We start from the raw sequence: 70,757 nt of genomic DNA, 5'->3' as shown, positions 1-70,757 counted from the left end.
CAGGCAGCTCTGGCCTTCTGCCTTCAGCCTGGGGGCCCCAGGCTGCGGGCATTCCCACCCCACACACTCAGCGGTCACAGTGTTGGGGCTCTGGTCCTGCAGCGGGGAGCCTGGGGTCTGAGGGGGCCGGGCTGGAGGCTGCTGTCCCTGCTCCGTCTCCCCCGGAGCCGGGTCCCTCTCTGCTTCTGGCCTGAACCCCTTGCCCCGCCATCCCCACTGCCCCCTCCTCTCAGGGCCAGGACCCAGACACTGAGACAACTGGGGTGGAGACAGGGGAGGGCTGCGGGCCGGTGAGAGGAGGGCAAAGCTGGGGGGTCAAGCCCACCCCTTTCCCAGCCTCTAGAATCTTCTCCCAGCCTTAGACCCACGCCTTACTCCCTCTCAGACACTGATGAATGAGTGAGGTTCTGGGGGTGGGGTGAGGCATCTGCTCCCCTAAGACCAACTCTGGGGATCCAGGGCCAGGACGGGGAGGCCTGGGGTCTGATTTGGGGGTCCCAGAGAGGGGAGCAGAGCCCCACTCTCCTAGAGGAGTCGCCGTCCCAGACGCTGAGCTGGGCCCAGCGTGATGGAGCTCATCCCATTAGTTTGGTCACGGCCCCAGCAGCCCCCTCACCATTCACAGTGTCACTTTCCAAAGCTGTTCTCTCTATTCTTGTTGGGACAATGGAGTGTGGGGCCTTCCGGGCCGGGGAGGCGGCCAGAAGGCAGGAGGTGGGGATCCAGCCTCCACTGCCCCATCCTAAAGAGAAGAAAGAAACCGGGCCCATCCCCTCGCCGGGCTGACCATCTAAACATGCGAAAAGTGGGGGACTGCCCTTTCACCAGAGGAGCCTGGGAAGGTGCTGACGTTCAGACCTAACTATTTCTGTAGGACCTCCCTCCTCTAAACTGCAGCCTCCCCTCTAAAAGCAAAGTTTCTGGAAAGATGAGAGGTGGGGTTGTCTGTGAGAAAGGATGAGGAGAAAAAGCAAGGGTAGGGAATCTAGTCGGGGCAGAACACAAGGACACAAGCATCCGGGCCTCTGCCCCCAGAAGCTCCAGCCAGTCTGGCCCCTGACCCAGTCTCCCCGAGTCCCCTTCCCCTCACTCTTTCTCCTTAGCTTCGCCCAGCTTAGGCTGTGCCCCTCATCTCTTTAGAACAAAGCCCCGCCTTCAGTCTTCTCCCCGACAGGTTCAGCCTCCTCTCTGGCTCCCCACCTCCTGCACAGGCATTCAGAATCAACTCATCCAACACCGCCTCTCCCAGCTCAGCCCCCTCCTCCTAGACCCGCAGTCCTGGTGGGTGACTGAGCCTGGGCTACCCCTAAATGAGATTGCCTTGTGGGAAGAGAGCCTGCAGCCTCCCCACTGGGCCTTCCTCACCCAGCTCTGCATCTCTCTGTCCTGGAGCCTCCAATGCAGGTTCTCACCCCTTCCCTGGAGTGGCCTCCTGAATCGGTTCAGCCTGGAGAGGGAAAGGATCACAGGCCCTGAGGTCAGGAAGACGTGGTTCAAATCACTTACAAGCTGTGTCCTTTGTAGGCAACTTTACCTCTCTGAGCCGGCTTCATTGATAAAATGGGGGTGGACGGGATAGAAACAACCTCTCCCCATGACTGGGAGGATTAAGTGCGGCAAGGGCTCAGGATAGAGTGTGGCTCAGGTGAGCATTTGCAGTGCTTGGTCTTGCCCCCCTATCTGGTTTTCCTCCTGTCAAAACCCCTCTCCAGCACCTACTAAGAAGATGTCTCCTTATCTGCTGCACTTACCTTGTCACCTCCTAATGCACACTCCAGAGTGGCCCACAGGACAAAGAACGACCAATACAGAAGACCTGGGTTCAAGTCCAAGCTCTGTCATTAACCAGCCACCTTGCCTTGGGCTGGTATCCCTCACCTCTGAGATATGACCCCCTGTAAGATGGGAGGAAGGGCAAGCCCTGCCTTTCAGGGTTGTGATGATCAGGTGAAATGCTTTGTATTGATACTTTAAGGGCCAAGAGCCACTCCTCCTCCTCTTTTCTTTCTTTCTTTTTTTTTTTTTTTTGTGGTACGCGGGCCTCACTGTTGTGGCCTCTCCCGTTGCGGAGCACAGGCTCTGGACGCACAGGCTCAGCAGCCATGGCTCACGGGCCCAGCCGCTCCGTGGCATGTGGGATCTTCCTGGACCAGGGCACGAACCCGTGTCCCCTGCATCGGCAGGCGGACTCTCAACCACTGCGCCACCAGGGAAGCCCCTCCTCCTCCTTTTTAAGAACAGTTTGAGGGATAATTTACATACCTTAAAGTTCACCCATTTAATCTGTACAATTCAATGGCTTTAGGGTATTTACCAAGTTGCACAACCATCACCACAATCTATATTTTAGAACATTTTCATCACCTCCAACAGAAACACTGGATCCATTAACATTCACTGTCCATCTGCCCCCTCCTTCACCCCTGCGCCTGCCAGGCAACCAGTCTACTTTCTGCTATTTTCTGTCTTTGCCTATTCTGGACACCTCTTATAAGTGGACTAATACTACATATGGTCTTTTGTGTCTGGCTTCTGTCACTTAGCATGATGTTTTCAAGGTTCATCCACGTAGTGCACATGTATCAGTACTTCATTCCTTTTTATGGCTGAACACTATTCCATGTATGGCTATAGACCACATTTTGTTTATCCATTCACCAGATGATGGACATTTGGGTCGTTTCCACTTTTTGGCTATTATGAATAATGCTGCTGTGAACATTCATGTAGTCTGTGTGGAGACGTGTTTTCAGTTCTCTCAGGTACATTACCTAGGAATGGAATTTCTGGGTCATATGGTAAGTCTGCACTTTGAGGAACTGTCAAGCTGTTTTCCAAAGTGGCTGCAGCCAGGTACATTCTAAGCACTTCATTTTATAACCCTCAAGACAGGAGTTAACTTTATTGGTCCCAGGACCCTTTGAGAACTTGGTGAAAGCTTCCCCAACCCCCAACCAAGGAGACTTACATTTGCATACACCCCCTGAGCCCCAGGTTGGGAGATGCTATCCCAGGAATATGGCTCCGAATAGCCTTTTTTTTTTTTTTTTGGCCACACTGTGTGGCATGTGGGATCGAACCGGCACCCCCTGCAGTGGGAGCCCAGAGTCTTAACCACTGGACCACCAGGGATGTCTCCCGAATAGCCTTGATGCTCAGGAAATGCTGGCAGGATTGAATTGCTGAGAGCTGCCCTCTTTTCCTCTCTCCCTAACAATTAAAAATTGGCCCAACCCTGAACAGCCGCAGGCTCTTCTGGAACAACTTCCTGGGAAGGTCCGCCTAGCAGATGAAATCCTTCTGAGGACTCCTCTAGCACACCTGGGACGGTGTCTCTTTTCTCTCTCTCTCCACAACCCTCCTGTCACCCAGGATCTGTATCTCTTTTCATATCCTTTTTCCTTCCTCCATCTTTCTCTATCTCCATCTGTCTCCCCATCTGTGGCAGGCAGATGAAGAGATCCATGCCTCTTAGCTGAAGAGATCCTGAAGAGATCCATGTCCTCATTCCTGAACCCATGAATATATTTGGTTACATGGCAAAGGGGAGTTAAGGTTGAAGATGAAATTAAGGTGACTAGTCACCTGACTTTAAGAGAAGGAGACGATCCTGGATGAATCAGGTGGGTGCACGTAATCACAAGGGTCCTTAGAAGTGGAAGAGGCTGGCAGAAGTCAGAGGGAGAAAGGTCAGAGTGATGTGATGGGAGAGGGAGCTAAGCTGCTGTTGCCCATTTTGGAGAGGAAGAGAACAGAGAGGCAAAGAATGTGGGTGACCGCTAGAAACTGGAAAAGGCAGGAATGGACTCTCCCATGGAGCCTCCAGGTAGGAATGCAGCCCTGGGAACACCTTGCTCTTAGCCTGGTGGGACCCAAGTCTGAAGTCCAACTACAGAGCCCTAAAATAGTAATTCTGTGTTGTTTGAAGCTATTACTTCTGTGGTAATTTGATACAGCATATAGAAAACTCTACAGGATCCCTGTATATTCTATCACCAACACTGTCACCCCAACTCCTCATTTCACCTCTGCATGGGTTTCTTGTGCATCTCCCCAGCTGGAGAGTGAGCTCCACCAGGACAGAGACTTCACGTGATCCCCACTGGGTGCCCAAAGCCAGAGCAGGTGGCACTCCCTGTCAGCACCGGGTAAAGGGAAGATGAAAGGAGAGCCAGCCAGCCTTGCAAAGCCATGCCCGACCTCCCTCGGCTCTGGTCCACATCCTTCTCTCTCCTGCGCAGAGCTGGGCAGAATGCCTGGGGAGGCTGCTCCTGCCCACGGCCTGCGCCTGTGCCCTGACACCGCCCCGCCCCGCCCCGAATGGTCCCTCTCCTACTGAGCTCCCCACGCCCTCGGGGGTATTGTCCCCACCCTGGGATATTTCTTCCGAAGCCCCGAAGGACCTGATCCCAGGCAATCCCTCCGCGACCCACCCGCCCCCACCTCGCCTTGGCCCTTGCTGGTCTCTGGTGCTTCACACTCTCTGTTCCTTCGGCTGGGCGCATCTTCCCTCAGTCTTCCCTTTCTTTGCTGAAGCATTTTCAAATAAATCCTGGACATCATCTCATTCCACACCTATATACTTATGTGCATCTTTTGAAAAACACATTTTTTTCCATAGCTGTAATGTCATTATCATATCTAATAAAAGCAATGTTACCAAGTTCAAGCTCCTGCTCTGGATTGGTTGGTCTGCCCCGCAGCAAGTGGGTGAGATGTTGGGACAAGGAGTAGCGACTTCATTCAGAAAGCCTGCCGACTGAGAAGGTGGCAGACTAGCACCCCAAAGAGCCATCTTCCTAGTTAGAGTTCTATACTAAAAGGGGAGGGGGAAAGTCCTGGTTCCAGCCAGACTCCGGAGGGGATGTCAATTTCTTCCTGCAGCCATTCCCAGGTGGGAATGTGAGCTAAACAAAGGTATTTTACCTTAAGGTTCATTACCTGGGATGCAGGGTTCCCATTATGTATAAGTTAAGTTTATAGGCAACATCCCTTTAGTGATTAACTTTGTATTCTATTGATATTATAAGGTCCTTTCCTATTATAGTTCCCCACTGTCAGTGACCCATTCCACAATCCTGTGTGAAAAGGGAGGAAGATCGCTCTACTCTGCTGAACTGTGCCTACAAAGAGGTGATTATGGAATGGAAATTAGAATCGTTTAGTCAGTAGTACATTCCTCTTTCCTTTTTTTATCGACAACTATTTGAACCTGATGAAACCCCTTAGCCCTTTGTTGTCTAATTTGTAGTCAGACTTGGAGTTTTGGTTCCAGTTGCCCGTACATACCTATTAATTTTAACTTTCTGACTGTGCCATAATTATACAAGATTCCTGTGCTATTCATTTGAGCAACATTAAACAAGTAGGTTGACCCTTCTCCAGCTACAATGAAGTTACAGTCTCAATACTTCTTTTTTTTAAAGAGCAACCTTAAGCCTTCCAAGAGTTCACAAACCCATTGCTCTCCAGGCCTCTTGGGAGTTGGGTCGTTTTCAGTGGTGCTGCTTTAATCCGAGTGTGATGAATCCATGGCTTTACCCCAGCTAATCCGACAGACGAGTGCATGGTAAGTAATACATGTGGTCCTGTCCACCTTGCAAGCAGCTGATGTTCAGGCCCTTGTTCTCTCCAAGTTTTAAGCAGGACTCAAGTCTCCTCTGGGTTGGAAAGGATGTGAGGCTGCTTCAGTTGGATAGGCAGAGGTGTTGGAGGTAAACTCATGAACAGAGGTTAGTATAGTGCCCAAAGCTCTAACATAATTGACAGCTGCTAGGTCTTTCAGAGCATTTATACATTCTTCTGCCCAAGCACACACCTGGAATGGCCTACCATACAATATTTCAAAGGGGCTTAATTTAAGCCTGCTTCCGGGAGCCGCTCTGATCTGTAGCAGGGCAACTGGCAAGACCTAATCCCAAGTTAAATTAGTCTCTTGACATATTTTAGCAATGCTCCTTTTTAAGGCAGGATTCATTTTCTCGGTTTTTATTATTGATTGTGGTCTCCAGGATGAATGTAGTTTCCAGCTAATGGTAATGATTTAATCCAAATCAGGAGATAATTTCCTTAAGGAGAGCTTTAACCACTTTGGAGGCTTTTATTTATTTATTTTTGTCCAGATGGGATATGCTTCCAGCCATCCTGAGACAGGGTCTAAACACTAGAAGGTATCTGAAGTTTCCTGCAGCTCAAAGCAGTCAAGTCTATTGGCCAGCCCTTGGAGGGGCAAGTTTCTCTGTGTTGGGTCCCCGTCTGGGGAGGTCTAACAGCAGTCTTTGGGTTATTCTTTAGCACAAATCATGCAATTCTGAGTGACTCGCTGAATGGTCTTTTGTAGGTTAGGCCCCATTGCATAGTTTTTTTTTGCGGTATGCGGGCCTCTCACTGTTGTGGCCTCTCCCGTTGCGGAGCACAGGCTCCGGATGCGCAGGCTCAGCGGCCATGGCTCACGGGCCCAGCCACTCCGTGGCATGTGGGATCCTCCCGGACCGGGGCACGAACCTGTGTCACCTGCATCGGCAGGCGGACTGTCAACCACTGCGCCACCAGGGAAGCCCCATTATATAGTTTTGACTCCACTGTAAGGTGGCATGTCTCCCATAATGGGTACCATTAGGAAGGTGCTGAAGCACAGTGTCCAAGAGTGCCTGAGGGATCAAAACAGTTCTTGTGAGCTACATTTCCAGCCAGGCGAGGCGTGATCAGAATGAAACCCTACTCTTTGGTCCTCTCTTTGTCCTTTTCTGAATACACCAGCTGGTATTTTGACAAGTCAATCTGTGGGAGAAGTGATCCTATCATGGCTCGATAACCACCTTCCTTTGCTGCCCTCTCTGCAGCTTGGCCAGCTAAGTGGTTGCCTTTTACATGGTGAGGGACATCAAGGTGAGGTCCCCTAGCTGGCATTCTAGAGGTAGTAAGAACGAACGATTTTGTACTTCTCAGGAGACTCCAGTGACTGGGATGGATTGAGAGGTTTTCTGTGCCGCTTTGGCACACACCACAGAGTATGTTGTACCTGTATTTATCAGAAAGGCAATCAGCTCATTCCCCACTGTCAATTTTACCTGGGGCTCCTGTGGTGAAATTGGAATTGGGTGCCTCAAGTCCAATAGTGCCTCAAGCCCAAGGGAGCCCCTGGGCCACTTCATTATATCAGGGTGTTCCTCTCTTTCCACCTTATTGTTGCAGGAAGGGGGATGCCCTTCCACTGTCTGAGAGTGGATGCTTGTCTAACACTCGGAAATGAATTGTCCGAGGAGACACACGTGCTGACAAAGCAAGAGGCTTTATTGGGAAGGGGCGCTGGGGCGGAGAGCAGCAGGGTAAGGGAACCCAGGAGGACTGCTCTGCCACGTGGCTCGCAGTCTCCGGTGTTATGGTGATGGGGTTAGTCTCCAGGTTGTCTCTGGCCATTCATCTTGCTTGGCCCATATTTGGCCTGACTCAGGGTCCTTCCTCGTGCGGCACGCATCTCTCAGCCAAGATGGATTCCAGTGAGAAGGATCCTGGGACGTTGGTAGGACAATATTATGGACTGGCATCTCTTCCCTACTTTTGGCCCCTACCGAATTCTCCCGGTTAGTTTTTGGGGGCAGCACCATGTTCCTTATCGGAACCTCCTGTTGTGAGACAAGTTATTATCATCCATCTCATGTATAATAACAACTCATACAAGTTGTTATCATCCATCGTGCCTGACCAAGGCAGGCAGCTTTGGTCAATGGTTCCCTAACAATATGAGAGGCTCCAGATTTTTAATTGTTTTTCTTATGTTTTAGCCTAGGGCAATCTTTTGTCCAATGTCCTTTCTCCTTACAGTAAGCATATTGTTCCTTCCCCAGTGGTGGCTTACCTCTCTTTGGGTCACTCGCCTTCCAGGAATCCAATGCTGCTGTCAGAAAAGTGGTGTTACATTTTGCATCTTCTTTCTTCTGTCACTGTTCCCTGTTGATGCTACCAACTGAGAAGGTACATTGGGAATGAACCCATCTAGGGACTTCCCTGGAGGTCTAGTGGTTAAGACACTGCTCTTCCACTGCAGGGGTCATGGGTTTGATCCCCAGTCAGAGAACTGAGATCCCACGTGGCCACATGGCCAAAAAATAGAAAAAAAAATGCTCCACCTAATTTTTGCAACTTTTTCCTGATATCTGAGGTGCATTGCCCAGAAAAGGATAAATTTACCATTCTAGTATTTTCAGGGGCCTCAGGATCTGCAACAGTGTAACGTCTGTAGAGCTGGTAACTATTCATTTGTTTTTTGCTGAATTTCTTGAATTTTGTTCAAACTCTTGCTTTGGTTCCCCTTTCAAAGTCCTGCCAAGATGCATTTACGGCAGTGCTCTAATAAGGGCATTCCTCCCTCATTGGGGTCCCAATTTGGTTCAGCTGTGGGTACTGCCAAATGGGCTTCAGGTGTACCATTTGGGTCTGTTAGATGGAGCTGGTACGCTTCTTATCTGGCCTTACCAGTGACCATTCTCCTTTCATCTAGAGGATCCTCCTTATAAGAAGGGTCACCAATTAGACAAGTCTGAGGTGGAGAAAGCCCGTAGAGACATAGCCGGCTGGCCATTTGCATTTAGATCCCCTAAATAACTGCGTAAGGAAAACTGTCCTGCTCTGGGAGGGGCTCTTGGCCCAAATTGGGTGCCCAGTCGGGTCTTAGATGGTGATACCAAACCAGGTCCCTGTGCCCCAGGAACTAAACACAGGATTTTCTAATTGAACCCTGTAAGGACGGGGAGACAGTCTGACCGCTTCCTGAGCCCCAGCGTTGGGAATTGGGGCTGGATAGGAATGGGAGGCAGTGGAAGGGGTGGACGTATTGGCATAATAGCTGGAGCAGCTGGATGGCCAGCTTGGCCAGAGGTTGGAACAACATACCCTCACCCTCATTTCCTTTCTTTTCTTCCTGCATGACAGATTTTTCGCTTGGGTTTCTTTTACCATAAAGTGACAACTGTCTGACTTCTTCTCACCCTGATGTAACAGCACAAAGAGGATTTCATTATTCTTCCCCACTTCTTCACAGGATAGGTATAGAGCCATTCAAAGGCCACCATAAAACCATAAACAGCAATCGATCATCTCTAACCATTAGAAGGATACCTTTTGCCTTGGCATCCACCAGCCGGACTGGGTTCTGGGGTGGGGCTTTTGGTGATTTTAGAAACCAAGTGGGGGCTTCCCTGGTGGCACAGTGGTTGAGAGTCCGCCTGCCGATGCAGGGGACACAGGTTCATGTCCTGGTCCGGGAAGATCCCACATGCCGCGGAGCGGCTAGGCCCGTGAGCCACGGCCGCTGAGCCTGCGCGTCCGGAGCCTGTGCTCCGCAACGGGAGAGGCCACAACAGTGAGAGGCCCGCGTACCGCGAAAAAAAAAAAAAAAAAAAAAAGAAACCAAGTGGAACCTTTCTCTTCTCCCTGGGAATGTCCTTTCCTCCACTGACATCAGCCTGTAAGTGGAGAAATGGTGCCAAAACAAAATGAAATGAAAACCCCAAAGCACAGAAAACCCTACGTAAACCCTCAAGTTTGGTCTTGGGGTTTTACATATCACAAGAACCATCAACTCAACCCCCACGTAATGTGACGCCTCAGAGAGCTGTTGGATCCAGACCAAAAACACAGGAGACCACAAACAATGTAATTAACACAGCAAAGGTGACAGTACATGGTGCACAGCATCCCAAAGTAAACCTGCCTAAACCCCTCGTGGAGATCCTAACAGGTACTATGGCTACATTGTTGCAATAAAATATCATCTTCCTCTCAGTCATGGCTTCATAGCTGTCATCAGGTCACTTATCCAAAATGCGCCCCAGAGGACTTTCTTTATGGAGAGTTGAAACATTCCCCAATTTTTAAAGAAAGAAATACAAGACAAACAAAACCTACGTGGCAGGACTTCCCTCATGGCTCAGCGGTTAAGAATCCGCCTGCCAATGCAGAGGACACGGGTTCAAGCCCTGTTCCAGGAAGATCCCACATGCCACGGAGCAACTAAGCCCATGTGCCACAACTAGAGAAAGCCTGTGCTCAGCAACGAAGACCCAATGCAGCCAAGAAACAAAAAACAAAAAAAAAACCAAATGGCGCACACATGTGCTAGCATCCAAAGAAACAAACGAACCGGTTCCAAATTGGGCAAAAAAACCAGCAATTATTTCCTCTAACAGAGTACCCCACTCGAATACAAAACAAACTGGCTTATTCCAGAGAAAAAAAGCCCCAAACAGAGGTAATCAAGTTCCAGCTGCACACCAGAGAGAGCAACTTACCCTACTGTATTGAGCCCGTCGCCTCCCAGATGTTGATTCTTTGCTCCAACTGCCAAGTGCTGGGGCAGCCAGTGGTGCCATTTTGGGGAACTCTGAGGGGAAGATCCTCAGGACAAGTGGTCCTGGTAGCTGCTAGGGCCTTACCCGAAAATTCCCCAACTGGGTTGGCTGGCCACTAGCAGCAAGAGTCCTGGGTGGTTTGGCTTCCCTGGTGGCGCAGTGGTTGAGAGTCCGCCTGCCGATGCAGGGGACACGGGTTCGTGCTCTGGTCCGGGAAGATACCACATATGCTGTGGAGCGGCTGGGCCCGTGAGCCATGGCCACTGAGCCTGCGCGTCCGGAGCCTGTGCTCTGCAACAGGAGAGGCCACAACAGTGAGAAGCCTGCAGACCGCAAACAGTCCTAGATGGTTTCACCAAAATGTTTTACCAAGTCCAAGCTCATACTGCTTGACGAACGACAGGCCAATCAATTGAGAGATGTGTTGCTGGGACAAGGAGCAGTGACTTTATTTGGAAAGCCAGCAGACCGAGAAGATGGCGGGTTAACTTCCCAGAGAACCACCTTCCCCGAATTAGAATTCAGGATTCCTTTATACTAAAAGGGGAGGGAGTAAAGTCCTGATTCCAGGAGGTGTTAATTTCTCTCTTCTTGAAGCCATTCCCAGGTGGGCCTGGTCAGGATGTTTTCTGTGAGCTAATCAAAGGTATTTTAGCTTAATTCTCTTTTCCTGGAAGGCAGGGTTCCCAGAGATGGGCCATTATGTATAATCTAAGCTTATAGGCAACATGCCTTTAGTGGTTAACCGGTAATAGAATACAGTTTCTTCCCTAGTATAGTAACAATAATTTCTTAATACCACCTAATAACTAGTCCATAATCAAATTTCCCTAATTGTCTCAAAAATGTCTTTTTACTCTTTTTTTTTTTTTCAGTCGTATCAAGGTCCATACGCTACTCTACATTTGGTTATGTCTTAAGGATCTAACTGAGGCAAGCCCTGCCCCCACTCCGCCTCTCTCATATATCATTGAGTTGTTGAAGAGACTGTTTAGAATTTCCAGTAAAAGTACCTGTATTCTGGATCTGTTTGATTTCTCTGGTGTTATTATATATGTTCCTCTGTAAATGGATATTGGCCCTAGAGGCCTGGTTAGCTTCAGGCTCCACTTTTTTTTTTTTTTTTTTTTTTTGCGGTACGCGGGCCTCTCACTGTTGTGGCCTCTCCCGTTGCGGAGCACAGGCTGCGGACGCCCAGGCTCAGCAGCCATGGCTCACGGGCCCAGCCACTCCGCGACATGTGGGATCTTCCCGGACCAGAGCACAAACCCGTGTCCCCTGCATCGGCAGGCGGACTCTCAACCACTGCGCCACCAGGGAAGCCCCAGGCTCCACTTTTAAGAAAGAAAACCTTATAGGCAGTGCTGTGTGCTGCATACTGCATCTCTTCAGGAGGCAAGCAATGCCTCGTGGTTCCACTTTTAGTGATTCTAAGATTGAGTGGTGGTGGGACTTCCCTGGTGGTGAAGTGGTTGGGAATCCGCCTGCCAGTGCAGGGGACACAGGTTTGAGCCCTGGTCCGGCAAGATCCCACATGCCGCGGAACAACTAAGCCCATGCGCCACAACTACTGAGCCTGCGCTCTAGAGCCTGTGAGCCACAACGACTGAGCCAGCATGCCACAACTACTGAAGCCCACGTGCCTGGAGCCTATGCTCTGCAATGAGAGAAGCCACCGCAATGAAAAGCACGTGCACTGAAACGAGGACGGGCCCCCGCTCGCTGCAACTGGAGAGAGCCCACACGCAGCAGCGAAGACCCAACGCAGCCAAGAATGAATGAATGAATGAATAAATAAATAAATAAGATGGAGCGGTGGCTTCAGGTGGTGACAGACAACCTGATCCCTCCCTTGTAAAATTCCCCATCAGCCTTTCATCTGATAGTTTTATTCATTGATGATAATTTCCTGCCTCAATTTCATTAGGGGTTGCAAAATGGTAATTTTCCAGTTCTATAATTCCTTTCTCACTCATTAACTGGAGTTCTTTTGTAAAGAACTTTCCCTCATCAACTAGGACAATTTGGTAACCCTGAAATACAATTCATGCAGGAAAGGAGGCACAAATGCTTAGTTCTTTCCTTTAATTGCCAGTATTCAGAGGAAGGAGTTGGTGCTCTACCCAGTGTTTCTCTCCCCCTCTAGCCCTTTATCCTCCTATAGCCCCTTTTAGTATCACTCTGAATGGCTACATTTTGTATGTTCAATGTTTCAAGGGCCTCCATTAATCTTTTTGACAGTTCAGATTGCCCTATCTTAGGCAATGGGAGCTCGGTGTCCTTTTGCTGTTACCCCATTTCTTGATATCTTTGCTTTCCAGCACAAGATGCCCCAAGGCTCATCCTGAGTATTTCCTGCCGACCTGGAACCAACCTTTCCTCCAAGGACCTGGGTGCTGGGAGATCTCACTGTTGTCAAACTGTCCGTTGCTTCTAGGCTTTTTCAGTGACATTATAAGATTTTTACTTCACTTATTTTTTTTTATACTTATATCTTCTTTTCTCTTGCTCTGGAAACAATGACTCCTAACGTTTATTATTATACAATATGACATAGTTTCAAATAACACCAATTCTACTAACATGTACACTACCAAATGAAATGTAACATATCTTTATATCTTTATTTGTCCTTAGGGAAAAACTAACTCTTGCAATATTCTCCCTGTATAAAAAAATAGACAAACTGTACTTCATCAAAATTTAAAATCTTTGTGTTTCAAAGGACACTATCAAGGAAGCAAAAAAACAAACCACAGAATGAGAGAAAATATTTGCAAATCTTATATGAGATAGGGAATTTGAGTCCAGTACATTAAAAAAACAAAACAAAACCCTCTCACAACTCAACAGTAAAAAGGCAAATAACACAATTAAAAAACAAGGAAATAATTTGGAAAGACATTTCTCCAAAGAAAATATTCAAATGGCCAATAAGCACATGAAAAGATGTTCAACATTATTAGCCATCAGGGAAATGCAAATCAAAACCATAACAAGTGGGGCTTCCCTGGTGGCGCAGTGGTTGAGAGTCCGCCTGCCGATGCGGGGACACGCGTTTGTGCCCCGGGCCGGGAGGATCCCACATGCCGCAGAGCGGCTGGGCCTGTGAGCCGTGGCCGCTGAGCCTGCACGTCCGGAGCCTGTGCTCCGCAACGGGAGAGGCCACAACAGTGAGAGGCCCGCGTACCGCCAAAAAAAAAAAAAAAAACCATAACAAGATACCATATCACACCCACCGTGACTGCTACAGTCAAAAGACAATAAAAAGTGTTAGTGAAAATGTAGAGGGACTTCCCTGGTGGTCCAGTGAGTGGGACTCTGCGCTCCCAATGCAGGGGGCCCGGGTTCCATCCCTGGTCGGGGAACTGGATCCCACATGCATACCGCAACTGAGAGTCTGCATGCCACAACTGAGACCCGGCACAGCCAAAATATATAAGTAAATAAATATTTTTTAAAAATGTAGAAAAATTGGAACCCTCATACATTGCTGGTGGGAATGTAAAATTGTGCAGCCACTGTGGGAAGTAGTTTGGTAGTTCCTCTCAAAGTCAAACACAGAGTTTCTATAAGACCCAGCAATTCCATTTCTAGGTATACACACAAAAGAATGAAAATATTTTGTCCACACTAAGACTTGTACACAAATGTTTACAGCAGTACTGTTCAAATAGCCAAAAAGTGGAAACAGCCCAAATTCCATCAACTGATGAATGGATAAACAAACTGTGGTATATATATTCAAGAGAATATTATTAGGCCATAAGAAGCAAAGAAGTACTGATACACGCCACAACGGGGATGAACCTACCTCGAAAATACTACGCTAAGTGAAAGGCACTAATACACAAAAGGTCACATATATGACTCCGTTTATATGAAATGTTCCGAATAGATAAATCCATAGAGACAGAATGCAAACTGGTGGTTGCCAGAAACTGGGTGACGGAGGAATGCTAATGGGTAGGGATTTCTTCAGGGGTGATGAAAATGTTCTAAATTAGATAGTGGCTATGGTTGCACAAACCTATGAATACAACTTTACTCTTTAAAAGGGTGAATTTTATGGCACTTGCATTATAGCTCAATTAAAAAAAATTTTTTTTCCGCATTTGTTCCCTAGAGGCCCAAAGAGGAGAACTTTAGTTACCTTGACCCTGCCCCTCCCTTCTCTTAATTTTACCGGGAGCTCGGGGCGGCGGCGGTGCGCAGGCGCCTTTCTGCGTCGGAAGGCGCGGAGGGGCTTCGCCCCGCCCATGCAGGATGACTCCTCCCATTCCCCGGCTTGCCCCGCCTCCCTCGCGCGCGGGGACGTGGGCTGCGGCGAGTCCGCCGGCGCCAATCCCTGCTTGCGGCCCAGGTTAGGTTTCCGCGGGTGTGCTTAGCCGCCAGCGCGTGGGCGCTCGGGAATGAGCAGGACTGGGGGCGCGTTCCTGCCTTTCCCCACATAATCGGTTCAGGCAGCACCCCGTCCTGGGAGCTTACTGCCAAGCCCTACAGGGAGCGGTCACCAAGCATCGCCGGGGGGCTCCTCCTGACACTCCCTGTCCCTGCGCGCGGGGAAAACTGCAGCCCAGCGGCGGGGTAGGGATGAGGCCCTAGAACAGGGGTGGGCAGTCTTTCTGTCAAGGGCCACATGGTAAATATTTTATGCTTTGCAGGCCATATGGTCTCTGTCACAACTACTCAACTCTGTTTCTGTAGTACAGAAGCAGCCATAGACAGTATATAAAGGAATGCCCGTGGCCTGTTCCAATAGAACTACTCATGGACTCTGAAGTCTGAATCCCATACATGTCATGAAATAGTCTTCTTTTGATTTCTTCAGCCATGTAAAAATATAAAAACTATTCTTAGCCACCGGCTGTAAAAAAGACAGCGTGGTTTGCCTACGTCAGTGCCCTTTTACAGGTTCCTGGTATTTGTCAAGGACACGTGGCCTAAGTAGCCCGGGGAATCCACAGACACAAAGCCGAGACCATTGCCTTGGTCTGAGGATGGGGTGAGACAGTTCTCTGATTCCACCACCCTCCCACTCCAGCGTCCAAAGTCTCAGGGACAAGACTCCTCAGAAAGGGAACTCACCACCTGAGGACCAACCTATTTGATCTTGTCAAATTTCTCATAATTCCATTTTATTTTATTTCACTCGATTTTTGGGGGAGGGGGTAGGAAAACTTAATTCTTTTAAAGTGCATTCTACTTTATTTTTAACTGTGGTAAACGGAAAACCTAATTCTTTTGGATCCAGACTGTGTTCTTGGAGCTCTCAATTTCTAGCACTAGTTATATAGCCTCTGTGACAAAGCTGGTTCAAAGAGCTGTGACTCTGTCTGGAGGGCAGCGTGCCAGGCCCAGCCACCTGGATCGGCCTATTGGAACGGAAGCCCCTCCTCTCACTGTCCTTGCTAAAGTGCAGCTGCACAAAAACAGGCATCAAACAGGGACAGCTGACATATTACACTCAGTATTTGTGTGTTTGCAGAGGGAGACGTGGGGACAGGATTTAGGCCAGCGCTATTCAGTAGAAATATAATGTGGCTGATATGTAATTCTACATTTTCTCATAGCCAAATTTACAAAAGTATATTCATCTTAATATATTTTATTTAAACCAATACGTCCAAAATAGTATTTCAACATGTAAGCAGTATAAACAATTATTAATGAAATATTTTATTTTATTTTTTATTTTATTTTTTGGCTGAGTGGCTTGCGGGAACTTAGTTCCCCAACTGGGGATTGAGAACCTGGGCCCCAGCAGTGAAAGTGCCGAGTCCTAACCACTGGACCGCCAGGGAATTCCCTGAAATTTATTTTATTTTTGGTGCTAAGTCTTTAAAACCCGGTGTGCATTTCACACTCACGGCACATCTTGCTGCAGACCAGCCACATTTCAAGTGCTCACTGGGCACATGCAGCTGGCGGCTACCATATTGTACAGCACAGATTTCAACCAAATGAAACAGGGATTGTGTGTGCCTCTAGTCTGTTGGTGACACTGAACTGGGTTTGTTGGTGGAGGGTGGGACAAGGTATATGTTTTGGAACAGGAGGGTTAGCCATAAGGACCCAAAATTGGTGATGGGGTGTGTCCCCAGACCTCTCAGTTTGGGGAGAGGGGTTGGAAGGGGAAAGATAACCCAAGGGAACGTAGTAGAATTTTTTGAGGACTCACAGCTTAAAACAGGGGGAGGGGGTTTTAGTTCTAAGACAAGCAGCAGTTTCAGCATTGCAGGCTTTTAGATGATTTTTTTTTTAACCTGTCTTGAATCATAGTTTTATTTATTTATTTATTAAACATTTTTTTTTTTCTTTTTGGCCACACAGCTTTCGGGATCTCAGTTCCCCAACCAGGGATTGAACCCAGGCCACAGCAGTGAAAGCGCAAATCCTAACCACTAGACCACCAGGGAACTCCCTGATGATTAACTTTTTTTTTTTTTTTTTTTTGTGGTACGCGGGCCTCTCACTGCCGTGGCCTCTCCCATTGCGGAGCACAGGCTCCGGACGCGCAGGCCCAGTGGCCATGGCTCACGGGCCCAGCCGCTCCGCGGCATGTGGGATCCTCCCGGACCGGGGCACGAACCCACATAGCCTGCATCAGCAGGCGGACTCTCAACCACTGCGCCACCAGGGAAGCCCCTGATCAACTTTTTTGACGCCTCATTTAGGGGCCAAGGACAGGCCTTTTTCCTTTTGATTCCCCCATCCCTCTGCCACCACGTGCATACATGCACTCTGAGCCCTGCTCCAAGACGGGCCTCAGTCAGTCTCCCCAGAACCTGAGGGGCCCCACCCTGGGCTGCTACTTCTGGGAATACAGAACTAAGAGTGGGTAAAATCGGGAACATTTGAGTTGGGGGGCTGATTGGCCGCACCCTTCCCCCTCACTGGCTGGTTTATCAAAGCCAGTCAGTGAGGGGAGAGGGAGGTTCCTTTAACCCAAAATCAAACCTCTGTTTTGCCCGGTTGAGACCCTTCCCCAGGCCCCAACCACACGTGAGTCTGTGGAGATGTTTTGGCTGCCCACAGGGGTAGCATTTGTGCCTCTGTCCACTTCAGCCATTTGAACCAACCCCTTGGGTCCTCCGGCTCCCCAGAGAGAGCAGTGGGGGCCCTGCACTCAGGGAGTGAAACTGGGACAGGATATCCACAAGCACAGACAGACATCAGTCATCAGGGGTTTTCCAAGGACAAGGATCACACGGGGTCACCTGAGAGGAAAAACACTGAGGTCCAGACACTGAGCTCAGGCCACATGGTCAGGGCAGGAGCGCCTGTGGCTCCGGGAGGGAGAAAATGTCTGCGGGAAAAGCAGTTCCACAGACAGACAGGGAAGCGAATATTGTAGATGAGAAAGACAGAGCCAAATGGGCTCTGGCCGCATTTATTACAAAATAAAGATTACAAACCTGGTATAGAAGATATCCCTGACAGCAGCTGATACACCTGCAATAACCCCACCCCACAAAGTCCCTCCCTCAGGCACACTGGTGTGGAGGCTCTCAGATACGAAGGTCCCCGACCAGGAGGGCACTGTACCGGGCAGGTGTGAGGGGCAGGTAGGCGCCCCCAGCCTGGTCCAGAATGTAGAGGGGATCGGACAGTGCGCTTGGGTCAAAGCCCTCCTTTGCCATCCGAACCTTCTGCTGCTTGAAGGTCTCTGTGGTGGCCAGTGACTCCTGGGGAGGGGGAGGGGTCAAAGGGGGCTGAAGGAAGGGGTATTCTGCCCCAGTGGCTCAGGGGAATCGCCTGAGTTTCGTTAAGGGGCAGGACTGGGGGAAGGGGGGATGAGGTCAGGGTTTAGGGGAGGGGGTGACAGGGAAGAGAAGGGGCCAGGCCTGGAGGATGAAGGGGGTGAAAAGCCTGTGTCTGGGAAGGAACTGTTCTTTCTCTTCATAGAATGTATTATGTGGGGGTCCCTTTGTGGGGTTTGGGAGCCACTGACTGCTGCAGATATACAGGGTGAGGTAAAGGGTCAGGGCAGGAGTGGCTGGTTACCTGAAGCCTTAGGAATCGAGGCCGGGCATAAGGTGGCAAGTTCTCAGAAACACAGACGTAGAGCTGCACAAGGTCCAAAGAGTGGGGGGGACGCAGAACCAGGGCTGCCATCCCAGCTCTGCCTTCGTGCCCTGGTGGGTGTGGGGGCAGGGTCAGCCGTGGTAGATGACCACCGCGAGGCCTCATGCTCCGTGCGCCCAAGCAATACCACTTCAGGGTGGTGGGCCGGGTCCCCCCCGCCCCATGGCTGGGCACCTGGCACAGTGACTCCGTAGACGTTCACCTCCTGAAGAAAATCCAGGGCCTCCAAGGCCTCAGCCACCTCGGTCGTGGCCACATTCTCCCCCTTCCACCTGCCAGAGAGCAGAAATTGGAAACTGGGAGTCAGGGGTCAGGGCCTAATGAGCTTGGTGGGGAAAGAAAGAGGTCAGGGATGAGGGCGAGGTGCCAGAAGGTCTTGGGGAAGACGTGTTTAGGAGGTTGGAGATGAGAGGTTAGGTGAGAAGCTGGGTTGGGGCAGATTAGGGAGTGGAGGTTTAGAGGGTTTGGGTCACAGAGATGGGATGCCCAGGAGAGAAATCAGAGAGTTCGGGGCAAATACCTGAAGGTGTCTCCAGTACGATCGTGGAAGCGAAGAAAGCCTTGGTCATCACAAACCAACAGGTCCCCAGTGTTGAAGAAAACATCCCCTGGCTGGAAGACATCCTTCAGTAGCTTTCCCCGGGCCAGCTCTGGCCCCCCAGCATAGCCCAGGAATGGTGACTGCTGGTTCACGGGGGCCACCAGCAGCCCTGGCTCACCTGGTAGAGTCACTGGGGTCAGGGGGCCGCCGCCCACCACACTCTGCAAGTCCAATCCTCCTCCGCCAGCCAGCTCCACCACCCCTACCCACCCCGCCTGGACACAAACCTGGAGATGTGGCCACACAGAGCCCCTGGGTGTTCCGAATCGGCTCCCCTGTGGTGACATCATAGCGAATCAAAGAGAAGGGGAAGACATGCTGGGGGAAGGGAGACCCCGGCACTGGGTCATTTCAGTTGCACGAGCCCCCTCCCCAGCAGCCCCCCGACGTGCCACAGGTTCTCCAGTTTCCTCCCGTAACTCACCTTGTAAAGCCAGGAGGCGCGCCCCACAGCACCCCGCTGTCCTGTGTAGTTGAAAGTGGCCACGTTGCCCTCTGTCAGTCCATACGTCTCCAGCACCTGCAGGGGCCCGAAGCGCCGCACAAAGCGCTCCCAGGTGTCCGGTCGCAGCCCGCTGCCCACCACCAGCCGGACCTTATGTCCATGTTCTGCCTTGTTCTGAGACAAGTGGGGAGAGGGGCAGGAGCTTCAACACCAAGATGCCAGCTCCCCCAGGTGCCGCCCTGTTTCCCACTTTCCTTGCACCACTTCCACTGTGACCTCCTTGAGGTGCCCTAAGCACCAGAATCCTACCAGCCCAGGCTCCTTACCCTCCCCTTCCATTTTCTTCTTGCTTCCTCTCCCTCCAACTCCCAGACAACCGTTTCAGTGTCCCCTGCCAACTGCCCATCTCCCTGCCTTCGTGGCTCTGCCCAGGATCTGTGCCCACGCACCGGGGGCTGGTTGACAAGGTATCGGCATAATTCCCCAATGTACTGGAACACCGTCACCCCGTGCTGCTGGCAGTCCTCCCAGAACTGACCAGCTGAGAACTTGGACTTCAGCACCACTGTGGCCCCTGCCAGAATCAGAGAGGGTGAGGAGGAAGGAAGGAGGTGAGGTTAAGAGCTGGGGGGTCGGGGGTGAGGAGTCCTGACTCCCTCCTTCTCAGGCATCAGCCTTCACTGTACTGTAGTTCCCCGGAAAGGCCTGGCTGTGACATTCACACTTTCCAAAGGCCAAGTTGGCCCTCATCCTCTCCCACCGTTAATGCCCTCTCCTTACTTCCCATCCCCAAGCAGTCCATCGTCTGAACCCTGCCCCCAAGTCCCAACCCTCTTCTCCATTTGCCTCTTCCTGGGCTGACACTCACGGCCCTCCCCTCCCCTGGCGCCTGGAGTTCTGTGAACTGTATGGCCGCCCTAGTTGCTCAGCCTGTAGGTCTGTGCAGGTGACGCTTCTCCATTGAACCAGGAGCTCCTGGAGAGGAGGCCCTGACTCCTTCCTCTGGAGTCTCTACCCTGAAGGACTCAGGAAGCATCCCCAGGTGAGCACACCACAGTAGGTACTTAATAAATGTTTGCTGGCATAAACATCTGCTGGAAGGCTGAATGGGGGACTGGGGTGGGGGAGACTGACCAATGCCCAAGCATCCCACGATGCCCAACAGGGAGCCAGACATGTGGTAGAGTGGGAGGGCGAGGTAGATCACATCCTCCTGGTGGGCGCCACACAGCTGGTAGAATCCTTGGCATTGCAGGACCTTCAGATGACTGATCCGAGCAGCCTTGGGGAGGCCTGGGGGGAGGGGGAGGGGGAGATCAGGGGGAGGGGGAGATCAGGGGAAGGGTCTGAGCTCCAAGCCTTGTCTCCCCCTTTGCCCTTTGAAGAGGGGTGGGAGGGTTGGCAAGACAGGAAATATGGCTGCTGGGATCAGCCTCCTCTCTGGGGGCTTTGGACGAGTGGCCTACGAGCTGAGGAGGTCACAGTTCCTGTTCCCAGGCCCCTGCCTTCCTTGTCTTCAGTTTCTTGGAGGTAAATATCGTGTCCAGCCCTCACCTGTGGTGCCAGAGGTGAAGATATACAGGCACGTGTCCATTATGTTCTGGGGGGCAGACAGGTACCCGGGCACTGGCCCATCCACTTCAGCGGAGGCCTCAGCCAGAAAATCGGTGATTCCAGCAAGATGGGTTTCAGAGCCCGCAGCCCACAGGTGGAGCCCCATGGCTCTCAGGGCCGGCAGGTCAGGCTCCAGGGACTCCAGGAACTCTGGATGGGCGGGAAGGCATAGCTCCACAGCTCTACCGCTACCCAGAAGCCTTCCCCACACTTTACCCCATTTGTTCCCCCACCCCCACCTCGCAGAGCTCCGAGGCTGAAGAGTACGGTACGGACGTGCCATCATGGGTCTGGGACCTGGAGCCCAAGTCTTTGGAAATCCTTGGGAACCCAGAGACCCAGCTTTATCCCTTCGCGAACCCAGAGACCCGGCTCCTCACCCTTTCCGAACCCCTGGCCTCCTTCCCAGCCCACTCCTTCTTTGCGCCCCCCCCCGACACGCCCCTTTTTGTGGCTGGCCCCGCCCCCGTCGGTCGAGCGCTCCAGCCTTACCTGGCGCCAGCACGAGCGCGCGGGCGCCGCAGCTGCGGAGACAGTGCAGTAGGGGACCCCGGCGCAGAGCGGTGGGCACAAAGGCCACACGCAGGCCGGCCTTGGCCAGCCCGAACCAGAGCCACAGGAACTCTGGGCAGGCGGGGAGCAACAGCGCCACGGTGGCCCCAGGTGCCAGAGGGGCCGCGCCATCCCCTTCCCGCACGGGCCGCGCCGCTCCGCTTCCGGCCGCCGCGTCTCGTACGCCGTGCACCGCCCGCTCGCCTTCCCCGGCGCCCCCCGCGCCGTTGTCGCCACCGCCGGATCCCCCGTCCCAGCCTCGCGCGCGCAGGAAGGCGCGCGCAGCCCGGTTGCTTTGGCGCTCGGCCTCCGCGTAGCTAAAGCGTTGCGCGCCGTGAATGAGAAAGGTGTGCGCGGGGCGCTGCCGGGCCAGTTGCGCGAGGCGCCAGGCCAGGCTGCAGCCCCCCTCGGGACCTTCCGGGTCGGCGGCAGCCGCGGCCAGGGCGCGCGCTCGAAGGGCCCGTTTGCAGCGTAGGGCGCGCACCGAGAAGGCCAAGTCTGCCGCGAGCCAGCGCAACTGCGGCCATAGGCGCAGCTTCAGCAGCAGCAGCGGCAGCAGCAGCAGGGGTAGCAGCAGGAGGGCGGCCATCGTGCCCGCTTCCTCGACTCAGCCCCGTCTGGCCCCAGCCGCTCGCAGACTGCCCAGATACTCCCTTCTGAAAACCTGGGGCCGCTGGTTCTAGTACTTAGACCTCTCCTTCCCGGGAGCGCGCGCGCTGGCACACGCCTCACGCCTCTTCCCACCCAGCCCCCCACCCTCCCTCCCCACGGGCGGAGAGCAGAGGCCCGGGAGGAGTGCTAGTGGGGGGCGGCCCCGCACGCCCGGCCCTCCCCACAGCTACGCTCCGCCCTAGGCGCGCTCCCTCCCGGACGACTCTCAGCCCGCACCCTACCAGGTCCTGGGCAGTGCTCACGCCTTCCCTCAATCCCAGGATCGGGTCCGTTTTAGGTTTTCTCCTCAGTGGAGGTCTAGACATCTGGCTGGACTTTGGACCCCCGGCCAGAGAGCCAGGGCACTAGGATCCAAGTCCATCTTTCCCTTTCTTCCCGTTTTCACCAGTGACAGGAGGGTGGCACTGCTCTCCCAAAAGACACTGAAGAACTCGGCCCCTTGCCCACATGGTGCTGCAAGTCCCCGCACGAAAGCCGGAGCCATGCCCTCCCTCCAGCCGCCAGGAGCAGCAGCAACCCCAGAGGGGTGGGAGCCGAGAGTGAAGTAGGGGAAAGGTGGAGGCCCAGACAGCCAGATTTCTGGAGGGGCCACGGCGGAAGCCCCTCCCTTTGGGCAAAGGTACAATAACTGGGGCCAGCCAGCTAATGCTTTCCATCCTAGTTTTAATTGGGGCAGAGAAAACTGGGGAACGAGCGACGAAGGAAAAAAGGAGGCCTCCGGCAGTTGAAACTTTCAAAGGAAGGAGTAGCAGCTTTGAGGGAAGGGAGAACCTGGATTCTGTAAAAGACAAATTTGCAGGCTGAACAGGAGGAGCTGTCTGCAGTCGGCCCAACTTCACTCCTCTCTCCTCAGCCTGCCCCTCACAACCTCCCAAGACAGCAGGGGAACAAAAGCATAGCCAAGGAGCTCTTTTCTGCCGGTACACATGGATGGGCAAGTGGCCAGACTGTGGAAGAGAGTTCTTTTTCCCAAGTATCTGAACTCTCTCCCTCACCCGCAAGCATTTAGTCCTCCAGTAGTTGGTAAGCACCAGAGTATGACAAATACCGGCTTTTGGAAGCCTCTGGTTTCTTGAGAGATGGGTAAAGACAAACAGCCTTTCGGGAGGTGGTGCCAGCATCAATTTCTGCCTGGACAGGTCAGTGCCTGGCCTGCACAGCCAGTGGCAGCAAGGATGGGGGCATAGAAGAAGGATGGGAGGGCGGCAGGTAAAGCCAAGCCTTCTGCTCCAAAGAAGGGGGTGGGCAGGAAGAAAGAAGGGGAAGCTGTGAAGGGGGGGTGCCCATTAAATCAAGACCACCTGTACGTGCACAAGGTAAGTGGGGGCAGCAACTCCGGCACAAAAGAGGTTCTGGCTTGTTTTATTGTCATTTAAAAACAACTTTTAAAATGCGATTATCTCTGCCAAAAAAAAAAAAAAAGAAAGAAAGAAAGAAAAGAAAAACCAAGGAAATGTGACCATTTGACAGTTCTGTGGAACATGTCTCTGGGACTCCCTGGGCTCTGGCCCGACTTGAGGTGCCAGCTTCAGGCCAGCACAAGCCTCCAGGTGAGACTGTGGCCTCCCTCTCAGGTTCCTTCCCAAACACTTGTGGCATCTGGCCCATGGAGAGGAAAAGGCGACTTGACCATGTCACAGATAAAATCCCACTTCATACTGGTGTATGGAGGGCAACTGTAAAATGCCTGTTCAGAGCAAATCAAGACCTGAAGGGGGAAGCTGGAAGGGGCACCCACACAGTTCTCACTCTCATCCTAGCCTCTCTGGCCAGCTGCCTCTGCCATTTCTCTTCTCTACTGAAATAGTTTTGGGGGAAGCTGGGGGAGGGGGCAGGAGGCTGAAGACTTCCACCACAGTCCAGGTTTCGTACAGCCTCTGGTTTCAGTGGGAACCCCCAGTATCAGTGGGAGCAGCAGTGTGATGCGGCTGGAGGCCCCAGAGAGGAGGGAGGAGGGACTGGGGGCTGCACGGCAGCTTCTCAGGCTGCGCTGAAGGAGGCAGCTCGTCCTTCTCCCAGGGTGAGCTCTGGGATGGGGACAGGGTGTTTCCCCTACGATCTCGCCAGCCCCTATTAACCTCTGATTCACCAAGGAGGGGAGGGCAGTCCAACTGGGGGTGGAATGGGGAACACAGGGCCTCAGTCACTGTCAGACCCCACTGCAGAGGACCCCTTCCGTTTCCGCTTGGTGGGCTTTGGTTTTGTGTCTTCTTCCTCCTGGAAGAGATGGAGGGGAGGGAATCACTAGCCTGGGCAGCGGCTGGCCCCAACTCTACCTGCACCCCAACTCTCCTTTTCCTCCTGTGCATGGCTTGCACAGCCAGGGGTCTCACCGAGGCACTGCTGGAGCCTGACTCTTCCTCAGCATTGGGGGGCTGTGTGGCATTCTTTCGACTTCGGGGGCTGGACAGAGCTGCTTTTCGCCGGTTCTTGGGTGGCTTGGTGGAAGAGTCCTCGTATTCCTCGGCCAGGGAGAAGAGATCGCTGAACCTGAGGGAGAGAACAGGCTCTCAGAGGGTGGGGGTCCTGGCCCCACGGCCATCCTCCCATCCTTTTCTCTGACCCCATGCCAGGGTCTCCATTTGTTCTCAACTCCATGGTCTTGCTGGTCACTAAGTTTGTGTCCCCAGCAGGCCACCCTCACCCAGGCCTTCTCCCACTACTTCCCAAGGCCCAAAGTGCAAGGAGCCTCACTTCATCTTGTGGGCTTCGTCACAGCTCGCCTGGACATGCTGCAGAGCCTGCAGAATTGGGGTCTGGCTGAAAACTAGAGGGAGGGAGAACAGGGAAGGAGGAGACACACAGTGAGGTGTCTGAGAGCTGCCCCACCCGGATCCACAGGTGGTGTGAGCCAGGGCAGTGCCATGCTCTCGGAGAGGGCAGGAAAGCATACAGTTCTGCTTGGTGTTAGTCAGGTTGAGACGCAGGTTGTCCAAGTGCTCTAGGATCTGCTCCAGAGTCAGCTGGGCCAGCTTGCTGCTGGAACTCCTCAGGCTGCAGGGAAGTCACAAGAGCCAGAATCTGAGCTTGGGGTGATGGCTCCAGGAGAATGAGACACCCTCCCCCACTGAGGTCCCTCCTTAAGGCAGAGGCAGCCCATACAGAGAAGGGGATAGGAGGGCTGGGAGAGCCCGGCAGGGTAAGGGAGGTGTGCCTGGAACAGGGACCAAAGACAGGGAGGGCACTAGGAAAGGAGGGGAAGGGGCCCCAGTGGTCCTGCACGCCAGGTAGCTTCACACCACTAGATGTCGCCCACAAGCCAGGCAGGGACCGAACTGCACGGCCCTGGTGCCGGCCTGTGGACAGCGGGCAGCCCTGGTATGGAGGGTCCCACCTCTGCCTCTTGCGCGGGAGGCTGTTGTTCTTGATGAGCAGGGACTTGATGTGCTCAGCCAGCAGCTCGTCGTGCTTCATGCACCAGTGCCTCAGGATGCTGGTGGTGAACTGGTCGTCGGGGTGGCAGGGCCGGCTCAGCACCATCTTCACCATCTCCTCGCTGGGCCTGGGGACGAGGGGAGTGGGGTGTCCTGCTCACACAGCCACAGGGGCCCCTGGAGCTCTCCCACCGGCGTTTTCCCCAGACCTCGGCCTCCCCAGCCCTGTGCCACCCCCAACTTGCGGCAGCTCTTCCTACTCTCACATCCCTCTCCTGCTCTTTGGGCCAAGGAATGCCTGGTTTCATCCTCTGTGGAAGCCAGCAGACAAGAAATGAGACTCTTCAGCTTCTGTGACAGTAGAAGGTGCGTGTGTGCGTGTGCATGTGTTGGCAGGGAGGCCCACTAAGTCTCCCGCACTTTGCCCAGGACAGTCAGGAAGTGGGCCAGGGAGGCAGGAGGACAAGTGTGTGGTGTGTGCGTGCTCCCCAACCCCTGCCCCACTGGGTGGGTGGGCCACCCTGGTGTCTAGCCCGAGGAAGGTACAGGGGAGGTGGCGGGAAGCCACAGCCCCCACGCAGCCCTCCAATCTTCCCACCTCCTTTAGGAAGCGCTGGACCATTTCTACTCTCCCAGCCAAGAGAGGAGAAAAGGTGGAAGGAAGGCAAGAAGGTAGGAAGGAAAAGATACACAGCTGTGGCCCCATTTATCTGGGGCTTTTGGAAAAGTGCCTGTGACGGAGGGAGGGGCCTCTGCCTTCTCGCCCTCTCCGCCCCACCCCTGGCAGGGAGCACGGGGGTCCAGGTGGCTCTGCTCTCCGCAGGTTGAGGGAGGGGATGGCGTCTGACCCCCCTACTCTGACCCTTCCTCCTCTTGGATTAGCCGCGTGGTGGCCTCAGGAGCACGGGGGAGGGGAGCAGGAGCCACCGGGGATTAGAACTGCTGTGGCAGCAGGAAACGGGGATGTCCGGCCCCCGCCTCTGAAGGCAGCTCCTGGTGGGCAGGGGGGTAAAGTCGAGAGGAAGCCCAGATCCCAAGGGAGCTGCTTATTTGTAAATCACTTTGGGGGAAGGGTAGAATAAGCAGATGTCAACAATAGGAAAAAACACGGCCAAAGGAGCAGGACAGGAGCCCTTTGTATGGCAGCACCTCTTGGTGTGTTGAGATCGAGGACTAAAGAGCCCCCGAGGGTGGAACTCACTTCTCTCTTCGGAGTTGAAGCAGTAGGCAGGACAGGGCCTCTGGGTGCTCTGTGGGGGAGGGTAGAGGCTGTTCAGAGGCATGCAAAATTCCAGGAAGAAATCCTGGCACCTCTCCCATCCCCCAACCAACAGCCACTGCAAGGAGCAAAGATAATCAGCAAGAAACCAGGAAGAACAAGCCCCTAACCCACTCCTCTAAAATCCCGAGCCACCTGAGCCCCAGTCTAGCACCTGGCTCAGAGGAGGCCTGCAGGATACACCTAAAGGGCAGAAGCGACTGACAGGGAGCCTGCCTTTTCGCACTTGGCACTTTGGTGGGAAGGGGGACAGTGGATCTGCACTCATCTAGAAACAAGCCCAGCGGCCTAAGCCTTGCAGCAGCTGGACTGGGAGTGCCCTCTCCCTGCCGTGTTCCACACCCACAACCCAACTCGCCTTTGTACTTGAGGTGCTGCAGGATGGGGATTATGGTCTCCAGGGGGATGTTGTGGGCCAGGAAGAGCTGCCAGGCACAGTACTGCTCAAAGGTTTCCCAGTCCAGGCTCTGGACTGAGGAGACAGAGAAGAGATACCCTCATTCATATTCTCAATCTCCCTCTCTCTCTCCCTTTCTCTTTCTCTCTCTCTCTGTCTCTCTCTCTCTCTCTCTCTCTCTCTCTCTCTCTCTCACACACACACACACACACACACACACACACACAGACAGGGGTAATCCACTGACTATCAGCACCCCAGGCAGGGATGGTATAGGGGTGGAGACAGTGATCCTAAGACTACAGAAACTTTCCCTTTCACAAAAAGTATAGTTCCTAAGCCTTCATACAGCTTCTGTAGTCCCATCAGCCTTGAGGCTGGAGGGCCAAGGGACTTTCACAGAGCAAAAAACAGATCCAGACAGACATTGCCTGAGGCCACATGGCAGGGTGGAATGACGTTCTATCTCATTCTCAGCCCCAGAACCAGCTTTCCTGTTACTAGAAAATACACAGGGCTGCCACCCCTCTCTCTCCTCCCTGGGCACCTCAGGGCTTTGCTCACTTACTGAGTATATTGAGGACTGAATCTTTTCGAAACATGACCAGGTTCCCCATCATCACATGGCAGACCAGCTCCTGGAGCTAAGGGGGAGGAGGAAGAAGGCAGAACTCATTGGTTCTAAAAGAGGCCAGGAAGCTAGTATGGAAGCAGAAGCAGGAGGGCTCATTCAGGGAAAAAACCAGAGGAAGTGAAAACCTAGTCTTAAAGGAATGGGGAGGAAATGGCACATGACGGATGCCGGGGGCTTTGAAGGATGAAGGGGACTGGCAAAGGAGCAACTGGCTTCAGTGGTAAACACAGGCCTATTCGGAGCAAAAATAGTTAAGAAAAACTACCCCTTGCATCCTGATGGCGGAGGGAGAACAGGCAGCTTCTCTACTTGGATGTAGTCTGGGCCTCTGAGCCATCCCAGCCTGTGCTGAGGGAAGGGCCATGGGGGGCGGGATTACAGGTGTGGGTAGGAAAAAAGCAAAGGAGGAAGGGCTCTTGAGTGCTACGCTTCCCCTTTTATGAATGGGGCAAATGAGTGGAGAGAAGGAGCAGAAACGGGACCCCAGTTGAGGCCTGAGAAGGGACACAGGCCAAGCTACAGCCTCGTAGGGACCTATGCATGATAGAAAGGTCAAACAGAGATGGTCTGACCATTTTCATTCTGAGCCAAGGGGAAGACCGACTGAGAGCTTAAAAACGCAATCCCCTCAGCTTCCCAGAAGAACGGGAGTGCCCCCAAAATATGGACAATAAGGGGAACTCCAAGCAGGACTGGCAATGGCCCCAGCTTGCCTCCCAGGGGCTCCACTTTCCTTCCCAGCCCCCAGGGCCTAAGGTGTACAGAGCTGCAGCCAGGAGCAGGGTGCCTGAGAACACAGGCTCCCTGTCTGCAGGCCGAGGGGGAGACAGAACCCCGTTTCCCCAGGCCTGCCCCCAGGCCTCTCGGGATGGCAGCTCTGTGTTCACCTGTGCTGAGTCAATAACAGCCACAATCATGTTCAGCAGCTCCCCACTCCGCAACGTCTCATCTGGAAACTGGAGGAAAAAGAGGGCAAGTAGGGTGTAAGTCCAAAATGCACACCTCAGCTTTCACCTCATAATTCATCGCCTCTCCCTACCACATGCTCAGGGGATGCTGGGCTAGCCAGACATGGGGTCCTAATATAAATCTCTAAACAAAGATCCAATAGTTATGAAGCTGGGAACTTAATCCTTAAAGAACCCAAGTTTTTAAATCTGTGTGTGCACACAGTGTGTGTGTGTGCACGTGCGTGTGTAAGGAAAGGAATGGGGAGCCATCTAAAGACAAAGCTAGAGCTGAAAGGGACCTGACATGGTGGTTAGTTAGCTCTGTGTGGACTGGTGACAGAATTAGCATTTGCATCTCTGGCAGCAAAGAAATCCAGTCTGTACTAACTCTTGCCAAAGACGAGAAGGTGTAGAGTGTGTGTATATGGAGTGTGCGGGGTATGGGGTAGGCAGGGTCCCTTCTGGAGAGGCCGCTTCACCAGGGAGGGAGCTGGGCATCTGCACCCCTCCTCCCTCCAGTTTTTGGCTGACATCACTCTTCCTCCTGTTATGCCCTGATTTCCCTGTTCCTGGTAACTTTCACCAAGAGGAGGAAGAGCTGATACCTCCTCCTATGTCCCAATTCCTAGAGGAGACTCTTAGTGAACCAGGGAAATGAAAGGTGAGTCTCCACTACAGAGGCCCCGGTCTTTGAGAACCATTAGAGAGATCGGAGGGTGAGCCATCAGAGGGCAAGAGGGCTTTGGATATGTGAACATGGATCTGGTCGGGGGCCCTGTCCTGGGTCCAGAGGATGGGGCCAAAGCAGAGGAGACAAGTGTATAGGCCCAGACCCCAACTCACACAACAAGAATTCTGGGGGTTTTAGACATTTTTCAAGTTGATAAAGAGAGGTAGAAGGAGGGGACGGCTGTGGTGTAGGAGGAAAGGGCCTACCAAGGCCAGCAGGGATGGGGAGAGGAGGGTCAGGGTTGTGTGCCATGAGATAATGCAGTCTCCCGTGAGCCCGCCGGCACTGCTGCCCCATCCCCGTGGATACGGATAGAGGTGCTGACCTCTGTGTAGATGGAGGGTGTGAGGTGGCATAGCAGTCGCACGTCGTCCTCCTGGCAGGCCTTCATGTCCATCATTAAGCAGGTGTGCAGGTCGCCCAGCTGGGTGGCCTGGGCAAATGACTCGTACAGGTTCATCTTCCCTGCGGCGGCTTTGCTGCAAGACCAGTTAGGCCTCAACCAGCAGCCTGACCCCAGCCCACAGTCTCAAACATCTCCTAAATAGACCCTCACTCTAGAATTCCTTTGCTGCCCAAGATGCCCTGGGCTAACCTCTCTCATGGCCGCCCCCCTGCCTTCCCCCCAAGGACTTGGTGACTTATGGGAATTAGGAGACACTCTTCTTTCTCCCCATCTTTCCCCACTGTTCCAGACAGGGCTCAGACCACAATTAGTGAAGAAGCTACTATCTGGTGAGAGTAAAGAACAAGAGAGAAAGGGCTCAGGTCAGGTTAGAGAAAGCTTTCTCTCCTGTTCTTTGGGCTCTGAGCAATGAGGGCAATAACACATAGAGACCCCGAGACCCCTACCTCACACGACATACAAAAAACTTAACTCAAAATGGGTCACAGGCCTAAATGTAAGAACTGAAACTACACAACTCTTAGAAAAAAACATAGGAGTAAGGCACAAGTGACAAAAGAAAAAATAAAGTGGACTTGATCAACATTTAAAACTTTTCTGTTTCAAAGCATACCATCAAGAAACTGAACAGACAACCCACGGAATGGGAGAAAATATTTGCGAACCATACATCTGATGAGGGACATGTATCCAGAATATTTGAAGAACTCTTAAAAATCCACAAGAAAAAGACAAATACCCAATTAAAAAATAGAGATTCAAACAGAAATTTTTCCAAAGAAAATATGCAAATGGCCAATAAGTGCATGAAAAGATACTCAACATCATTAGCCATCAGGGAAATGCAAATCAAAACAATGATGAGATACCACTTAATACCCATTAGGCTGGCTGTAGTCAAAAGCCAACAAGTGTTGGGGTGCATGTGGAGAAATTAGAACTCTCACACACCGCTGGTGGGAACATAAAATGGTCACGTCACTTTGGAAAACAGTTTGGCAGTTTCTCACAAATTTAAAAATAGAGTTACCACTGGACTCAGCAATTCTATATACTCAGGAAAATTGAAGACATCTGTCCATGCAAAAAGTTGTACATGGGGCTTCCCTGGTGGCGCAGTGGTTGAGAGTCCGCCTGCTGATGCAGGGGACACGGGTTCGTGCCCCGGTCCGGGAAGATCCCACATGCCGCAGAGCGGCTAGGACCATGAGCCATGGCCGCTGAGCCTGCGCGTCCGGAGCCTGTGCTCCGCAACGGGAGAGGCCGCAACAGTGAGAGGCCCGTGTACCGCAAAAAAAAAAAAAGTTGTACCTGCATGTTCACAGCAGCTCTATTCACAACAGGCAAAAAAGTGGAAACAACCCAAACGTCCATCAACAAGTGAACGGGTAAATAAATTGTGGTATATCCGTACAGTGGATTATTTAGCCATAAGAAGGAATGAAGTGCGGATACACGCTACCAACAGGGATAAACCTTGAAAACGTTGGGCTAAGTGAAAAAAGCCAGTCATGGGGTTTCCCTGGTGGCGCAGTGGTTGAGAGTCCGCCTGCCGATACAGGGGACACGGGTTCATGCTCCGGTCCGGGAAGATCCCACATGCTGCAGAACGGCTAGGCCCATGAGCCATGGCCGCTGACCCTGCGTGTCCGGAGCCTGTGCTCCGCAACGGGAGAGGCCACAACAGGGAGAGGCCCGCGTACCGCAAAAAAAAAAAAGAAAAAAAAAAAAAAAGCCAGTCATGAAAAATCAAACACTGTATGATTCCATTTATATGAACTATCCAGAATAAGTAAACCTATTATAGAGACAGAAAAGCAGATCAGTGTTGCATGGGCTGGGTGAAAGCGAGAATGGGAAAGTGACTGCTAATGGGTATGGGGTTTCTTCTTGCGGTGATGACAATGTTCTAAATTAGACAGCAGTAACAGTTGTGCATCTTTGTCAATATTCTAAAAACCACTGAATTATACACGTTAAAGCTGTTATTAATACACACACACAGAAGGCCCTGGTGATGACAGCAAAGGGAGACGGGGGATCAGGTATGGTAGGACAGAGGCTCTCCAGGATGCTTCCTGGCACCTTCTTAAACGTGGGGACCACACCCACCTGGCCCTTAGGTAGTAAAGCAGGTGGTAGCCAATCTTGGGCTGCTTCTGATACAGCTCAGAGAGAAGGTCCAGAAGCAAAGAGAAGCTGCTGTTGTCTTCCTGCATCTGGCATAGGTTCCTGGAGTGGGAGATGGAGTACAGAGGACAGCTTTACCTAGGGGAGACTCTCCTATGGCACTTCAGGGGGTATGGCTGTCTGTGCCCACTGCATACCCCTCCTCCTGGAGAGGGAGCCCCATTACCCCAGGACAGAAGCATAAGTGTGCTGATAGGGAGGATGGATGGCAGAGCAGCATCTCCTACAGCTGGACCTAAACACGAGGTAGAGAGGCTTACCTAAATATTAGGTAGAGAGGCTTCCCCACAGATTCCTCCAGGGACCTACAAGAGGAGGGTGATATATGAGAGTCCATGTGAGGGGAGGAAGGGTGGCTTGCAGGCAGATATTATGGAGAACCAGCTTGAGGCTAGATGCCAGCCTGCTCCTTTCCTAACCAACGTTAAACCTCCCGCTGCCCCAGAGGCTTACAGAGCAACCAGGTTCCTAACACTGAGCCACAAGCTAGTTGTTGTCATTGCAAGTGAGATTCTTGCCCTTCAGGGTGGTTCCAGGCAAGGGTCCAATCCCACCTGAAGCAGCAAAGGCTGGGGTTGCTGGGTGCAGCAGCAGGGGCAGGACACACAGGAGGGGTGCTAGTCCCCTGCCCCAGTACGCTTGCTGTTCGGCAGGCAAAAAATAAATCCTCGTCTAAATGAATCAGTATGTGTGAGAATAACAACAAGTGAAGAGATTATTTTTCCCAAGTCCTCAGCAAGGTGCCTCTAGGACTTGGGTCATCCTTCTAGCTCCCTGAGGCCGAGGGGTTGGGGTGGGGTGGGAGAGTAGTCAGGAAAGATGAGCCTTACTCCTCAGTGACCTCCTCGGGCAGCACCTCCCCTCGAAAGTGGCCCTTGAAGAGCTCCTGTAGGCAGGAAGCGAGGACAGACAGCTGCTCCGAGTCAAAGTCTTCCTGGGTGGTAAGACAAGGGGGACTATCACCACCCAGGCCCAAGCCTCACTGCCCCCACTACCCAGAGCCTCGGAACGCATCGGCTTCTCCCTCCAGGATCAGCCGGCCCCTCCCCCATCAGAGGGGGACCCATCTAGAGTAGGAGAAGGAGGCAGTCAGCTGCCTGCGGGCCTTTAAGCTGGGCAGGCTGGGCTGCTTCCTCCCTAAGGGGGAGGGTTCCTCCTCACCTCCAGGACCTGGTCCACGATTTCCTGCATGACCTCACACTGGGCCTCTGTATCACTGCAGTGCAGAAGGGAGAGGAAATCTCAGGGACGTAAATGATAGCAGAGGGCAGGACACACACCCAGAACAGCGTGCTCAAGCACACTCCCGTGCACAGAGAAAACAAAGGAGCTCTGTGGGAATCAGGGCTGTGGTTGAGGAGGCCTCAGGGCAGAATCTGCTGCTCTCTGGGCAGAGGCCAAAGACACGGGAAATCCCCAGAGTCCTGCGCTTCGGGTCTCAGAGGCTCTTCTACTCAGAACCTTGGAGTGAGAGCCCGGGATGCTGGGGAACATGGCTGCCCCCTCCCAGCCCACACCCTCCAACCAAAACTGCAGAAGGCATCTCCCATGCAGCTTCAACCACCTCTCCACACACCCCTACCACATCCCCTCCAAACCCACCACTCTGCCACCCCACCAAGCTCCAGGTAGAAGCCCAGGGCTGGACCTCCGGAGGTTGAGAGCAGGGGCGGCACCCACCTCCCCTTCTGAAGCTGGAGCACTTTGTCCCTCAGGGACTCATCCAGCTGGTCAAGGTAAGGGGTGATATCGACTGGCTCTTCCACCACTGTCTCCTTGATTGGGTGGAAGCGAAACTCTCTCTTCTTTCCTGAAGAGAGTGATTTAGGAAAGAAGTCACTTGACCCAGACACAAGAAGCAGAGACAGCCCCCTGAACAGCGTGGCCCTCGTGACATGCGCCTCGTGTGCACCGTTCACTCAGAGCTGTGAGTGCCTGAAGCACTTCCCTGAGCATGTGCGTGTTCTAGCCTCAGGAAGCAAGAGAGGGCAGGGACCACGTCTCCTTTTTACCCTCCTGCTTCAGTGCCAAGTGCAGGGTTCTGCACCTTGGAGTCTCATCCAGGAATCCTGTTAACAAAACTAACTCAGAGAGGCAAAGATGACAGAGAGACGGCAGAGAGGCTGCCCCTGCCAACCAGTCCTCTCGGGATTGACACAAGCCTGAACTACCTCTGCTGCCAGCCTCACCTTTGCTGTTGAGATCCTCCTCATCGTCACTAAAGGCTGCCTCTGCGTTGTCATAGCAACTCTCATCCTTGTCTGACATGTGGTTGTCCATCTCCATGGAAACTGGCTCCTCAATTTTGACTTGGGAGTAAAGAAAGACAAGGCATTTGATGGCCTCCTCTGTCCCATGCTCCTGGGAAAGGGAAACTAAAGGACAAGTGGGAGGATAAGGAGTTCATGACCTAAATGGAATATGAATTCCGGAAGGACAGGCGTCTTGTCCTCAACCCTCCAGGGCTTTTGGTGGGGATTTTGCTAGGAATGAGAGCAGCACAGAACCTGCCTCCTCTATGCTCAGCTGAGGATCAGCGAGTAGGTAAGACTAGGTACAGTCCCAAGTGCTCTTTAATTTAAAACTAAGTTGGGAAGCTCCGCTTGGCTTAAGCCCTTACCCCAAAACAAAAAAGGAAGGGGATGTGTGTGTGTGTGTATGTGTGTGTGTGTGTGTGTGTGTGTGTGTGTGTGTGTGTGTGTCTGGAACTGGAAGCAAGATGTGAGACCCAATATGACAGCCTCTCATCAGAGGCCAGGACCTGGGGCTGGGAAGAGAGAAGAGATGGGCAAAGCTTAAGTGAGAAAAACACACATTCCATGAAGGCCTTCTACCTACTGAGGAGAGGTTAGTGAGAGAAAAAAATAGGAGTTAAGAGAGCAAGAGAGCTTAGTGAAAAGCAGATAAGATTAGATGGAGAGGGAGAACCAAGGAAGATGACACAAAAATGATAAGAAAAAACTAGGGAAAGAAAAATGGAATGGGACAGTGTCACAGGGTAGAGCAGTGCACAGGGATGGCATCCTCAACAAGGGCTCTGGTCTGAGCACCCTAGGCGTCTCCATCCCTCTTTCGAAACAGGTGATGGAATGGATGGGTCTGTACCTTCCACAGGTGGGCTGGGAGAACTGCAGAACTCAGGAAACTTCTCCCTCAGCATGGCCCGCAGCTCCTTATCCAATTTAGGGTTGTCAAATAGGGGAGCCAAATGCCTAATGGGGAACATGAATGAAGGTCAATAACAGAGCTCCTCACTTCTAACGCAACATGGAGTTAAGCAAATCGGTTTAAGCCCAACTGGTACAATTGGGCCATACTCAGATCCTTGGGAAGGGTCACCAGGGCACAGGGAAGGCATTTGAAGCCCTCTGCAAGAGAGAAATTCCTCTAAGAGTCAAGAGGACATATGCCTAGCAGTCTGCGGTGGAGCCAGTACTTTTTATACCTCTTGAGGGAAAGGGTCAGCAGTGGTACAGCAATATCTGGATGTGCCCGACCTAGTGAAAAATGAGAAAACAACCCATTTCCCTGCCCCACAGACACATAAAGTCCTTACGCCAGGACCCGTTTCTCCACAATGTGATTGAGGGAGGAAAAGACACCCTGCCGCACATGGCCCTCCAATGGTGGATAGAAGTTGGGAATGATCTGGAAGGGAAGAAGAGGAGGAGCGAATGAGCACAGGACTTTCCATCCAGAGTGTTCTGCTGAACTAGATCTAAAAAGCTGCTTTGGTTTTAATCAGGAGACACTGGGAAGTATGGCTGCAGAAAGGACTAGAATGTTCCTGATTGTCCTGTGCTGCTAAAATGGGAGACTCTTACCCAACCTGGCTGCTCCTCAAGGAGACCAGATTTTACCTTAAGTCATCATCCCTGAAGCTGAGAAACCCACTGGAGACATGGAAAGATTCAGCTGGAGACAGTGGGAATGAGGAAAAGCAGCATTCACTAACTTGGGAGATAGGACCCACGGCCATGACCCACTTCTGCTCCCACAGTCAAGGGGCACTGGGAAGACCTATGCACTGACCTACAAGGTTAGAAGGGACACACACTTAACTCTGCTCAGGCAGCATGGGGAGAAAAAAAGGGCTATGGCACTTACACGGCACATGAAGTCCAGCAGTGTGGCAGTGATGGCTGGGTGGGGCTTCATAGAGTGATGCATGACCAGGATGGCTGGCTCTGGAGAATGTGGAATTAAAGGGTCCCCCCACATCAGACAGTCTATTTCCAGCTCCATAAAATGAGGTATCAATATGTATGAATGGCTCCAGAGAAAGCTATGTCTATCCCTGCACCCCTCGTCCTGCTGAGCAGACCCAAAAGCAGACAACCCCCAAAACAGCTCATAGCCCTCATCTCCCTTCTTGTCCCCAGCATTCAGCTTGGAGGAGGGAGGTAGTAGGAGAAGAGAAGCAGGAGATAGCACAGCCTTTTCCTCTGCCTGGGCCCTCCCCACTCAAGCCCAAGCCTAAGGCTATGGGGCGAAGGGGGTGCAATGATCGCTTAGCCTCATCAAAGCAATTTTCCTTTTAGGTCAAGGGAGCAGTGATGAGGGACAACGGAACTGCTCCCAGATAAGCTGCCTCCACACCGAGCTGCCCTGAGATTTATAGCCGCTATCACTGAGACAAGGCAGCAGGGCTTGGGGGATGGGGAGTGCTGCTGCCTGGTCTCGGTCACATACCTATGTTCATAATGCTATCCTTGTCTGGGCTAAAGAACAGCCAGTCGTAAAACAAAGCCAGCTTGGCATTAGAGGCAGCGACATTTGACTGGAAAAAAAAGAGGAAAAAAGAGGGCTAGTTTCATCAACCAGCTCCCTTTCCTTCAGAAGCCCAAGGCAGATTCCAGGGCCCACGTGACTGCTCCATCCATGAAATTCAGTTTCTAGTGAGACAGGGTAGAACCCCCGCAGGGTTGAAGGCACCCAAATCTGTATATGAGTGTGAGTACCCTGTGGTCTCACCAACCAACGGCCGTGGTTCTCACACATTCAGTAGAACACATCCTTGATCCCACAGGGAGAACAGCTGGGCCTGGGGGGGCGGTCCCCTGATCACCCCTGAGCTGAGACACTCAAACTAGCCCCGCGGCTGCCTGTGCTGAGCTCCCCAGGCACATTCCTGAAGGAAAGACCCTTAGGCATAGCTTGTTGTTATATCTGAATCAGCACATTCCAAGGACCCAGTCAGACGGGGGAGGGGGAACTCTGTCAGAAGAGGTCAGAGGGCAGCTAGATGCCAGAGAACAAGTTTCCCACCCCGGGCACAGGGAGGAAACGCTGGGAAGGAAATGGCTCCACTGCGGATTCACTATGTTTGGAGAAGGGAAGTATCCAGAGCTGATGCCAAAAGGCATGGAAGTGAGGGTCTAAGGAACACAAAACCTGAATCTGAGTCAGGAACAATTCAGAGGAATAATCACATGTGGTTTCTGGAAGCTGATAGGAAAGACAGGGATGCCTCAGAAACCCAGACTTGGAGATTGGCAGTAAAGGTGTAGATCAACCTGTTCAACCCTATACCCACATGGGAAATAAAAAGTGTAAGTAAACTTCTAGAGACACTAAGGGAGGCGGGGCAGAGGCTGAGACACTCAGGAGGAAGAGAGCGAAAGAAGGGTCCTTAGCGGTCGGGTGGCCCAGAGGGTCAGGAAGAAGCATGGAAGTGTGAGACACAAGGGAAAGAGGGGACCTTCACCACCCAACAGCCTCCACCCCATGCCCAGCCCCTCACCGTGCATGTTGTCAGAAGCCAGCCAATGATGGCCCACCGGGGCAAGATATCTGAACTCAGCACTTCATTAGAAGGGTGGACAACCCCACAGATGTAGCGAATGAGGTCACAGCGCAGAGACTGACTGTCTGGGGTTGACAGGTACTGGCGCTGGAACCAATCCTGGTATCGCTTTTGTTGACCAAACCGCACCTGGGGGAAGGGGACGTTAGAAAGAAAAACTGGGAAGGGAGGGTGGGGTCTCTGGACAGAGGGAAATGAGCACCATTCAACTCTAGGCTTGACCTAGACCTCAGTTTCTTCCCACAACTTATTCATTAATTCGTATTGTCTCTCAAGTCTCCCTGCCTTTGGGAAGACATCCTGATTTAAATCTTCCTTGATTTAAAAAAAAAATGTTGTCTCCGCAGCACTGACTGAAAGCTTCCTGAGGCTGAATGACCTAACAGGATCATTATCCAAAGCATACAGACTCTCCAAACCTTCTTGCATCAAGTCCTTCCCCTAAACAGACTCTAAGTGGATACAAATAGCAACCCTAAGGGGAAAGATCTAGATTTCCTCTTCTATTCCCAATTCAACCAAAATAGAGAGCAGAAAGGTTAAAAAAAAAAGCAAAAAAACACTAAACCAATACCGTCCAATAGAACTTTCTGCAATACAACTTTCTAGATGGTGGCTGTTGAGCACTTAAAATGTAGCTACTCCAACTGAGGTATTGAATTTTAAATTAATTTTAACTCATTTAAGTTGCAACATGTGGCTAGTGGCTACCACATGCGACAGCCCAGATCTAGACAGTTCTCCTGTATGACTTGGGAAACTGTAAGTTGGCTAGAGCAGTGGTTCCCTAACACCAGACTGGCTGCAGAGGGACTGCTGCCTGGAAAGTCTGTTACAAATACAGATTCCACAAGTAGATTCTCTGGGAGAGTAAGACCCAGGAAGATGTATTTTTAACACGCTCCTCAAGCAATGCTGCCATAATTCAGCCATGTTTGGAAACCAAAAGCCCGTAGCTCTTTTCCTGAGAGGTCATGGTTCACCCAGAGGAACCGTGAGTTTAATTTCCCAGAATGAGCACTCTCACTCTACCCTTTTATATAGCACATTTCACACTTGTTAATTACATTATTTGTATACAAGTATTGGTTTAATGACTGCTTTAGGTAGACGGAAAGCTTCACAAGAACTGGAATTGTACGCCTTGCTCAACACTGTATCCCCAGTTCTTAGCTCCATGCCCAATCACACACTTGACCACCCCTCCACCCGGCAGTAACCAATGGTAAGACATCTACAGGCTGAAGGAAGAACCCTAAGCCAGCACCTGCAGCTTCTCTTCCTGCTGCAGTAGGTTAGCTTACCCGGGATGTCATGAAGAGGAGCTTAGTCTCCATGTCTGGGGTTAAACGACATGCTAGGAATTTTCGAGATGTTCTTGACTGAAGAAGCTGTAGGATACCTGAACCAAGGGTGCAAGGGAAGAGAAAAGAGAAGACTGAGGACCAGAAGGGATAGAAAGCAGGTGGGCAACCTGAGCCAGGTACTGATGGCCAGTGGTCTTGCTCATAGGGAAATTCTAAGACATGACCAAGAGGTCGAGCACAGGTATAAGTTGGGGTTCTAACCAGCACCTGAATGATCTGCTCCAACCAACCACCATCCCCAGGACCAAGATATATTCATTCTTTTCTTCTACTGGCCATCCAGAGCCCCCTACTCACTTCACTCCAGGTGGCAACATGTGGGAAAGTTAGGAAAAAATATGGGGAGCCCTAGCCTCTCTTCCTGCTCCTGACGGTCCCATCACTGGGTCCTGGGATCAATGTGGGTTGTGGCATAAGCATGAGCTCTGGAGTCAGACAGACCTGGATCCAAATCCTGCCTCTGACACTTACTAGCTGTGTGGCCTTGGGCAAATTACTTAATCTCCTTGAACCTCATTTTCTTTACCTGTAAACATGGAAAGTAAAATATCCACCTTACAGGGGTGTCCTGAGGATTAAACGAGTTAACATACATGAGCCTAGCACACAGCAGGCACTCAAAACAACTCAATACATGTTCAATATAAGAGCAGTACAACATAAGGTAAAACCAGGGCTTTCTTTTCCTTTCCTGACTACTGCACTAATGTTATGTGTGCACATGTACGCGCACACACGTGCGTGCTGGACGCGGGGTGGGGAGCAAAGCTGCACAGTCACTGTTTAGACCATGAGGACCCTGGGAAGGGGAAGGGAAATGTAAAGGGCCTTGCTGGCAGAGGCACACAGAGACTCTTTTCCTCCCCCAAAGAGGATTTTGGCCAAGCTGGAGCCTTGGAATTCAGAGGCATGACTGCTCCTGGGGAGGAGTCTTCGCTTACAGGACAAATTCCAGCCCCTCTGCTGACTCAGTCTCGCAAGCTGACCTCTGACACCCCTGACAGACTCAGTGAAGCTGGAAACTGGTCATCAGCTCCCCTCTTGAGCCAAAGAGCTGCCGGGACAGGAGGAGGAGGATCACAGTTCTCTGTCTCACTTTCTCTTCTTAAATGACAGCTGGAGCCTGCCAAGTAAGGGCTGTCTGGGAGGGAAGCACCTGAACTGTTCTGTGTGCCCTGCCGTTCCTACACCCAGCTGTGCTTGGCAGAGACTGCCCAGTCCCAAGCTTCCTCAGTCTGACTGCCAACACTCTCCTATCCACCAACCTCTGCCCTCTTGACGCCACCTCTCAAGGACAGGCTGCCCCAACCCTTGCTCACCTGTGAACTGAGGACTCAAGGCCTGAGGGTTATGGATAATATCTTTCCAAAGCAGTTCAAATTCTGGTATCCTGGCAACATTCTGAAGTAGTCTTACGAGGTCTCGGCCAATCATCAAACATTCCATGAACTAGATGGGGTGGATAGCAGGAAACAGGAAAGAGAATAGAAACATGGATTGTTTACCTGTTGCAGGGAGGAAGGAACAACATGTTCTAGGCAGGGGAGGAAAGAGGGTCGAAGGGGTTATACGATTTTTCCTGGAACCAAGGGTTGGCTCCAAGCTGTTCAGGGGAAGACAGCTGAAGTGGGGGACTGATATCAAGGATGAGAGGTTACTGGAAACTGCGGAAGCCCTGCTGCTTTTCACATTAATCCGTTGCCCTGTCCTCCGAGAATTGTTTCACTCCAGGTCAAGGGATACTAAGACTCAAAAAGGCTAGGGTAGGGCTGGCAAGTTGAACCCCAGACATCTTACCCCAGAACTTGCTTGGTCCAACAGAACATTCTATGGTAATGGAAATGATTTCTATCTTTGCTGTCCAAAAGGATACCCATTAGCCACAGGTGGCTAATAAGCACTTAAAATGTGGCTAATTCACCTAAGGAACTGAATTTAAAATTTTTATCTAATTTCAATTAATTTTTTTTTTTAGGCCACACTGTGTGGCATGCGGGATCTTAGTTCCCTGACCAGGGATTGAACTACACCCCCTGCATTGGGAGAACAGAGTCTTAACCCCTGGACCGCCAGAGAAGGCCCTAATTTCAATTCATTTTAACTTATATTGCCACATGTGGCTAGCGGCCACTGCATTAGACAGCTTAACTCTAGCATCTGTCTCCCTTGGGAGATCTTGCAGTGGACAATACACAATCCCACGTGATCATGGCAATTACCCAGGTGGGTAGGTGGGGGAGACAACCTAACAGTGGGAACACAAGACAGCTTCTGTCTGTGGTGTGCTGTGCAACAGTGTTCATGAAGCTGACCAGGAAAACCCCTTGGATGCCAGTGTAACCGGCAGCATTCTAGGAACCAGGGCTACTCCACACTCATTTCTCCATCCTTCTATCCTCATCTGTCTTAGAGTGATGAAAAAACAACCAACCTTGAACCACCTCCATCTCTCCAACACATCTCTGGCCCCAGGTCACCACACAGGACAGAAAGAGGTGTCCCATCCTGGGTTTCACTTCCCCACACTGTTTTTGTCCTCACCCGTTCCCGAAGCAGTGAGATGCAGAAGTCCACCTCCTTCTGCCGCAGGGCCTGCAGCTGGGCGGTCCCATGGTGGTCCACGATGAGGCGGAGGTATGTGTAAACAGCCATGGCAATGAGGATGCTGCTCTTCAATACCCATTCCCTGCAGGGAGGGAAGACACTGGCATCTGTACTCCGTCTAGACCCTCCCAATTCATCCCCACACTTGGCTCCAGTGCCTCACAGATGTCTGATGATTAGCACTGGAATTAAGTTTTTGGTTCCTTAATTGCCCGCTCCTGCTGTCGTTATCTATCTTGGACTATTAACTGGCTAAGGTAGGGACAACTGCCTCCCACTCTACCAAGTGCCCAATACCAAGTGCCCAATAAAGGTAAGTGCTAAATAAAAGCAATCTCTCTTTACCACGTAAGAACTTAGCTTCCAATAGAATAATTTTGTTTGTTGACTCTGTCACTCAAACATTAACTGAGTGCCTATCATGTGCCAAGCACTGTCGAGGTACAAGGGACAGAGATAAGCCAGAGCTTCTGCCTGGCTCAGACTACGAAGAAAAAGGTTTGGAAGTGTCCCTCAGTCAGTGGTTTGTAAAGTGTGGCCCAAGGACCTCTGGGGATTACCAAGACCCTTTCAGGACCCTGGAGATTTCAGAACACACTGTGTCAGCTTGTCATTAGCAGCCCACCACGTCACAAACCTTCCCCTGGCTTGCTCTCTGGCCACTGATCCCACTCCCAGTCAATGAGTCACCTGCCTTAAATCATAACCTGAAAAGAAGAACAAGATTTTGGATAGCAAACCTATTTTCCTGGGAGTTTTAGACATTCCCTGAGGAAAGGGGGGAATGAAAGAATTGTGCGTTCCCTGCTGCTTGAAAAGGGGTGTTAAGACACAGTGGGGAGATTCCAAAGACTCCAATGCTGGCTCAAAGCACCAAAACTGGGGAGCTGTCTCCCCCAAGCAAGTAGTTTGTAAGGGCTTTGGCACCCCTGCTGGAAGGCAGGAAACCAGAGGAAGAAGACAGGGAGTTTAATTAACCCAACCAGGCAACATCCTGATTCCAGAAAAGTGCTCAAGCCACCTAATTAAGAGACTCGGCCTTTTCCTTTCACAGAATGAAAGCAGCAGCCAAGGACACAGGGATGGGTCTCCCACCTGCACCAGCTATCTTTTGATTCCACAGCCCTAGAAACACTTGGGAAGGAGTGACAGGGAAGGTGTGGAAGAGGACAGTTTTAAACTTCTAGGGACTCACTTACATCAAAGGATGTGAGATTTTTGGAGGGCAGGAGAAAAGGTAGGGCAGTTATCTGACACCTGTACACTAAGACTGCACTCTAATTGCCCAAATGAGCGGAATTCTGCTTTAAGGTATGGGAACACAAGGTATCTGGCACCAGGGACAAAATGAGAAAAATCACTTTTTAGGAACATTTGCTGGTAGAGGTGATGAATGTATCTGAATCCTGGGATGGGGTAATGAACAGAAAGAGAGATGAAAGTGAAACCCTCTGATCCAGGGCGTTAGGAAGGCACAGCGACCTAAAAGAAGCAGAGACCTGGTAAGAAACCACTAGGATCTCATGTGCTGTGTGCTGGTACCAAAGACGGAAGAAGTGCCGCCAGCCGCACCTGCAGCTGCGCATCCAGGCCCAGGGCACTAGGTGGCACTGCTCGGCAGACCGGGCACAGCTTTCAAGCTCCGGCAGAGCACAGAACACAGCCGCCTCTTTCACAAGTGTGAATAAGGGAGGAGGTCCATTCTTCTAAACCATCGGAAATATGGAGGCTATCAGCCCTCTCAATCACGTGACTACTCTGGTGTCCTCTCCCAGAAATAGACTCTGAAATCAAGCAACAGGAAGATTGAGGCCACAGGACTCAGAGGTAGGCCTCACCCCCAAACAAGTTCATATATGGAACAGCCCTCATATTTTCTGGTCCTTTACTTTGATGGGGAAGGGAAAGAATCAGCTGGAAAGCCCAACATGCCCCCTCATGCCCTCTGTACCACTGGTCTCAGTGACCTCCTCACTCCCACCACCGCCTGTGCCACTTCAACAAAAGGGGGGGGCATGGGCAGGATGGATAGTCTTGGAAGGGAGAAAAGGGGTACCTGCCAGGCCTGGGTGGCTGGCTGGCTCGACTCTGCTGAGCTCATTCTCCCCCACCTCCCCGCCAAAGATAAACATTCCATGGAGGTCTGGATCAAAAATAAACCCTTATCAGATGAAATGAGTTTTTCCTGGGCTCCGAGAGATTTCAGCAAAGACCTTCTTTCCCACTGCTTCATCCCTGGGCCATACCATGGAATTAATTCCTTCACTTGCCACCAATACACTGGTCTCTCCCTCCCCCACCTCATCCCCTCTAACCTAAGGTGTTCTTGGGCCACTAACAGTCTTCACACAACCCTTGCATCCCCAGTTCCCACACTCACACCCACTGAGGCCATATCTGGCTCCTGCCCCACCCTTCACGATAGACTCTACCTCTGCTCCATCAGGATATCCAGAACACTCTCTGCCAACCAGATATTTTTTGCCGTAACATCCCCACCTGATCAAAGGGGGAGAAAAGAGAGAATCAGAATGGCTCTGATTAGTGACTCAACTAATCCAGTACACTTCTTAACCATCCTACTGGTCCATCCCTAACTGTTATCCCATCACTGATGTTCTGAGTGCTGGAAAGACTGTCTTCTGTTCTGTCACACTTTAAAGTTTCCCCCTTTGACTCCAGAGAGAAGGGAAGGGAAGGTGTGGGATTTTTCCAGAAACCAGAACTGCTACTTTTCCATAGACAGGGGGGTGGAATGGGAATACTTTGACCCCTGAAAGGGAATGTCTGGGAAGGAGATATGAAAAGCCCATGCTTGGAAAGAAAGGATGGTATTTCACACAGGGCCTGAGAAGTGCAGGTGGCTAGCAAGAGCTGCAGTCCAGCCAGTGGATGTCCCAAATCCTGTGTCAGGCTCATGACAGGCCAAGGGTTTCTTGCCTCCAGGTATCACAGTCTTGAGTGCTTGCTATGAAACTTCCTGGGGCTGAATTAAACATTCAGTAATGCCAGACCAAAGTCTTAGGATGAGAAGTGGGGACTCCCTATTCAGGAGAAGCCAAACAGGGAAGAAAGTACCAGGAGAGTGGATAAAAACAGCCAGCACAACAATGCTATGCCTTGCCCCAGGTCCTAATTTTAAAATTCCATGTTCACAGAGTCACACATCACATAGATTAAGGTTTATACACATCACAACAGGAGCATCGGTGTTGTACAAAATCCTGAAGAGGAAGCAAAGAACCAAGGGGCAATGGTGAGATAGAGAGGCAGGGTCATTTTTAAACAAACACGTGTAATTTGGGGAATAGAAGTAGCAGGGGCAGGCCTCTTGGATATTCAGTGGCTCAGACAGATGTCACTGATGCCAAGAAGATAACAAAACCTAAATGTCAGGGTCTGTTCTGTGACACAGTTCGTCCCTCAAACTGGCCCCAAGTGTTCAGAACATTGAGGTGGAGCCAGAGAAGATGCCTGGGTTTCTGAAAGTACAGTGTGATGAGAACCAATTGTTTTGCCCTTACTTCTCTCCCCATTCCTTCCAGATTCTTCCTGATCCAATATGCCATGAAACCCCAGAGTGAGGACTGGTTACCATAAGCCAACTATTTTATACCAGGCCTCGAGTTTGGCAGGAAGGAAAAGGAGGCAAGACTTATTGCTTCAAAAGGCCCCCAGTAATTTTTCAATTTCTTTCTGCAACATACGTGGCCAGAAGATGCCTGGGTCAAAAGGAAAGAGTCTAAGCAATCCAGGAATCAAGTCCCTCAGGTACTTAATCGTTCTCCATTGCCTGGATTTATGCTCTGGGCTGCTCTCCTTTCTTCTTTACGTTCTTGTCATCCAACTCACCGGCAATCTGCTTCATGAATGTCATGCAAACACCGTCGGCTCCCAGAACCCCACTCTTCACTAGTTCCCGTACCAACCACACCAACTAAAGGAGAGAGGAAAAGACAGATGAAGAGAAAGGCCTGTGAATTTGAGAAAGGGGTTAATCCAATCACATTAGAATTTAGGTGTACAAAGGTAGTGGTATGTTACCCCCGATTCCTCCTTCCCTTCCCCTTAGGAGAGGATCCATTCTGTTACGTCTCTGAGCTGGATCTCTCTTTTCTTTCTGGCCTTACCTGAGTACGGCAGGTATCCTGCAACTTCAAGTACTTCTCCATAAGTATCTGGTTGATTTTATTCAGGACAATATTCATGCCGTCACGACTCACCAGAGCCAAGTCCCGGTAACACTGTGAGAAGTGAGGTTTGTGAGCAGCCAGCAAGCTGAGGACAGGCTCCTGATCCCACTCATTGTGGGCCCCCTGCCCCCTGGCCTCTCCAACGTAAATACCACCAATGTGATATGAGTGGCAATGGAAGACTTTCCACTCTGGAAGGCAGCTATCTTCACCACTATAGCACCAATGCAAAGACTTTCCACCCTAGATGCCATCCTTCCACCCCAAGCCTACCCCTTGCTCTGTCACATAGGGTGGGGAAAGGGGACTGACCTACTCTAATAAGGCAGAAAAGCCTGCTAAGAAAGGCTCCCTGTCCCCTACCTCCCTTCTTAGGAAGCGTCACACTGTTTGATGCCACTAGCTGAGCAAAACCAGGTGGAGGCCATCTGCTTTTCATCTGCCAGTAAAAGGTCACTGTAGAATGGGTTTGCTTGAATAGCTTGGAAAGGATCTCAAAGAGATTTGTAGACTTGTATTGACACAGCCAGATGAAGCAAAAGGCTAGGAGTATTAAGGAAAGAGGCTTCAGAGACCATGACCCTGGAAAGAAAGGGCAGAACCAAACCAAACTTCCTTAGCTAAACACCTTTCTTCTTTTCTCTGGGCTGCCCTTTGCTTCTGCCAAGTATTGAAAAAGGAGGGGTCCTTAAGCACACCCAACTCAGGGGGAGGTGAGGGAAGGCATGCCAATTTCCTCTGAGAGCTCTTGTTTCTCTTCCCGCTAGAGCTTTTCTCACCCTGTCTCTCTAAAGAGACCAGACTCCTGGAGGACCATCTTAGGGGACCTCATTAGCAATCTCCTTAGCCGGCTGAGTTCTATGCTGTCTGGGTCTCAGCACAAAGGGTAAAATTTAGATAGGCAGTATCCCACCACCTCAGAAGGCCAGTAGCAAGGACAGCATCAACAATAATAGCAATTATAATAGGGAACATGCATTGGCGTTGTGCACAAACTTTATATTCTCTTTATTGCATTTGAATCACATAATCACCCTATTTATTAACATCTCTGTTTTTACAGATGAGGAAACAGGCACAGAGAGGTTAAAGTGATTTGCCCCAGGTCACATGAGAGATAAAAGGAAGATTCAAGTCCCAGCACTGCAACTCTACACTCCATGCTCTTAACCACCCCATACCACCGTCAGAAATAACTAAAAGGAAACGAGGCTGCTGGGGATGTAGGTAAGCATTTAGAGTGGCTTTGTGACTACTACATTTCTAAACTCGTTCATCCTAAGCATTCAAAAGAGAAGTGCTGATACTCCTCAAGACCCCTGCTCCCTGGCCTTGGTGTGTCTAGGGACTCCTAAGAGATTAGCTATTGCTACTTCCACTTCCTCTATTGTCCTTAAGTCAAAACAATCTATCTGATAAAAATATGAACACTTAGAGATTCCCCCATGTGCCATAAACTTTTCATATCCAAAGGAGAATTTGCTTATCCTCTGAATGCATCTGAAGAGGGAGGGCTGGGAGATCAAAAGTACAAGCAAGGGAACAAGAAAGAGATAAGAGAACCCAGTGACCTACTGCCAACCCCCTGGTCAGTAAATGTGGTTCAGCCCTGGAGCCTCCCCTGGAGGAGTGAGTCACAGCATGGGCAGAGGACTGAGGGAAGCAGAGGCAGAAGGGAAACCTATGTCAGGCCAAAGATAGAGACACTACTAATTAGTAGTGGAGGAGCAGAGAGGAGAACAGAGAGGAGCGCTGTCTGTTCAAAACAAAAGCAGAAATCCCAGAAATGCAGAAGAGACCCAGGACAGGGAAGGAGGACAGCCCCTCAGGAGACATAGGGTCAGATGAAGCAAGCAGATTCTGTCTGCCTAATTCCGTGCTCCATCTGGGACCTTATCAACCACAACTGCTGGTAACACATGGCAGCTGGGTACCAGGAGTATCATATTCCTGATGCTGCAGTTGTCTCTCCAAACTCTGTGCCAGTTTGCTGCCTGGCTTGGAAGATAAGTAGGTGGGGAAAACAACTCAGTGGGAAACAGAGGGTCTCAAAAGAAAGGAGAGTTGACAGAATGGTGCTGAGGTAGCCTATCTGTCCTGTGTTGGCAGTAGTGATATTCCAGCCTAGGCCCTCATAGCCCCCAGCTTTCTTTCTGGAGCTGCCTGCTGAGAGAAGCACCTGAACCAAGAACTGCCAGGGCATGGACTTGACCTTTAATGAAGAGGGAACTTGGCATCGATGTTAAATCCTTTCCTATCACCTGTATCTACTGACTGCGAGAGGCTGCACAGAAGCTAAGGCCTCCAACTTAGCCTCCCACCACACTGCAGTCCCCCAGCCAGGCTGCTACCAGCTATTCAGTTCAGACATCAAATAGGAAATAAACTCAAAGAATATAAACACAAGAGCTGCCAACGCAAGTTAAGAAGGTAGAACTGGAACAAGATCCATGCCATGCATGTTCCACTCTCCACCAATACCTGACTGCTCTCTCCTTAACTAAGTTCTCGTGTTTAGCTCCACCTACTAAGAAGTCCCAGAGAGCTGGTCCTAACTCTCTGAACCTGCCTGCCAGCACTGACAGTGGCTGCTCAGCTCATGCCTTCCCAGAGCAGGTTTCTGATGTGTTCAAGACTCAGTTTCCACTACCACCTTCTCCAGCATCCCCACCTCCCACCTCTCAGCCCATGGAGATGTAGGAACAGCAGAATCTCCAACCCACCCTGAGGTTTCTGTTCCAGTGACAGAATTAACTCCAAATAAACCCTTAGGAAACACTCTCCTGTTTTAAGCTGAAGCCTAAAACAGTGCATTAGGAACAGTCCTCATCAGTAACTCCTACCTGAAACTTCTGCAGTACAGAAAGTATTTTGTAAGATAATCACCCTTTTAGGGAGAAGGATTAAAGCAGTAAGAGGTCACAGATTCTTCCACCATACTCTGACCTGGCTCAAGGCCTCTGAATGAGTCACTACCTGATAGTTCCTCACTTGCCTAAAACTGACTGTATCTTCCTAATTCCCGTCTCCACCCCCTTTGTCTGAAAAGGTCTGACCTGGGGGCCTGCCAGCCTAGGAGGCTCCCAGGTAGGGGATGTACTTGGAAACCTCCAGCATGTGCACATAATCCTGGTGCAGCTATCAACCAACTATGAGATCCAAGGTGAGGGCCTGGGGCCACCCTCATGGGGCTGTCATAGAGCAAAAAGAAGACAAGGTACTCTAGTCCCTTGTCATGTCTGGATGGCCAAACTCATGACATAATAAGCATTTATAACACACAGCCCTGTGGCCTCTCACTGCCAGGTCAGGCAAAGAGCTAGAAATACCACAGGGCCCTGCCCCCTTCACTGAAGTTTACTGATGTACCCTAGCTGATTCAGATCTCACCCGAAACACAAATAAAACCAGCAGGCAAGATGAATTTGCACTGAGATGACTAAATAAGATTTTAATTGTATGTATAAAAACCCACGTGAGAGAAAACTAAACCTTAACCCCAACCTTTCACTGCCATCTTTGCCAACACTTTCTTTAAAATAGAGGGGCTGGGCTCGATCACATTACTGGTTAACAACACCAGATTGGAGACATTCATTTGTCTTCAAGGATCTCGATGATAAATTCAGTATGAAAATGAAATGCTAAATTTTTTTAAAGATGTTTTTGATGTGAACCATTTTTTTTTTTTTTTTTTTTTGTGGTACGCGGGCCTCTCACTGTTGTGGCCTCTCCCGTTGCGGAGCACAGGCTCCGGATGCGCAGGCTCAGCAGCCATGGCTCACGGGCCCAGCCGCTCCGCGGCATATGGGATCCTCCCAGACCGGGGCACGAACCCGTATCCCCTGCATCGGCAGGCGGACTCTCAACCACTGCGCCACCAGGGAGGCCCGATGTGAACCATTTTTAAAGTCTTTATTGAATTTGTTACAATATTGCTTCCGCAAGGCATGAGGGATCTCCGCTCCCCGACCAGGGATCGAACCTGCACCCCCTGCATTGGAAGGCGAAGTCTTAACCACTGAACCACCAGGGAAGTCCCTGAAATGCCAATTTAACTCAACAATGTCCCAGCCCAGAAATGGCCTGGGAAACCAAGGGCATCGGTTCCCAAGGCCATTCACCAACTTGTGAATACTTGCTGCCCTACCACCCACCCTCACCCCAGATCCTGCTCCAGTTGGCATCAGGAGTACAAATACATCAGGTTGCCACGCCCATAAGTCCTTCCCCTGAGGTTAATTCAAACAGCTAGGCCAGGGGATCAGGGGCATACGTTCTTGTTCCTGGGAATGATTTTCCCTTGGTTTTCCTTGAACAAAGGACAATGTGTCTGACCTCCAGGTTTCTTACAGGTACACTGGGAGTGGTTTGGGGGAAGAGAACAAAGCCACCAGTTTCACATGGCTTTTTGAGAGGATTAAATGAAATGTGTCTGGGACTTCCCTGGTGGTCCAGTGATAAAGAATCCACCTTCCAGGAGGGAAAGGGAAGCTGGGGCAAAGTGAGAGAGTAGTACTGACATATATACACTACCAAATGTAAAATGGATGGCTAGTGGGAAGCTGCTGCATATTACAGGGAGATCAGCTCGATGCTTTGCGACAACCTAGAGGGTGGGATAGGGAGGGTGGGAGGGAGCGCAAGAGGTAGGGGATATGGGGATATATGTATACATATAGCTGATTCACTTTGTTCTGCAGCAGAAAGTAACACAACATTGTAAAGCAATTATACTCCAATAAAGATATTAAAAAAAAAAAAAAAGAATCCGCCTTCCAATGCAGGGGACGCAGGTTCAATCCCTGGTCAGGGAGCTAAGATCCCACATGCCGCAGGGCAACTAAGCCTGCACGCCACAACTACTGAGCTGGAGCGCCTCAACTAGAGAAGAGAAAACCCTCTGGACCCACACTCTAGTGCTACATGCTACAACTAGAGAGAAGCCCGCGCACCACAATGAAGATCCCGTGTGCCGCAACGAAGACCAGACACAGCCAAGAAAAAACAAATAAATAAATGAAATGTGTCTGGATACAGCCGAACACAATGCTGGACACAGAGCATGTCTGTTTCCTTCCACACTCCTTTTGTTCAAGGAAGGGGCAAGGAGAACAGTGAATTCCCCCCTCTCCAAGCTCCTCTATGTCGGTGTCATGCAGTTAATGCCAGATACCAGACATATGTTTCTAAACCATCATGCAAGACTCAAGGACAAAGAAAGTGGAAATCTAGAGAGGCAAAAGACAGGATTTTGCTCCTTTCTTATAGAAAGAATGGAATCCAAAGAGATCATCCTGCTCAGTCCCTCGCCTCAGGAAGGACTTCTCTTAAACCATTCCACATAAAGGAGACTCTTCTATTTGTGAAGAACCCCAGACTAATTTTCATACGGTATTCCTCAGAAGTCTGACTCCAGTGTACTCTTTTTTTTTTTGCGGTACGCGGGCCTCTCACTGTTGTGGCCTCTCCTGTTGCGGAGCACAGGCTCCGGACGCGCAGGCTCAGCGACCATGGCTCACGGGCCCAGCCGCTCCGCGGCATGTGGGATCTTCCCGGACCGGGGCACAAACCCGTGTCCCCTGCATCGGCAGGCGGACTCTCAACCACTGCGCCACCAGGGAAGCCCTCCAGTGTACTCTTAATCACTACCTTATTACTGCCTCACCTAACATTAAGCTGTCTTACTTATTTATTTATTTACTTATTTATCTACCTATCTATCTATTTATCTATTGGCTGCCCTGTGTGGCTTTCAGGAACCTGGGCCACAGCAGTGAAAGTCCAGAATCCTAAGCACTAGGCCACCAGGGAACTCCCAAGCTGTCTAATTTAAATCCTACTTGCTGCAATGTTAAACCTGGTTTCTGTCCACCTGCACTGATAAAACCTGCAAACTACAAGTCATGCTCTTCTGGATAAGAGCTCTCAACAGACTTGCTTATATTTGTGCTCTTCTCTGGATTAAATCCCAACTCTTTTAGCCTTGACTCATAAATCTACACTTATTTTTTTAAAGTCTTTATTGAATTTGTTACAATATTGCTTCTGTTTTATGTTTTGGTTTTTTGGCTGCCAGGCATGTGGGATCTCAGCTCCCCGCCCAGGGATCCAACCCACACCCCCTGCATTGGAAGGTGCAGTCTCAATCACTGGACCGCCTGGGAAGCCCCTAAGTCTACAATTTAAAACTCTTTAAATGCTTTTTCACTCTCACAACTGCCTTTTCTTGCCTTTTAGCTCCAGAATCTGGAAAAAGAGAAAGGACTTTAGTCAGAGTGACCAATTTACTGAGTGAAAAGGGAGTTGCAACTATATTTGGAGAACAAGATGATCTAGCCCTGGTCAAAGGGTGTGGTACTATTCCAGTTAAATCATAAGTTCTACCATATTCTCAGATCATATCTGAGAAGGGAGTGTGGGTCCAGAGAAGGGAGTCTTACCTTCTGGGCTTGGGCAGGTTCGGTGAGGACAAGCGTGAAGAGGCCCAGGCAGATTTCCTCGTGCTGGGGGGGGCCTTTGCATACCTGGGATATGAGGAAAGAAAAAACTAGCTGTCACTCACAGGAGGGAAGTTCTTGAGCACAGTTGCTCCCAGAAAATTTGGGACTCTTGAGTGACCTGCAAAGGAGAATCATCGACTCTTAAATCTGATGATCTCCTTCTCCTAAAAGTGATGGGGCATCTGTTTTAGGAGAGAGGTGGAGGGAAAGGATGGACCCATACTGCTTTCTCCAAGGCTTGATGAAGGATAGAGGCAGAAAATAAAGAGGGTTTAAAATGAGAACAAAACAAAACAAAACCCTACTCCACACCTTTACCAGACCTTAACAGCCTTTAGTAGAAAGCGAGCTGCTAAGAGTCATTCATGGATTAACAAGTGCACCTACCAAGTCAAGACCTTGGGCAAATCATTGAACCTCTGATATTTGTAAGGTGAAGACATAATAAGAATAATTACTACTAATAAGTAAGGAATATTTACTGAACATTCACTATGTGCCAGAAACTACTCTAAATCCTTTACATGTATTACTTTGAATCCTTTCAACCTCACAGACTGATTAAGAAATGTAAAAGATCAAATATGTGAGAATGATTTACAAAGAAAAAAGCCACCACAGAACTATGAGTTATTTTTTAAAGTTGTTATTCAAAGACACCTAAGGCTCCAACAGATGGGATTCCCACATTAAGAAAGAAAGAGAGGAGAGGGGGGTGGTGGTGGGATGAACTGGGAGATTGGGACTGACATATATACACTAATATGTATAAATAGATAACTAATAAGAACCTGCCGTATAAAAAATAAATAAATAAAAGAAAGAAAGAGAGGAGTTGGGAAGCCTCGTTCAGGAAACCAAGACCTTAACTTCAACCCCCTAGTTCTTAACCACTGAAGTCTTTCCATCTTTCTTTTTTTTTTTTTCTTTCCATCTTTTTGTTCATGTCTTTAAGCTTTCAAAGAAGCAGAAATGGGTACGGGGAGAGTATTATACTCACGTAGGCATTGAGGGCGTCATTGGCTTCTCTCTCTGAGACACCAGTAGTCATTGATGTCACAATGCTCATACATCTTTCCAACCTCTGTGAAGGGGTGAGAAAAAATTCAGAGTGCTCCATACCACCACCTGTGATGTATTTCTGGCCCCCAATAAAGCTTTTAAAAATTTAAATCTCATCACGTCTCTAGACCTAACTACCAGTTTACAAGTCAAGTCACCATGAGGATATCATCAGCCAAGTCCAGAATGTATAAATCATGACAGGCTTCCTGATTTCTTTAACATTTAAATTGCAAAGAAAAAAGCAGGGAGGGAGAACCCCATGTATTAAAAGAAGTTTAAGGGAATTCCCTGGCAGTCCAGTGGTTAGGATTCTGTGCTTTCACTGCCGGGGCCTGGGTTCGATCCCTGGTAGGGAAACTAAGATCCCACAAACCACAAGGCGTGGCCAAAAAAAAAAGGCTTAAGATTTCAACCCCTTGAATAAAATAAGAATCCATGAGTCCATGCTGATAGACAGAGATGTACATACATGATAAATAAAGAAGGGAAAGCTCTTCCTTACAGTGGAATGCCAACTAAAAATGCAGAAGGAATGACAGGAATAATAATTGATTCAGGCAAATATCATCAATGAATGCTAAAACCAGAGGCAAAACTTTCACAAGAGAATATTTACATAGGTTCAAAATACTAATTACAAAGAGAAAATAACTGTAGGAAATCCTGAAGGATACCACCTTAACCAAGTTATCAGAGTTAATATCCCAAATAACAAGACAAACTGACAGCTGACATACGCACCTCTGATATGGTGCACTGAAAAGGCTAAACATCACTTCTATGGTTTTCTTGCCCCAAATGAATAATCTCAGTCTAATCATGAAGAAATTTTGACAACCCAAATTGAGAGAGATTTATAAAATAACTGGCCTGTCAAAGTGTTTAAGGTGAAGGACAGAGATAGGACTGAGAATTAAAGAGATAGTACACCTAAATGCAATGTGTGATCCTGGACTGCTATAATGGACATTATTGGGACAACTGGTAAAATATGAATACGTACTATAAGAGTAACGTATCGGGCTTCCCTGGTGGCGCAGTGGTTGAGAGTCCGCCTGCCGATGCAGGGGACACGGGTTCGTGCCCCGGTCCGGGAAGATCCCACATGCCGCGGAGCGGCTGGGCCCATGAGCCACGGCCACTGAGCCTGCGCGTCCGGAGCCTGTGCTCCGCAACGGGAGAGGCCACAACAGTGAGAGGCCCGCGTACCGCAAAAAAAAAAAAAAAAAAAAAAAGTTAAAATAATAATATGTAGGGCCTCCCTGGTGGCGCAGTGGTTGAGAGTCCGCCTGCCGATGCAGGGAATACGGGTTCGTGCCCCGGTCTGGGAGGGTCCCATATGCCGCGGAGTGGCTGGGCCCGTGAGCCATGGCCGCTGGGCCTGCGCGTCCGGAGCCTGTGCTCCGCAGCGGGAGAGGCCACAACAGTGAGAGGCCCGCATACCGCAAAAAAAAAAAAAAATAATAATAATAATAATATGTATATAGAGAGATAATGAAAAAGCAAATGCAGCAAATGCTAACAATTGGTGAATCTGGGTGAAGAGTATATGAGAGTTCTATGTCTTACAATTTTTCTCTAAGCTTGAAATTATTTTAAAATAGTTATTAAAAAATTAAAGGGATACATCAACTGAATGCAACAAATGTGTGATCCTTGTTTGATTACTGATCTGAAAAACCAATTATAAAAAGAATTTATGGGAATTCCCTGGTGGTCCAGTGGTTAGGATTCTGCACTTTCACTGTTGTGGGCCCAGGTTCAATCCCTGGTTGGGGAACTAAGATCCCGCAAGCTGTGCCACAGGGGAAAAAAAACAAAAAAACTCAATAAAGCACCTGAGGAACTTAAGGAAAAAACCTTAAAAAAAAAATTTATGAGACAGTCAGTTTGAACAATGAGTATATTATTACATTGAGGAATTATTGTTAATATTTTTAGGTATGATACTGTGGCTATGTTAAAAAGAAAAAAGTCCATCTCTCACAGACATACATATGAAATACCTACAGATGAAATGATACAGCTTGGATTTGCTTCAAAATAATCCAGAGGAGACTAAAGGGAGATAAAACAAGATTGCCATGTACTGATAAGTACTGAAGCAGAGTGATGGCTCCAGGGCAATTATACTCTTCTATTTTTTTATGTTTGAAATGTCCCTCCAAAAAGATAAAAACAAACTTAAAAAAAAATGAGTGTAGGAAAAAAAAGGACTAATGAAGAACAAAAGGCCAAACTAAAACCCTCCTGGGCCTCTAGTCAAACAAAGGTTGGGCGAGCTGCATTAAAGTCCATCCAAGGACTATTCTTAATTACAAAGGCTAACTCTAAGACAGCATGTGCTCAACCTTCTAAGGAAATCTTAAGTCACTGATCCTGTTCCAAAGCATTTAATACTAAACACTGAGGAAATATTGACAAGATGTATCTCATTTAAGTCAGTGAGCCTCTCCATTATTACCACCTAAACTACTTCTTGAGTCTTTTAAAATTTTATATTGAGGATTAACCCCAAAACTGTTTAAGAAAACCAGTTCCCAATTCCCAGTGATAATGATGCTAGCAAAACAGGGACAAAGGCAGACAATTTACCTCCCCCAATCCTAAAGGTCATCACAAAACATCTTGTTGAGAACTACCACGTTGTCAAGAACCGACAAATAAGGGCAACAGGAAAGAGGTCTAGGAATGAAAGACCACCATGTTTCTCCTTTGACCATCATCCTGAGTTTGCCTATGTCCGTCCCTACCTAAGAGCAAAGCAGAACTGAGTGTTAAGACAAGGAGCTCCAATAGCCACAAAAATTCAACCTAAATTAGGCCCAAAGCCACCCAGGTTTGACAACGTCACTACCCAGCATCAGGTCTGACTATCCTCCAAATTAGGTCAGATAAGCGTGCTTAGCCTTAATCAACAGCACCTGCGTACTTGTGTAAAGGAGCTGTGAGATCACAGGAAAGCTGAGCTGTAAATCTCACAACCCACCTCTCCCACAAACTCTGAGATCCATCATTACCTAGCCCAGCTCCTATATGATAGGGGGAGGGAGGAAAAAAACCTCAGGTTGTATTTTCTCTTTTTAAATCTTATCCCCCTCCTCCTAAGATAGTTATCAATGAGTGGAGGACCAGTTCCTCCAGTCATTGCTAAATCCAGGGTGTTCTTGCTGGGAGCTCTGGGAGGCCTTACTTATCCGGCCTGGGTTAACAAACTGTTTCAGAGTGGAGGAAGACGGTGAGCAAGCAGCAGCACAGCATCCTAAAACCCTAGATATTACTTCCTACTAAAAGGAAGAAATCTCTGTTGAATCAACAGAGATGTGAGGGAAGTCAAAAGAGCAGCTGGCTGAGGAGCCAACTGAGAAGCAAGGAAGAGAGGGTCCCTCCACCACTGGCAAGCCTTAGGCTAATCTTAGGTGAGTTACCTAACTTACCAAGACTTATTTAATCCTTTACTTATAATACCCTGATTTTCTCACCTGAAAAATAGAGACAAAGCCTATACCACAAGGTTGCTCTGAGGATTAAACACGATAACATACGTGAAAGCACTTAGCAGGTAGCCTCAGTTGAATTAGACTCTATTCCATCTGTGAAAAAGCTCAGCGATCACACAACTAAGTCCATGAGGACCAGACTGCCCCCAACGCCTCCTGCCACTACTTATAATGGCGTGCCCTCAAAGATCTCTGAAAACAGCCCTCCTGGGCTTCCCTCGTGGTGCAGTGGTTGAGAGTCTGCCTGCCGATGCAGGGGACATGAGTTCGTGCCCCGGTCCGGGAGGATCCCACATGCCACGGAGCGGCGGAGTAGGGATCTCCTACTTTTGCCTTCTATGAGAGAAGAGTAACGGGAGAGGGGAGGAGGCCTGACGGATGGACCCTGCACCAAGGTCCTCACACAAAGCTGGATACACAGCCCTACGGGCTGGCCTAGTTTCTAGCTATGATGTAACACAGAGACCTTGGACTAAACCAGGTTTCTCTACGCCCCTCCTCGATACTCTAAGCTCCACTCAGAGGCCTGAGTTAACTCTATGGGTCACTGCCCAGTCAAGAAATAAAAGTGGCCTCTTGGAACAGTGAGGCCCAGCTAAGGATGTAGAAAGTGGGACAGTCCAGAATTTGGAGGCGTGGATAAAAGCAATGAGGAAAGAAATGTGAGGGTCAGTCCTTCCTAGGCAATAGAAGTATATAAAAGATGCTGCTCTTCCTGAACTACAGAAACTACTTTTCCAGAGATGGGAGAACTAATTACAAATCATTCAGAATGACTGAAGGACCACATCCCCTCAAAGAGGGCTGCAGGAAGCCAGATCCCTACAATCAAGTAGCAGTACCCCTCTCCCCACCAGTCTCCAGGGGCCCGTTGTAAAGATGGAATCACACACGCAGCTGCCAACAATTGCTGGCAGAATGACTCTGTTCAGAATGAGCCCTTCACAACGGCACCTCAGAGAGCTGAGTAAATATTTACCATCTCTAGGAGCTTCTAAAATAATTTTTCTAGTACTAAAATTACCTGACCATGGTTTCCATGACAGCAGCAGTAGATGGAGTGGGGGTGGAAAGCGGGGAGGTCTTCTAGTTTGCAAGTATACACCTGAAGCTGGAGACTGAAGTCTGAGGATTGCTAACCTCTCAGTTTCCCCTCCCTCGGCCAGGTGAACATACAGTTTGTTAAAAACTGTATATTGGGCTTCCCTGGTGGCTCAGTAGTTAAGAATCTGCCTACCAATGCAGGGGACACGGGTTCGAGCCCTGGTCTAGGAAGATCCCACATGCCGCGGAGCAACTAAGCCCGTGCGTCACAACTACTGAGCCTACGCTCTAGAGCCCGCGAGCCACAACTACTGAAGCCCGCACACCCAGAGCCTGTGCTCCACAAGAGAAGCCACTGCAATGAGAAGCCTGCGCACCGCAATGAAGAGTAGCCCCTGCTCGCCGCAACTAGAGAAAGCCTGCATGCAGCAACGAAGACCAACGCAGCTAAAAATAAATTAATTAATTAAAAAGAAAAACTGTATATTAAATACTGCCCCTTTATGGGAAGTCAGTGGCCTTGAGGGACTAAAATCCAAAGGCTTAAGGAAAAGAAGATATGATCTGACCTACAAAATCCCCAAGGACCCACATTAGTAAAGAACTACTAAACGAACTGGGTTCCAAGTATTCTACAACTAAGAGTCACTTTTATGTGAAACGAGGATTTAAGGGGAAAAAAATTAGAGATGACTCAAAGCCCATTCCCTGGAGAATCTTCACAGACTGGACGTGAATTACTTCTTGGAGAAAACCTGGAAGGGACATATCTCTAACCAAATGCAACCCTGAGACTTGTCCATAGCTTAAGAGGAAGTTCTAACTTGTTTGGGCCACAGCTTCTGCTTTTAGCCTGATTTCAGAGTGGACAGGGTCCTTCTCCACAGAGGAGTGACTGGGAGCTTTGAAGGCTTGTGAAACTAGGAGCTACATGTTCTAAACCCCTCCAATCTTTGGCACTATTTTCATCTCATTCCTCAAATCTGGATGGGGGTGGGCAAGAATTCCCCATTCAAAGAGAAGAATAGGGCCAAAGAGAAGAAAGGATGCAACAAATGCTCCCTTGGGTAGAAGAGTCACAGTCCCTGCCTGGGATGCTCTTCACCAGTGCTTCATACTCCAGGCCTCTAAGGGCCTTTCCTCATCACTCCCAGATGTAATGACTCCAGTCTCTTCACTACCCTCGCTGGGTTTTTGTTTTTACCTTTCTTGTGAGTGTATTAACTCAGTCTTTAGATGATAAGCTCTGGAAGGCAGGCCTTGGGTCTTCCTCATTCTATTTTCCTATCAGACTCAGCACAGAGTAAGTATACATCTGGTCAGGAAGCTATTGCCTCTGTGTTCCTGGGCAATAGGTGGGCCTATGCGGGAAAACAACCAAGCCAAAACAAGCTGAGATCAGTCAACACCAGGTTTTGATAACTTCTGTGTGCAGAGATCTGTGTGGAGACCCAGAGGAAGAAACCAGTAAGTCTTGACCTTAGAGACACTCTGGTCTAGTGGGAACCACATACATGGGGTTAAAAGCAGTGGCAAGGCTTGTTGTAAAATTCAAATGCAAAGGACAAAGGGCAAAGAAGGAAAGAGGGGAGGCCTACACATTCTGGGAAACATCTATACCACAAAGGATACCAGGAAAAAAAGGAGACCCTCCCTCCCCCTTCTCTCTGGAAACAGTTGAAAGTTCACTCTCAAGACAGCCCAAAAAAGCAAGAAAATAAATGCTTCCTCTCTTTTGTGGTCCCCTTCTGCCATATCATTTCGCTTACTAGCAAACATATCACTACTCAGAAGAACAGGATGCTGTGGTACAAAGTAGAGCAGGACGACCTTTCCAGCAATCAGGGTGGGGAATAAACAGAGTTTCACCACCCTTGGGGTCTCTTCCCCTCCACCCAACTGGTGTAGGGATCAAAGGTAGTCAATGACTTTCTTGATACAATTCTAGAGTTTCAGTGCTAGATAGAACACAGGGCTCAATAAATACTTTGACAATGACAGTGGCCATTTCTAAAAAAGCAGATAATTTAAATTGCCAGGCAATCCTGGCAAAGTCACTTGTATTTATTTGAGGAATACATTTCTTTTAGAAGTATTGTTTATGTTCCTAATTATATCTACCTTAACTGATAAAAACAACAGCAGAAAACAAACTTTGATTCATCTAAATGCACACAGAATTATGGGGGAGAAGCATGATGGGAAGCCAGCCAGTCTGTGAACAGACACTTGCGATGGGTAATTCACAAAGTTGCTATCCAGCTGCTCCTTGATTCACAAAGCTCATTTTTGCATGTATGTTCCACCATCTTGTATCTGCACCAACATTTTTTTCAAATTTAAACTATGAACTCCACCTATCTGCTTGACCACCCTCTAACATCTGATACAGAGCAGTGACAAAGTTAGAAGCAGGGAAATGGCCAGTGAAGAGCCAGAGCCTAATAATTTACTCATCCTGTCCCTGGATAAACACTAAGTTGATGAATGCATTAGGTCTTACAAACAGTCCAGCAATCATGTCCCACTTCTGGGTCTCATATTCCTAAGTATGTCTTTTCATGTATAGCAGTGGAAAGGGATAAATGATCAACTCTGGATTGTCAGGGACAGGACAAGAGGAACAAGTCGGGGAGCGTCGGGTCAATTATTCAGTAATCTAAAATCCCCATTCAGGCCCACTGCATCGCCTCACCCTACCCTCTTTCTCAGCATCTATGTGTTCTCTCCTTTGTGGGTGTGCTATCTGGTTCTGAAGGAGAGCCCCCTAGGTCCCATTCACCCCGCACCTCACCCCACTACCTAACAAAACACAACTCACTTTTCCTTAAGTCCTCACTCATTCTCAATGCCTGTTAACATCACTGGCAATTGACGGTGTCTACATGAAGCCAATACTATCTAACAGGAGGGTCCACGGTCTACTGCAAGCTCCTATCAGCCCCCCAGACACCTACACACACATACATTACTTCTCAACTCAATGTATGACCTAAGATGAAACAGGGTAAATATTAATAATAGCTGTGGCCTGTAATGGGAAAGGAATGTCAAAAATAAATTCAGTTGATCTGGATGCTGTATCCCTTCCTCATCAACACCGCCCCCCCCCCACCATTTTCACACTAGTGTCTGCTGTTGCTGTTTTGACCTGTCCAGGAAGTTGGCCCACACTTCCTCCTTCACGAGCAGGAAGTCTGTAGCAGTGTTTGTGCTGTCTTAGAAAACACGTGAAGGCCTCCTCCCCCACCCCCACCCCCACCCCGTATTCGCTCCAGTTTCCCTCCTCAACCCCATTTCTTAACTCCCTTCCCCACCCCCCCACACCTACCTCCTCTAACTCATCCTTGGCATCCAAACTGGTTGAAAGTAGCAGCCTCCCCCCTCCTGGGGCTCCTGCTCCCGCTCCTCCTCCACCTCCCGCTGCTCCCGAAGCAGCTGCTGCTGCTGCTGCTGCTGCTGCCGCCCCCTTTCCCTTCTGTAACTCCATGGCTGCAGCCGGGAGACGGGAAAAGGCCAGGGAGTGGATGGATGGAAAGTCCTAGAAAGGGGGAATTGGGGATTGCCAGGGACTGGGGGGCAAGAGGGACAAGTGGGGAGGGGAAGGAAAGGTTCCCTGGCCTCTCCACTCCTCCCTCCTCTCCGAAGGGCCGCTCCTGTGCAGGAGGCAAGGCAGACGGGCCTCCAGTTCCTGCCTCTGGAGTGGCAGTGCTGAGAAAACACCGTTAGCTCTTAAGTATGCTGGGGTAAGGGTCTGCACCCCTACGGGAAGGGTAGGAGAGGCTTCTGTCCCTGAAGAAGTGGAAGAGGAGCCCTTTCTGCCTTCTGACCCTAAGAGAAGCAGAGAAAACCCTAAGTTTCTGCCTCAGGAGGTGGGGGAAAGAGGAGTCCTGCCCCTGAAGCATGGGGTAGGAAACCTTCCTGGCTGGTGCCCCAAGGGTTGGGGAGCGAGGTTCCTTTGGTTCCGGCCCCCAGGAGTGAGGGTGAGGCAGTAAGCGCTATAGGAGGACCAGCTTCTCCCTACACCACACAGACGCGGCCATGGTGGAAGGGCGGGGGGTGGGAAGACCGACGGCGACGGCGGGGTAGAGGGAGGAATCGTGGAGGCCCGCGCCGGAAGTGAGCAGTCGCGGTCCCTGGCCTCCGCCAATAGCGGCTTCCGCGGTGGCGCTGAGTCTCGAAGGAGTATGCCGACGTCGGCCTGCTGGCCTTTTTCCGGGCTGCCAATGGTATTGAGCCGAAGAGAGACCGGACTGATGGACAACCGGTGTGCCCAGTCGCATCCCTCCTTTGCACTCGGGGGGCGGGACGGAACTACTTCCCGGAGGTGGGGCGGCTGTGAGAGATTATCAGGAAGGAGAGAGGCTGCGCCTGTCTGTATCAAAGCGCGTGCGCGGCGCTGGCCTCCACCCTATTTTCCTCCCTTATTCGGAAGCTAGGGTGGGTACGGGAACCCGGCGCTGTTCCTAGGTAGCTTTGGGAAACCCGAAGGCTAGCTATGAATTGATAGTGCATTCACTATCAGTTGGTAGGAAGTGGAGCCCTAACCCTTAAGCAGTCCCAGAGCAAGTGTCATCGGATGGTGTGCAGCCAGCTCCCGGAGCTAAGAGTACGGCACACAAGCCAGTGTATGCGTTCATGCAAATGCAGTTATCAGCTGGACATTGCAAAAAAAAAAAAAAAAAAAGTTCATGGACCCACTTGTGTACTAGAATCGTGCACTGATAGATTAGAATCGTGCATGGATTCATTATTAGAAAGGCTTCTGGAAGCCCTATATTGTCCTCCTGTCTTATCTGTGTTCGTGTCAGCATTTGCCCCCAGAAGCCCAGTGTGGAAGCTTGTTTTTGACATTCATTATTTTCCTCCCGTATTCAGTCGTTAAAGGCTGTTTGATTTTTTTTTCTTAGAAATGTCTCTGGTGGTTTCCCTGGTGGTGCAGTGGTTAAGAATCTGCCTGCCAATGCAGGGGACACGGGTTAGAGCCCTGGTCTGGGAAGACCCCACATCCCGCAGAGCAGCTCAGTGCACCAAAACTACCCAGCCTGCGCTCTAGAGCCCACAAGCCACAACTACTGAACCCCGCATGCCTACAGCCCGTGCTCTGCAACAAGAGAAGCCACCGCAATAAGCCCGCGCACCTCAATGAAGAGTAGCCCCCACTCCACGCAACTAGATAAAGTCCGCACGCAGCAACAAAGACCTAATGCAGCCAAAAATTAAAAAAAAAGAAATATCTCTGGAATTTCTTCCTCTCTAGCCTATATATGTATATATATGGTATATCTTTAGGGGTTACAATGGATTCTAATCCATTCAACATCCTGCCACTTCTCTAATCTTACTAAACTACCCTCTCAGGCACTTTCTAAATTTCCCAAATCCTTAGTAAACCTATCTGACTCATCCCTACCTAATCAATATAGTCTCCCAAGACCTTAAATTCCTATAATTAAAAAAAAACTATGTCAGTAATAAAAACTCATAACAATTCAAATATTAAAGTTGAAGTGAGCCTTCTTTTTTCCTTTTCACCCCTCCAGTCTTACTTCTCTTGAGTCATCAGTGTCACTAATTTGTTGTATATCTTTCCCTACTTTTTCAAACATGCGTAAACACATATCCACAGTTTATTTCTTTGGTTGTTTTCATTTGGTTTTTAACAAAAATAAAATCATGTTTTACAATTTCTTGCTTCTTGCTCAATTAACATTTATATCCTGGCAATTTTTTCCCCCAAATCAAAACATGGAAATCTACTTTATTCTATTTAACAACCTCAAAATATTCTCCTCCTCTCCTCTGAAGAAACTGAGCTCTTCCCTGATCCTGCCCCCACCTAGTTGATTTCTAGAACAAAAGACCTTCCATTTGTCAAAATCTACCCTGTGTTGAAGGTAATTGAGATTACAAATAGAAAGTTTTTTTTGGAGGCAGGGGAAACTATAGTTATCATCAATAAGAATCAAATAATAAGGCCCTAGAATCAAGAAAAAATAAAAAGACTCAGTGCTGCAGAAGGTTCCTCCATCAGGGAGAAAAACAACCCAATGCCTAATAATCCTGAGAGGCTTTTGGGTTGTGACAATGGAGGATTTCTCCCTACCTCAGACAGAATGATGAATTAAAGAATCTGGGTAAAGACTAAAAAGGCATGCTTATAAAATATACAGAAAAACATAAAGTTGAGACTACTAGCTAATAGACTGGATTGCCAGATTGCACTGAAAAAGTTGTTAATGAGATCAGAGAATGAACTGAACATAACAAGAAGATATTTAATAATGAAAAATGTGCTTATTTACATGCCTAGGCCTTATTCTATTGGGTTAAAAGCCAAAAAGTGCTTTTGGTTTTTGAGTAAAAATAAAAGACACATTTTTCATTTTTCATCAAGAACTTTATTGAACAATGTATTCACCGTTTTGTTCCACTATCTTCTGCCATTTTTCAGGCAGCTTCATAATTCCATCTTCCCAAAACTTTTTATCTTTTTGAGCAAAGAACTGTTCCAAGTGCCTTTTACAGTCTTCCAGGGAATTGAAATTTTTTCCACTAAGAGAATTTTGTAAAGATCAAAATAAATGAAAATCTGAAGGTGCAATGTCTGGTGAATACGGTGGATGAATCAGAACTCCCCAGCCAAGCTGTAACAGTTTTTGCCTGGTCATCAAAGAAACATGCGGTCTTGTGTTATCCTGATGGAAGAGTATGCGTTTTCTGTTGGCTAATTCCGGACACTTTTTGTCGAGTCCTGCTTTCAGTTGGCCTAATTGGGAGCAGTATTTGTTGGAATTAATCGTTTGGTCTTCCAGAAGGAGCTCATAATGGAGGACTCCCTTCCAATCCCACCATATACACACCATCACCTTCTTTGGATGAAGACCAGCCTTTGGTGTGGTTGGTAGTGGTTCCTTTCACTTGCCCCACGATCTTTTCTGTTCCACATTCTTGTACAGTAACCACTTTTCATCGCCCGTCACAATTTGTTTTAAAAACGGAATGTTTTCATTACGTTTAAGTAGAGAATTGCATGCAGAAATATGGTCAAGAAGGTTTTTTTCGCTTAACTTATGTTGAACCCAAACTTCAAAATGATGAATATAACCAAGATGGTGCAAATGATTTTTAAGGCTTGACTTGGATATACCACGCTATCTCCCGCGTGGTATAACGTTGACTGTTGTCAATTAATGTCTCGATCTGATCGCTATCAACTTCAACTGGTCTACCCGATCGTGGAGTATCATCCAGCGAGAAATCTCCAGCACGAAACTTTGCAAACCACGTTCGATCAGTCACAGCACCTTCTCCATACACTGCACAAATCTTTTTGCATTTCAGTTGCGTTTCTACCTTTCTTGAAATAATAAAGCATAATATGCCGAAAATGTTGCTTTTATTCTTCCATCTTCAATATTAAAATGGCTACATAAAAATTCACCAATTTTGATAAGTCTTTTTTTAAATGCACACTGATATGACAGCTGTCACATACAACCTAACAAAATTGTTTCGAATGAAGTTAAAGACAACTAAGTGCGACTAGAGCCATCTTACGGAAAAAATGGAATGAGCCTTTTGGCCAACCCAATAGAAAGGATTTAAAACAAACAGGGATAAATGTGAGTTCCTGAAATTAATATTAAAAAATTAGTGAAGGGCTTCTCTGGTGGCGCAGTGGTTGAGAGTCCGCCTGCCGATGCAGGGGACATGGGTTCGTGCCCCGGTCCAGGAAGATCCCACATGCCGCGGAGCGGCTGGGCCCGTGAGCTGTGGCCGCTGAGCCTGCACGTCCGGAGCCTGTGCTCCGCACCGGGAGAGGCCGCAGCAGTGAGAGGCCCGCGTACTGAAAAAAAAAAAAAATTACTTCAATTTTTTAAAATTTTGAAAAGAAACTTATGAGATACCATTAAACACTTACGAGAATGAAAGACTGACAATACCAAGTGTTGGTGAGGATGTCCAGTGATTGGCACTATCATACACTGCTGGATGGTGTGGAAATTAGTCTAATTACTTTAGTAAACCCTTGAACAGTATCTACCAAAGTTAAACAGTTGCCTGTCCCAGGACATAGTAGTTCCACTCTAAGTTTACAGCCAAGAGAAATTAGTGTATGTGTCCACTAAAAGACATGCATAAGAAAGTTCATAGGACTTCCCTGGTGGTCCAGTGGTTAAGACTCCCCACTTCCACTGCAGTGCGGGGGGGGGCGGGGGGCGTGTTTGATCCCTGATCAGGGAAGTTCCACATGCCAAGTGGTGTGGCCAGGAGCATTATTTATTACAGTAAAAAACTAGAAACAATTGTGAACCTAAAACTACTCTAAAAAATATCTTTTTTAAAAAAAAACTAGAAATAATCCAAAAGTCCATCAACAATAGAAAGGATATAGAAAGGAATAATATATATTATATATATATTCATATATATATGAATCACTTTGCTGAAATCACACCTTAACTAACACAACATTGTAAATCAACTATGCTTCAATCAAAAAAAAAAAAAAAAAAAGAAAAAATAGGGACTTCACTGGTGGTCCAGTGGTAAAGAATCTGCCTTCCAACGCAGGGGATGCAGGTTTGATCCCTGGTCAGGGAACTAAGATCCCACATGCCGTGGGGCAGCTAAGCCGGCATGCCACAAACTACAGAGCCCACACGCCACAATGAAAGATCCCACATGCCTCAATGAAGATTCCGCATGCCACAACTAAGACCCAATGCAGCCAAAAAAAAGAAATTTAAAAAAAATTTTTAAAAAATAAAAAACAATAAAAAGGATAAATAATTATAGATATATTAATACAATGGAATAATATATAGCAGTAAAAAGGAATAAACTCCATTACTCTCACAACACTGGATTCATCTCACAGACATAATGTTGACTGAAAGAATCCAGACACAGCACCAAAAAGAAGTCATATATCAAGCCATGAAAAGACATGGAGGAGCCTTAAATGCACATTACTAAGTGAAAGAAGTCAATCTGAAAACGCTGCATACTGTATGATTCCAACTTTATGACATTCTGGAAAAGGCAAAACTGTGCAGACAATAAAGAGATCTGGTTGCCAGGGGGTGGGTGGTGGGTGGAGGGATGAATAAGGAGAGCACCGAGAATTTTTAGGGCAGTGAAAATACTCTGTATGATATAATGATGGATACCTATTACACATTTGTTCAAACCCATAGAATGTACAACACCAAGAGTGAACCCTGAGGTAAACTATCGACTTTGGATGGTAATAATGTGTCAATGTAGGTTCATCAATTGTAAGAAATGTACCAATCTGGTGTGGAATGTTGATAATGGAGGAGGCTATACATGTGTGGGGCAGGGGGTATATGGGAAATCTCTGTACCTTCCCCTCAGTTTTTCTGGGACATTAAACTGCTCTTTAAAAAGTCAGCCCGCGTGCCACAACTACTGAAGCCTGTGCGCCTAGAGCCTGTGCTCCGCAACAAGAGAAGCCACCGCAATGAGAAGCCTGCGCACCGCAGCGAAGAGTAGCCCCCGCTCACCGCAACTAGAGAAAGCCTGCGCGCAGCAACGAAGACCCAACGCAGCCAAAAATCAATCAATCAATTAATTAATTAACTAAAAAAAAAGTCTTAAAGAAAAGAAAAAAAAAGAACCCAGATACACTAGGTATACTAAGTATATATTGTGTCATTTCACGCATATGAAGTTCAAGAATACTTAAAGTCATCTATGCCAATATTAATAAGAATAATGACTGACTGAGGAGGTGAGGGTTGGAGGAGGTACTGATGGGGAAGGGTAATGAAGGCGACTTCTGAGGTACTAGGAACAATCAGATCTTCATTTGGGTGATGGTTATGTGGTTTATTTGGGTGATGGCATACATATGTAAAAATTTATTGAGCTGTACATTTTACTATATATATGTTTTACCTCAATTTTTAAAAACGGAGCAAATGAAATGAAATTGAGACACTAATTTTCATCTGTCAGGTTGGCAACAATCCCAAAGTTTGAAAACAGTTGTCAAAGTTTTAGGGAATTAGTCATACTCATGTTATGTTGGTGGGTGTACATATTGGTAAACCCTATATGGGGACAATTTGAAATAGATATAAGAGCTACAAACACATATACTCTTTGACTCAGCAATCCTACTTCCAGGAGTTTATCTTGCAGATATACTGCATGGAACACGACAAAGATATGAGATTACACATTAGGTATAGGTATCTGATTAAACATTACAACATTGTACATAATAGCAAAAGATTGAAAACATGTCAATGTCCATCAACTAGGTTAATAGATTATGACATATCCACAAAATGAATACTATGCAGCTCAAAAAGAATAAGGAAGCTCTTTCCAAGCTGATATGGAAAGAGTTCAAAGATGTGTCATTAAGTGAGCTAAGCAAGATGCTACCATTTGTGTAAGAAAGGGGAAAACATAATATATACTTATGTGTGCTCACGCTCATGTAAAGAAACTTGGTAAGGACAAAAAGAAATTAATAAAAGGGCTTACTTATATTTACGTGGATATAGATGACAATGGGGCAGATGCAAGAGAAACTTTTCATTGTGTCTTTATATACATATTTTATTTTTCAACTGTGTAATTGCTGATTTTAAAATTCAACTAGTTTAATTTAAAAGAAACTACCATAGGACTTCCCTGGTGGTGCAGTGGTTAAGCATCCGCCTGCCAATGCAGGGGGACACGGGTTCGATCCTTGGTCTGGGAAGATCCCACATGCCGTGGAGCAACTAAACCCATGTGCTCTACTACTGAGCCTGCGCTCTAGAGCCCGCGAGCCACAACTAATGAGCCTGCATGCCACAACTACTGAAGCCTGCACACTGCAACTACTGAGCCCACGCACTGCAACTGGTCCACAACAAGAGAAGCCACCGCAATGAGAAGCCTGTGCACAGCAACTAAAAGTAGCCCCCACTCGCCGCAAGTAGAGAAAGCCTGTGTACAGCAACAAAGACCCAATGCAGCCAAAAATAAATAATAAAAAAAAAGAAAAGAAACTACCATGTGTGCCAGCAATTCTACTTCTGGATATTGATCTGAAGCAAAGGAAAACAACTCGAAAAGACATATGCACTCCCATGTGCATTGCAGCATTATTTACAATAGCCAAGATGGAAGCAACCCAAGTTTCCATTAGATGAATGGATAAAGAAAATGTGGTATGTATATTCAATGGAATATTATTCAGCCATAAAAGAAGGAAATCTTGCCATTTAGGACAACATGGATGGACCTCGAGGGCATTATGCTAAGTGAAATAAATCAGAGAAAGACAAATACTGTACAGCCTCACTTATATGTGGGCTCTAAAACAAACAAACAACAACAATAACAAAAATTGAACTCACAGGGCTTCCCTGGTGGCGCAGTGGTTGACAGTCCGCCTGCCAATGCAAGGGACACGAGTTCGTGCCCTGCTCCAGGAAGATCCCACATGCCGCGGGGCTGCTGGGCCCGTGAGCCATGGCCGCTGAGCCTGCGCGTCCGGAGCCTGTGCTCCGCAACGGGAGAGGCCACAACAGTGAGAGGCCCGCGTACCGCAAAGAAAAAAAAAAAAAAAAAAGAAAACTGAACTCACAGATACAGAGAACAGATTGGTGGTCGGGGTGGGGCGGCGAAATGGCCACAAAGTACAAACTTCCAGTTACAAAATAAATAACTCATGGGGATGTAATGCACAGCAGGGCGACTACAGTAAATGATACTGTATTGTATATCTGAAAGTTGCTAAGAGAGCATTTCTTAAAAGTTCTCATCACGGGCTTCCCTGGTTGGGAGTCTGCCTGCCGATGCAGGGGACACGGGTTCGTGCCCCGGTCCAGGAGGATCCCACATACCGCGGAGCGGCTGGGTTCGTGAGCCATGGCCGTTGAGCCTGCACGTCCAGAGCCTGTGCTCCGCAACGGGAGAGGCCACAACAGTGAGAGGCCCACATACCGCAAAAACAAACAAACAAACAAACAAAAGTTCTCATCACAAGAAAAAAAATTATAACTGTGTGGTGTTGGATGTTAACTGTGGTGATTATTTTGCAATCTATACACATATTGAATCACTATGTTGTACACCTGAAACTAATATAATATGTTGATTATACCTCATTTGGTGGGGGGGGGGGTTGGCTGTGATCCCCTGGGGACTGAATCCTGGGGAATTTTAGAGGTGGTATAGGGAAAGGCTGGAGATAGAAGAGGTAGATTTAATATGGACTAATGAGGCTTAGCCTTCAGAGCTACTCACTTGCACTGACTGCTTCCAAGACCCTGGGAGAGTGTCTAACAACGGGCTCACATGCATTTGTAAAATTTGCAAAAGGGAGATATTTTAGCCATAATTTGCTAACACCACTCTTTTT

General features: G+C 49.2%; 2 protein-coding genes across 3 annotated transcripts; both read right to left on the bottom strand.

Moving 5' to 3' along the window:
* Window positions 1-17,860: 17,860 nt before the first annotated feature.
* Window positions 17,861-22,238, bottom strand: SLC27A3 (solute carrier family 27 member 3; the record flags this gene model as incomplete). 2 transcript variants are annotated; one of them, XM_079698204.1, is made up of 10 exons in its annotated part: window positions 17,861-18,037; window positions 18,357-18,487; window positions 18,612-18,709; window positions 18,958-19,156; window positions 19,266-19,356; window positions 19,463-19,657; window positions 19,933-20,057; window positions 20,618-20,776; window positions 21,038-21,247; window positions 21,590-22,238. In XM_079698204.1, 10 exons carry the CDS (start codon window positions 22,236-22,238, stop codon window positions 17,861-17,863), a joined length of 2,034 nt encoding a protein of 677 aa, XP_079554330.1. The 2 variants fall into 2 exon arrangements, with proteins under 2 accessions (XP_079554330.1, XP_079554331.1); XM_079698205.1 differs by having other exon boundaries at window positions 17,861-17,932.
* Window positions 22,239-22,967: 729 nt separating this feature from the next.
* Window positions 22,968-61,853, bottom strand: INTS3 (integrator complex subunit 3; the record flags this gene model as incomplete). The annotated part of the gene is given in 31 exon segments (XM_079698322.1): window positions 22,968-23,099; window positions 24,400-24,538; window positions 24,655-24,811; window positions 25,016-25,088; window positions 25,215-25,315; window positions 25,656-25,823; window positions 26,897-26,943; window positions 27,322-27,446; window positions 27,940-28,015; window positions 28,893-28,961; window positions 30,011-30,164; window positions 32,204-32,323; window positions 32,542-32,586; window positions 33,112-33,215; window positions 33,443-33,497; window positions 33,962-34,091; window positions 34,471-34,590; window positions 35,387-35,493; window positions 35,838-35,929; window positions 36,389-36,468; window positions 36,974-37,061; window positions 38,025-38,216; window positions 39,392-39,489; window positions 40,774-40,903; window positions 41,996-42,140; window positions 44,491-44,557; window positions 45,911-45,995; window positions 46,189-46,302; window positions 52,695-52,778; window positions 53,755-53,838; window positions 61,695-61,853. Coding segments are annotated over 30 exon segments (3,147 nt in total). The 3' UTR covers window positions 22,968-23,099; window positions 24,400-24,460.
* Between the last annotated feature and the right edge of the window lie 8,904 nt (window positions 61,854-70,757).

Source organism: Hyperoodon ampullatus (genome assembly GCF_949752795.1).
Source record: "Hyperoodon ampullatus genome assembly, chromosome: 2".
Classification (NCBI taxonomy): Eukaryota; Metazoa; Chordata; class Mammalia; order Artiodactyla; family Ziphiidae; genus Hyperoodon; species Hyperoodon ampullatus.
Note: the sequence above shows the minus strand (reverse complement) of the source record. Positions and strands in the feature narration are given on the sequence as shown.